The following is a 51,951-nucleotide window of genomic DNA, read 5'->3' as shown; positions in this document are numbered from 1 at the left end:
AACTCTTCCACTATATATGCAAATTTATATCTGAAAATTATAGTTTGATAAGCATATTTTTTTCCATTCTAGACAAAACAAAAATGCGCCATTTAGTTTAATCTAACATTAATTTGACAGCCAGGGACGGGCCGATTTCTAATTGGTATTTGTGGTCCAACCCTTTTGTATTATCACACCTTTGCAAAGTTACCGAATGTATCTTAATGTACTATAGTATTAAATGTCTTGATGTAATAATAGTTTGCTGTTGTATATATATTTACATATATATCTGTATATTATTGTCTTGGTGTACATTTACGATCATGTCTTGTGTGATAATTGCAATAAAATATGATTAAATTAAGGGGCAAATGCAGCAAAAAAAAAATGACCGAGGCAATTACCTCGATAGTCGCTACGGCGATACATCTGCACATAAATGATATAAAATTTTTAACGCATATTTGATAATTACAGAAGCGGCCTTATTAGTTTTTATGCTATTTGCCATTTTTTTTCTGGAGACCATGCCCGGTATCTTCAAGAAACTTTGGGGCCATAAAACAAAATTCTAGATCCGCCCCTGATAAAGATGTCAGCACATTCCATTACCCTTCAGGTGACATGCAAATTTCAAGCATGCATTTGTTCAAGTTATGTTAATTATGAGTCGGCCTATTCAAGATGTAACATGGTCATAAAATTTAAAGTAGTTGGCATTTTTTGCAAAGTATACATTTTAAGTGAGTTTTTATGCAATGTACATGACATACAATTTAAGTGAATTTGTACGTAAACTTTACATTTTAAGCGAATGGTCAATCGGAGTGTTGAAGAAAGTTGTAACTGCAAGTATTTATGTATTACTTTTTTGTGAATGGACCGTTATAAAGCTTCCAGGCTATCTTACAAGGGCGTTTTCAGAGGTGATACGACAGGTGCCCTCATTTTTTGGCAAAGTTTGCAAACTTTATTCAATTAAGATACTTTCATTGCAATTTTTATAATTATGTTTTCTGTGTGTTTTCCAGCTCCCTTCTCTCGCCAACATGCATATACTTACTTTGTGAGTTGTTGCGTATGCAAATAGTCTTCAAAGTAACTTTTAAAAGACCGACGATATTTAAACTGCGGTAACAAGTTAAAAATTGGATGCATACAATAACACAGTATATAAAGGAGTATTCAAGGGGATGGTGACGTATAAGAACCCCATACCCACATCTGCATGAGAGGGAACCCCATTCCAGCACCTACGTCAACGCCCCCATTCGCTCTTTCACGGTTCGTATTCGCACCCCTTTCATAAAATCATGACTAGGCCTATGTCTTACTAAGCATTAAGCAACATTTCCATGCAAAAAAAATCAAAATTGTGAAATTTCAAAGGGAAAAATATACTTTTGGGTCATAACATTGGCATTATTTAAGATATCTTAAAAATCTAACTTTAAAGAATTTGACTGTACTCGAGTAAGAACATTTACCTATTCAAGCAAGTTGGCTGGATATCAGCACTGGTAAAAAGTTCAGGAAATGTATTTTTATTATTATTATGTGTTTCTTGCAATTTTCTTTGAATATTACATGTCGATGATAATACTAAAGTGATACAATAAACAACTTATGTGAATTTCATTTAGTCGTATCTTCAGAATGTAAAATTTTGTTCAAGATTCCTAACAAAACTGGGCTTAAACTTTGAAAGAGGTGAATGATTCTAAAGCGGAAGTTGGAAGAATGACAACTCTGAATGGCAGCAGCGGTTACCTCCCCTAGCGCGACATTACTGTAAGGGGAGATCGCTGCGTAGAAGATTGTCCTAATATCTGATGGTATCCACAGCCATGTGTAAGTGGGTTTTCCTTTTCATACAGAGCACCAAGCAAGAAAGCTTTATTGATACTATATGTTACGTCTGGGATGAGGCAGCCAGGGAACTAACCCACGACCCCACACATTAGAAGAGGATGTGCTATAACTAGGTTACCGACGGTACCAAATGATGTCAACTTTATGACCAAAAGCTATTATTGATAAAAAATCAACCGTTTTAAGTTGTTTAACGGCAAAACTAAACCAGGCACATTAAGACCAGTTATGAGGGGCCTCCGTGACCGAGTGGTTAAGGTGGATCACCTCGAATAACTTGCACCTCACCGCTGTTGGTTTAAACATCTTACTTGGTGGTAGAATTCTTTCATATGAGGAAGTCATCCAGCTGGCTTACGGAAGATCGGTTGTTCTGTACAGGTGCCCGTCCGTGATGAAATAGTTCTCGGACAGGCACATCGAATCTTCATCCATCATCAAAATCTTGTTAAACTTGTTGTCTGTTACCATTTTCTGTGCAGATATAAATAATTTTGGATACGGTCTCCGCATATTTGGTAATTGTAGAAGTGGCCTTCTTAGTTTCACAAAAAAACCCCCAAAACAACACACTATATACGACATAACTTTTCATTTCATTATTGGTTTGGAAATTTAGCCTGCTTGCGGCGGTCTGCACTGTTCGCCACCCAGTCAGGAAATTGTCAGTGAACAACCTCTTTGATAAACAAGTGGTAATACCCAAAACTGAACGATGGACCGATCCATTTTAGAAATTTAGCAGGGTGAAGGTTAAAGGTAATATTGTAGGATTTATAAACGCGTGGCGGATGACAGTGACTTGGTTAGTATAAAATATATTAGTTTATTTTCTAAAATCATTATAAATACTTGTTACATTTGGTTGTTTAGGACTCATATAATAACCCAAAGGTATGAAAATTATAAATTGCTATTCTATATCCTTCTTTCGTATAAATATTTGTTGTAGGTAATCAAATAAAACATTTTAGTCTATAATATAACCTTGCAAAAAATGATCTAAACTTGCCAATTTTTTTGTGAAGCTCATCCAAATAAAATTTCTGGTTCTAGTTAATTGCTGCAATCAGTTTTTAAGGTTGTATGATACTTGCGTTCTGACGGTAAAAGAGCTAGACTTTAGGTCAGTTTTTTTTTCTCAATATTTTTCACACTGGAAATTTCTAAGGTGAAAATGCCAAAACTTTCTGGGGATGTACGGAATCTTACACTGTAAGTATGCCAAAAAAATACCTTCGTGTATATTTTGACCATTTGACATTGAAAATAGAACATGTAAGACTGTAAAACATTTCATCAAAGGTATCGCAACGGTTCTGACCACAGCGAAATATGTGCATTCTGAATGTCACTTCTTATCTTCCAGCTACAACTTGTAAACTGGATTAAATGAAATGTGCATTCTGAATGTCAGTTCTAATCTTCCAGCTACAACTTGTAAAAAGAATTACATGAAATGTGCATTCTGAATGTCACTTCTAATCTTTCAACTACATATACAACTTGTTAAAAGTATTCCATGAAATGTGCATTCTGAATGTCACTTCTAATGTTCCAGCTACAACTTGTAAAATGGATTAAATGAAATGTGCATTCTGAATGTCAGTTCTAATCTTCCAGCTACAACTTGTAAAAAGAATTACATGAAATGTGCATTCTGAATGTCACTTCTAATTTTTCAACTACATATACAACTTGTTAAAAGTATTCCATGAAATGTGCATCCTGAATGTCATTTCTAATCTTCCAGCTACAACTTGTAAAAAGGATTACATGAAATGTGCATTCTGAATATCACTTCAATCTATTCTTAAAAGTAATAAAATACACATAAATATCAAGAATTTACAAAGTTAGTTAAAATAGTTAGTTAAAAATAAATATAAATAGGGTTTGATTTTTATGACCATGTAAAAGTAAACGTTCAATATCTAAATGATGTATTTTCATAAAAGATATCTTTATGTAATACTCGATTTTGTTGATTTTTTTCCCATAATACAATTATAAATATATTTTTTCCAAATGTATAATAGATTTCACGAATGTACTGTAAATGATTTGAAAAATATTGCCAACATTTCGAGAAAGGCGTTTGTTTTACAAACATGTTTTAGCACAATTACTGTAAAAGCAAATGTTTTTGCTGGACCAAAATTTGCGAATTTGAAATCTTGAGTATGATCGCTTGTTTTTTTTATATTCGCGAAATCTTGTAAAGAATAATCTGCTTGTTTCGCTGTACATAAAAGTTACACATCGTAAAGCATCTACCGCAAAGATCGATAGGATTTTTTAACCTTGAGGAATTTTTACCTGTAAAAAACATAGTTTTACATGTAACTTATATCCAGGGGCAGAGATGTCAATGTTTGTTTAATTAAACTCACTGCAAACATATACATTATCATATTGCTCTAAATTAAACAGCTATCTGGTTTGTTCTGTTCGTCTCAAAATTATTCCATTTGGTATGTTGAGAAAGTTTGTGTAGTAAAGAGATTTGTATTATACTAATGGTTGATATTTCCGCGATGATTAATATTCGCGAGGTGAGGGATATCGCGAATGAATATAGCGATAATTAAAACGTCGCGAAATTTTCTGCGTTTACAGTAGTTTATTTAGAACTAAGATCAATGTAAGCGAACGTAACTACCGTCAAGTATCATATCACTTGTAAACATAATTATTTTCAAAAGGACATATGAGCCGTGCCATGGGAAAACCAACATAGTGGCTTTGCGACCAGCAAGGATCCAGACCAGCCTGCGCATCCGCGCAGTCTGGTCAGGATCCATGCTGTTCGCTAACGGTTTCTCTAATTGCAGTAGGCTTTAAAAGCGAACAGCATGGAGCCTGACCAGACTGCGCGGATGCGCAGGCTGGTCTGGATCCATGCTGGTCGCAAACCCACTATGTTGGTTTTCTCATGGCACGGCTCATATGTATCAAGTTATGCGAATAGTATGCAGCGCAGCGTAAACAAATAAAAATATGTAAAAAAATAATGTGTTATTAAATGTTTTGCGACCTATTTCAAGGGAATATAGAATATCTAACAGGATAAATAGGCAAATATCGTGCGATAACTTGATATGTGTAATGTATTTTAATGAAACTTGATATTATATTTCAGCTTTTCGACATCATACTTTCGACTTTTTACCATCGATAGTTTCGACTTTTCACCATGCTGGTTTAGAGTTTTAACATCGTAGTATATATTGAGCCCCAAGCCTGTCTATCATTAAACGAGATAGAACGTAATCATGTTGTCTAAAGATTAAGACTTTTTGTATAAATATATAATTGTTTAGGTAGATATTTTGATCATCATGAATTGGAATATATAATATATCTACTTAAAAGCACATTTATAAACCAATATATATATACAGTGCTAATCAGAGTTTTTTCAAAGACTAGTAAAATGTGATCTATGCCTTTTCATTTCGGAGATACACGCTGTCTTACTGTAAATAATTGAAGTAAAATATTTTATAAAACGCAATTGGGCATTTTTTTTCTAAGAACTGGTACATAACACATACGTTATGGTATTATGAAAGGTTTTTATCTTTTTTTTCTGCAGGTCTATAAATTCTAGCATAAACATACTATTTGTTTTTGGGAATCGGCCTTATTCATACAAAATAAACCGAAGTAATGCACTGCTAAAGCACGTGTTTAAAGGCCAGTTTACAACCAGATTGTAGGCTTAGCTTCCTAAAAATAAATCAATGCGAGTCAGGTTGAGCTTTAAAAAACGATCCGTTATTTCGACTTTCAAACATCGTAGTATCGTTCTTCGTTGTTTTGAGCTCACAGTATGCGGTGATGGCCATACCGGGACACTGTAGATAGGTTATTTACTTAATTCTTACGACTTGTTTAGAATATCGTGTAGAAGACTAAGTTTATTTAAACATGATAAATATTACACGAGTTAGATTGACAGTTTAATTTATACTTTCAGGAAACACAAGAGCATTGGAAATGCATTCTTCCGGCAAAATACAGCGCTTGGCTAAAGAAAATCTTAACGGTACGTTTGATGAGCAAAGTGAGGAAATTTCTAATATGGCAATGAAGATTAAAGGTTAAGCACAGCAAAACAAGTTAGAGATGTATATCATTCTCAGTTATGTTGAGCTTAACAAACGAGCCACTGACTAGATTTTACAAAAAGCTAAGCTTGCATATTATATATACATATTATCTTTCAGGTCGATGGTGTTTGTTCTAGTGCCCCCCCCCCCACACACACACACACGCACAAACACACACATACCATTTTTATGGCCTCTTTTGCGTTCATTTTCTCCTCCACACTTTTTCACCCAATCCCCATTTTCATATCTTTCATATAATCACATTCTACTCGACTTGTTGACGGGTATATCTTTTCACTATAGTTTCTCTATGTGTATGGCCTACTTTGCGATATGTAGCTCCAGCTTTGTTACCTTTAGCCTGCCGGCGGCAAGTGATATTGCCTTTGCGACCAGTGCAGGCAAAAGTCATCCAGGCTAACCATGGTCTGCACTGTTCGCTATTCGGTCAGTAAATTAAAAGTTAATACTTCCAGGGAGTCTAATTTTATCTTTTATCTTTTCTTTAATTTTACGTGTCGTTCTGGTGCTCAGGCCGTTTTGTCCTTATCGTTATCGGCTTCTTTGGATTCATGAATCTTTACGCCTTGAGGGTAAACATGAGTGTTGCAATTGTATGTATGACCAGATCTGAAACTAGCAAAACATGCAACTTTACCGGTGGGAACGTTTCACGGTCAAATACCACAGTCGAATGTGATTTGCCAGAGGTTAGTTGTGAAAAAAGAAAGAAATGCTATTGTTCTGTAACATCTTTTAGCAACAATTTAACATTATAACATTTTCTCCGAAATTACTTCAATTCAGCAATAATTCTGTGCGTTATAAACGGTCATTGACACCTCTAAATGTAAGCAAGCTAGATATGAAAATTGTATACATTAGGTCATTTAGCATTAACATAATACCATTTGTGTATTTGTTTTCATTTTGAGACATTGTAATATTGTCAAATACGATATTTTTTATTTTATTTACAATACAGGTATCAAACCAAGATGATAGGTTCGACTTGGACAAAAAGACTCAAGGACTAATTCTTGGTTCCTTTTTTCTCGGATATGCACTAACACAATTGCCAGGCGGTTGGCTGGCGGGAAGATATGGCGGGAAAAAATTATGTGGATGGAGCATGTTTGCATGCGCTGTTGCAACATTATTAACGCCATTGGCTGCAAGGACAAGTGCGGGTGTACTTATATGTATACGTGTTGTGACTGGATTGTGTCAGGTATAAATAAGTAGGAGAAACTGCGTTCCAAGAAAGCAATCCTCGCCCCCTACCCCACCCCCTAAAACGACACCCTATGGCAATGTTTGTATAAATATGTATATAATGACTATTTTCACTAAAGTACACAGACAAAGAAACACATATAAACAATCAGACAATAAAAAAGGGGAAAATGAGACATCGCCTTGAAATGGTCACGGGAAAAACACCATAGCAGAATTCATATCAGTTAACTGTGCACAAAACCTCACTCAGGACTAACCAAAATATTCCATCGTTATAGGACAATGTACATAAAAGGATATCTCCGATGAGGTCAAAAATCAAATAGTTTGAACACGTTTCCACCCCTTATCTTCATAAACACTGGAAGGATTTTTTTAATAACTAGCATTAGTTGTTAACCTCATCAAGATAACTACCTGGTCACTAGGTCAGGGGTCAAGGTCACACTTAAAGGTCTAAATCATGATATCAGCATTTTAATTGCCCAGTATCAAAGCAACGCCTTTATTGATAGCTCAAGTTTTTGTTTTGATTTACTTATGTATAGTAGTTATACAATTCTACACAAATTGCGTTAACAGGTTACGTTTAATCCGTTGTTGAATATATTCTGATACATTCAACTATTTTACAAAGATGATACATTATTTGTCCAGAAAGCTCAATCAGACACACGTCAATTTTTTTTTTTGCGAATTTTTACTATAATCCTTGATATTGGTAAATATCTTTTTGATTAATATTGCCATTTAATAGGAGACGTCACAGGCGACTTTGTACAGTACGCCTGAATTATGAGATTGGGTTTTTCCCCGATTTATATCCAAGTTTCCATAACAATACCATGATTTTGTAATAAAACATGTATAAACTTCATTTTGTATGAGTTACTTTTAAGTTATTACTGCTAATTACCTAATAAAGTCATAAAACAAAAGGCCCCAGCACAAGACATCCACAGAGAATACCTGGCAATATTTGTAACTGTAAGTAATAAACTTATTATATCCTAATCATATTCTACAGTAAAGTAGAGTTTCTTAATTTAAAAATGGCTAATATTCTTAAAAACCAAATTGAAGTAAGCACCATGCCTTTCATTTTGCGACGGAAGCCATTGTTTCATTCATAAAAAATGTAAACAAGAAAGTGAAATCAAGTTGCGCGTGATCTAAAAGGAGCTAAACGAAAATATCATAAAGAAATCAATCCTCATGCTTTCACAATTACAAATATATATATATCTATTCAAACCCATTCCCAGTTATAAACATACATGCGAACAAATCTGTGTATTTTTACAACTTTACTACAGCACCCGGAAGCATGAAACCGATTCACCAAAATATTATTCCGCTTGGCTGCCACGAACGACAACCTATGATATTTTTTTTCATAAAGTGTGAATTTTTTTTATTTAATAGCTTTCATTTTTACCATTTAAAAGAAGTAATCGATAAAAAAGTAATATTACACGAATTGCAAGTAAACTTTGAAAAAATATATAAAATATCGGACTTCTTTCTAAGAGTAATTTTGTCGCCGACTCCAGTGAGGTGTTGTAAGGCATTTCCGCTGAATTTTCCCACGACGAAGCAGCGAAGATGAAATGCGTAATTTCTGCTATAGCATAGTGTTGTTGGCGTAATCGAAGTAAGTTTTTATGCATTCTGTAGTGCCTGTCCGGTCTGGTCCGACATACGTGAGGATAGCCCTACCGGAAGCCGAAAAGGGTGATTTCCTGTGGAGCGTTCCAGCCGGCTAGACGTCCTCAATAACACAACCCAGCATCTACAACATCATCATAATCTAAGGTTATTGGTAAGTTGTCTTGGGCTATATTGAATAATCACCAATTACAATATTGGTGGCAGCGGTGATTTAGAGCCCAATTTCGTCGACCAATAAATCGTTACCTAGCAAAATTTGATTTTTAGATTCGGCCATTTTGCCTATCTAAAAACTTTGTAATTCGGGTGAGATAAAGGACCAAGGGGGGCGTAATTGTATTTAGACGATTACGTTCTTGGTCAGATACATTTAAAATTTTATTTTGAGTGTATTTAGTCGAATAATTGAAATAATTATTTGAATCTCGCGGATAACTGTCTGCGCATGCGCCATCGGAAATCCAGGAAGTCGGCATTTCAGTTTCCTTTGGTGAATTTTTCAGGATCCATAAAAGGTATATTTTTTGGATTAGTCTGGAATTGAAATAATAAATTTATTTCTATATTGTTTGTTGTTATTCTTTTGATTTTTATCGAAGATGGCACAGAAAGAAGATTCAAAAGGTAAGCCTTTTGCTATAGAAGTAAGTGCACAGGTGGTCCCAATTAATTTTGCGACACTTGAGCAATTAAAAACAATACCGGGCATAAATGAAAAAATTGCCAAGGCACTTTTGTCCGTTCGTGAGTATACTGGGAATTTAACCCCAGAAACGCTGTCAGTAATTTGTCGTAAGAAATTTACGGACTTAGAGCTGGGTAAAATTGATTTTACCCGGAATAAAATGTGGGTACAGGTGGAAGGTGATGAAGAGGCTAAGACTCCTAAGGAGCCTAGTATAGCGTCACGTATAAAGGCCGAAGGTATAAGGTCTGCTCATGCTAGACCTGGGGTTTCGCCAGTAAGGGCCATCCCCAGACCTATTTATATGTCTGCAATGGCTCAAAAGGAATTTCAGAGTAAATTTCAGCCATTGTTGAAAAGTCCGGCCGACTTTGTATCTGCAACACCGGCGGGCAGGAGTAAAACAGATGTACCAAGGACGAAATTAAAGTTCGACCTTGGTGAAACTAGCACCCCTAAAGAGGGTGATGGTAATGCTAAAGCAACTAAACCATCGCCAAAGTTAGAGGTGAGTGCTGACTATAGTAGGACAAGGAAGTCAATAAGTTCCTTGCCAAAGCATCTGACATTTGACGGTAAAGGCAGCTGGGAGGCTTTTGATTTAAAGTTTACCAGATATGCAGAGGCCTGCGGATGGTCAGATGTAGAAAAATTTGATGGCTTGTGCTGGGCACTTACTGGCAAAGCTATTGAATATTATGTATTAATACATGATAGAGCGGACGTGAATTCGTATAAGAGTTTACGTAGTAAAATGGAAGCGCGTTTTGGGGAACAGGAGCTGCCGGCAGCAGCTCAAACACAATTTCAACAAGCTTGCCAGAAAGATGGTGAGTTGTTGGATGATTATGCAGACCGGCTTTTGACTCTTGCGGCGAAAGCATTTAAAAGTCTGCCAGATTCATTTGTGACCAATCAGGTCATAAATCGTTTCTGTCAGGGCCTATTGGATAAGGATGCTGGACAGAATGTGTTCATGCTTAATCCTCCTAGCATCCAACAGGCTAAACAGATGGTTCGAAAGTACCAACAGGGACATTCGGCCATATACGATAAACCGAAACGCGAACCCAAGCGGCGTGAATCTGAACGGGTTTACGCTGTGAGTGAAGGATCCGGAAGTGCTAGAGAAGCACCGGATAATAGAACTTTTCGGTGTTATGGGTGCGGCAAGGAGGGACATTTCCGCCGGGACTGTCCAAAGAAAAGAACCGATCAACAGGATCGGTTAAACAACAAAGGGTCGGACAAAGCAGTGGCACCCCGACCCTAGATAAATTCCCTGTTCCGGAAGAACAGAAAGACCACTGTAATAGCACTTGTAATAACCAGGTTAAGGTGGAGGTTGAATCTGATCTTGAGCATGTTGTTGTATGCCAGGTAAAATCGGCCTCTCAATTTTCCATGGGAATTCAAGTGGGTGATCAACCGGTAAAAGCAATTGTGGACACTGCTGCCCAGGTCACAATTATTTCAGACAAGGTCTATAATTCCTTGTGGCATAAGCCCCCTAAGGTCAAAGAGGTTAAACTTATGACTGCTGGGAGGGAGTTACGGTTAAACGGCTACATTGTTGGCCCCGTCCGGTTGAAAATAGGATCGAAATGGTATAAGGAGAATGTATATGTTGCCCCAATAGAACAACAAATGTTGTTAGGTTTTGACATTCTCTGTGATAAAGGCCAATCGATTTTAGACATGGGTAGGGGTATAATAATCTTTGACGGCATGCACATAACTCTTGATGTTGATAGCATAAACGGTTTTCCTTCAGTGTCCAGGGTTACTGTGGCTAAACGCAGGGTTATTCCGCCTCATTCGGTGGCCCATGTAAAATGTAAAATGGACACAGAACTTACTGATTATGTCATTGAGCCATTAGACCAGTCTAAGGTATGGAAGCCTAGGGTGGTCAGGGAAGGGTTCACTGATCCAGTAGTTTGTGTTGTTAACCCCACAGATAGGTATAAGTTAATTTCAAAGGGATCTGAGATAGGGAGAGCTTATCCAGTGTCCGATATTATTGAAGTGGGGGAGGAGGATGAGGAGTATAAAATAAATCAGATTTCTGATCTGGGTCGGCAACAGGACACTGTTCCTAGGCCGGAGAGTGATAGTGCTCTCCCGCCCCACCTTCAGCAAGTATACTCCGATTCCTGTGAATATCTGAATGAAGAGCAACAGCAGCAGTTGGCTCAGTTGCTTATTGAGTACCAAGATGTATTTGCTCAAGATGAGTTTGATCTTGGTAATTTTACTGCAATGGAACATGTTATTGAAACGGGTAATGCTGAACCAGTTAAGCAACGCATGAGGCGCACGCCTGTGTGTTTTGCTGGTGAGGAAGAAGCCCACCTCAATAAAATGTTAAAGGCAGGGGTCATCCAAGAGTCAATATCTGACTGGGCTTCCGCCCCAGTACTTATCCGGAAAAGGGACGGCACAGTCAGATGGTGCATTGACTATACAGCTTTAAATGAAAAATGTCAAAAAGATGTGTTTCCTTTGCCCTTAGTGGATGACTGTCTAGACACTCTGTCCGGGAGTGTATGGTTTTCGAAGCTTGATGCTAACTCTGCCTACTGGCAAGTTCCCATCAGGGAAGAAGACCGGAAAAAGACTGCCTTCATAACGAAATACGGTCTTTTTGAGCATGTGCGAATGGGATTCGGTCTATGTGGAGCACCAGCTACATATGCGCGAATTATGAATTTAGTCCTCCGAGGCCTAACATGGAAAGCGGTGTTAGCCTTTCTGGACGATATAGTAGTGCTTGGTAAAAGTTTCAGAGACCATATGGTTAATCTGAAAGAGGCCTTGCAGAGGTTTCGCACATACAAGCTGAAACTGAAGCCTAAGAAATGTATCTTTTTTCAGAAAGATATAGAATTCTTGGGAAGGAATGTCAGTGGCAATAGCTTAGCTATGTCTAAGACTGACATTGAAGTGGTCCAGCAATGGCCGGTTCCAACATGTGCAAAGCATGTGGAACGGTTTATGGGCTTAGCAAACTACCATAGAGGCTTCGTTAAGAACTTTTCGAAGTTAGCTGAACCTCTGTATGCTGTGACAGGCCAACGTCAGTTTGTATGGCGGGAAGAGCAGGCTAGAGCTTTTGAAGCTTTAAAAGAAGCTCTGACGCAGCCGCCTGTGTTGGCCTTGCCAACCGAAACTGATAAATTCATCCTGGACACGGATGCCTCTAATAATTCTATTGGAGCAGAATTACTTCAGGTCCAGGATGGCAAAGAAAAGGTCATTGCATATGGTAGTTATGCTCTTACAAAAGAGCAGAGAAATTATTGTGTCACAAGAAAGGAGCTGCTTGCTGTAGTTAGATTTACCAGGCAGTTCAGACACTATTTACTTGGCAGACCGTTTATTGTACGGACTGACCACTCGAGTTTAAGGTGGTTAATGGGGTTCCGAGAGCCTCAAGGTCAACTGGCGAGATGGCTAGAGGAGCTGTCTCAGTATAATATGGTGCTGCAGCACAGGGCAGGTCGTGAGCATGGTAATGCTGACGCTTTGTCTAGAATGCCGGCTGAGGATGGGCATTGCGAAGAGTATCATGCTGGTACACGACTGGAACAGTTGCCTTGTGGCGGGTGTAAATATTGTAAGAAGGCCCATGATAGTTGGGAAAACTTCTATGAAGATGTAGACGACGCAGTGCCGTTGGTAAATAAGGGTAACCCAGACAATACCTCTGTGGATGGCCATCACGGAGCATCTGGGAAGCCTGGGACCAAAAAAGGCATGGGAACGACTGTCTACGGGTATCAAGACGGAACCACCACTAAAACTGAAGGTGAGAGTGGCAAGCCAGCCCTTGCAATAGAAGTCTCAGATGCAGAATGCATATCTGAGAGTAGCCTACCAGATGAAGTAATTTTATCTGGCATGGATGTAGACCACTCTGGGGGAGTAAGCCCTATTGTGGTAGATATGTTCAGGGATGCTGTAGAACTCATTCCCTGGGAGGTGTGTGAGCACAGCCCAGGAACTGAAGTTACAAGCATTAATATGGTAACCACGAGGAAGGGTGCCAAAAATCAGACTGAGGCGGGTAAGGGTCTCGGTAATAAAGTCGATTCTGGACAATCAGGTTCAGTGTCTACTGCAGGGCAACCAAGTGCACAGTATAAGGTCCGATCCCCCGGAAAGGACAAAGGACTTGCCGTACCTACGGGTGCGACAGGTAACTCCGACTCTATACAGAGTCAGGGGTCTAGCCTTCAGAGTTCGACCCCGGTACCAGATCAAGGAACTCTGAGGGATAAATCAAGGCTGTGTAGTTGGGGGTTCTCAGTAGCAGATTTGAGAGATGCTCAGAAACAGGATGTGGAATTGCTGTTTGTTTTGAATTGGTTACGAGAGAGAATAGATCCGGATCCGTCCGATCTGTTTCGTGCCAGTCCAGGGGCTAAGTCAAATTGGTTAAACAAAGAACAATTTCTTCTGTTAGATGGTGTTTTATACCAGAATGACTCAGAACAAGATGACATTCGTCTTGTTATACCAGAAAGCCTGAAAGAGGAAGCTATAGCACTCAACCATAGACTTCCATCTTCGGGGCATCAGGGTGTGAAACGCACTAAGGAGAGGGTTAAGGAGAAATTTGTCTGGTTTGGGTTAGGCAGGGACGTTCGACAGTACGTGTCGCAATGTGAAACCTGTAATCAGAATAAGAAAGCCGATCGGCAAGGAAAGTGCCGATTGACTGAATACCAGGCAGGTTCGCCCATGGAAAGAGTACATATTGATTTCCTAGGTCCCTTACCTAAAACTCCTAGGGGCAATGAGTATGTGCTTATGATGGTGGACCAGTTCACCAAATGGGTGGAATGTATACCACTCCCTAACCAGTCCGCAGAAATTACTGCACGGGCAGCTGTGGACGGTTTCTTTACTAGGTTTGGAGTGCCCTTTGAGATATTTTCTGATGAGGGCAGAAACTTTGAATCGAAACTGTTTACGGAGGTCTGTAAAGTTCTTGAAATACACAAAGCAAGGACTACTCCGTATAGACCTTCTGCAAACGGTCAGGTAGAAAGGTATAATCGCACTCTGATGGATGCGGTTAGGTGTTTCATTGGCAAATCACAAAACCAGTGGGATTTGCACCTTCAGCAAATAGCTGGGGCGTTGAGATCATCTGTGAACCGTATGACCGGGTTTACGGCCAATAAGTTAATGTTAGGTCGGGAGGTCAATGCGCCTGCTCACCTAATGTTTCCTCAGCATCTGGGTAAATGCCAGTCCCCTAGTGATTACTCAGATGAATTGGTCCAGAAGTTGCGGGATGCACATGATATAGCCCGCAAAATGATGAAAACTTCCTCAAAAAGAATGAAGCGCAATTATGACTTGCGTTTACTTGAGAGGAATTATGAGGTAGGTGATAGGGTCTACCTACTTGATACTGCGGTATTGAAGGGTAAATGCCGCAAGCTCTGTCCACCATGGAAGGGACCAGGGGTGATAGTATCCAAATTGTCATCATTCCTCTTCCGTGTTAAACTAAGAAATGCTGTTTTGGTAGTAAACCATGATAGACTAAAACAGTGTAAGGACAGGGAAGTGCCACGGTGGATTAAGCACTGGGAGCAAAATCCAGGTGACATAACTGCTGCTAAAGGCAGCGACAGAGTCTACTGCTTATGTCGAAAGCCATGGCAGGGTAGATTTATGATCCAGTGTGATTTCTGTAAAGAGTGGTTCCATGGGTCCTGTGTGAACATAACCGCTTCAGATGCACTAGACATAAATCAATACAAGTGTCCGGACTGTCTAAGAAGAGTGAGGACTCAAAATTGAGCATTTTTTGGGTCTATTCTCAGAATCATGGCTGAAGAGTACAGGGACGGTCTGGGCAGGGCAATGAAGGTGCTCAAGATGGGCAACCTGATGAACCCAAAGGAACTGGCCGTAAAAATCACCTCTAGTAGGCGACCGAACAGGTTTGAAATCCTGTTGGACCATGTCCGTGAAGCCAGAAACAGGCATAAGTTTAGTTGGTTAAGGGATCTGGCCAGGGAGTTAGACATTCTACAGTGTCACTCCCGTGAGTGGATTTCCCAGAATGTGAGCCGTTTGGGGCCCATTCGTAAATCCAAGTGGCAGGATGCCCCACGTGAACAGAGTAGGGACATCCGATTAGGGACAGATCCGGCTATTGAACGGACTGGTGAGAATCTCGAGTCGGTCCCTCCGGCAGAGCAGCAATTGCTTGCTGGGGGAGAGGCTGACAGCGAGTCAGAATCGGTTTCTTCTGGAACTGCCGAAAAGTTGTTGGGAGGTAACAGCCCAACAAAACCCTCAGGCAGTGGGAAGCCGGTTAGTTCGGTTAAGCCTCGTCCGCGTGAGCGAGACGAGAGTAAGACCCAGCACAGTGCTTCTGGGACAGGGCAGGTTCCGCAAGGCCCTGTTTCTAGAAGCCCGGCAGAGAGGGCACAAAGACCTTCTGTTCGGCAAGACAAGCCTCAGCTAGTCATTACTGTGCCGGGTAAGGGTAAGCAGCCTGCTGGTCTGGGGAAAGGGTCCCATGTTAAAGGCCGTTCAGTTCAGCATACGCTGAGTGGAGAAACCCTTGCTAAGAGGCCAAAGCTGTCTTTGGGAGAAACAGGGCAACCAGGGCATGGCCCTAGGTGTCCGGTAGGAGGATGTGGGGCAGGTGTTAGTCGCAAACATGCGCTTCTCTGTCATTTGCCTGGTGTGTTTAATCTGGCACTTTCAGGAGATGAAATATCTCAACGCAGGTTAAGCGCCCTGAAGCTATGCTGCAGGTGGCTTTTAGGAGCACATCGGGAGCTCAGTGATTTACTGGTTTATATTGAATCGCTGAGTCCACTATCCTCGGTTGAGCAGCCAGATGCCTCCACTGTGCAGGCAATGGTTGATTTGGGTAGGACTTTGGGGGTGTCGGTTTCTAGGGACGTGATATTAAGACCGGAGGGTAATGATGTCACGGCCTTGGTGCACTGGCGCTTTCTATTGTCATTGATGTCAATGTTAGAGCGACATCAGGTTGAGAAACTTGGACACTTATTTCAGCTGTCCCAGGAAGATCAACAGAATCTCCCTAAGTTGCCTGAGGCCTTTGATAGTCATTGTCACCTTGACAGGACTATGAGAGAGTGGGGGATGACTAACCCATCTCTGAAAGAGATGAGTAATCTGAACCCGCTAGAGTCTCACGAGGTTCACCTCGTGGGAGTTGTAGGGGTTTTCTGTGACCCTGAGACTTACCCTACACAGGAGGGTATTAAATCATGGTCTGAACAGGGTGTCGTACCGGTCGTGGGACTCCACCCCCGGAAGGCGCTTACCGATAAAGGGTTCAGTAAGCTGGCGGAAGTTCTCCAATTTCCGGAGGTAGCAGGATTGGGGGAGATAGGTCTTGATCGAACTGAACCTGCTGAAAAATGGGCTGAACAGCTCCGCAAGGTTGAGCAAGTCCTGACTTTGCTGCAACCGGAGCATGTGCTCGTTATTCATTGCAGAAGTTTGACAAACCTTTCAGATGAGTCTCTGTTAACTATGTTTTACTTGTTACAGAGTCATCCCTCAGTCAGTAAGGAGCAGCTGATTCACCTTCACTGCTTTACAGGGTCTTTGGACATATTACAGAAATGGTTAGAAGTGTTCCCTAACACTTACGTTGGGTTCACTAGTATGATCTGTAAGTCCAATGACTACCTAGACATGCTCCGGAAACTAGAGTCTTCCCGTTTGCTCCTTGAAACGGATGCTCCTTATTTCAGCCCGCCACGCTGTAAAAAGTCCAATCCCTATATGATTGGATGGGTTGCATCCAGGGTAGCTGAGGCCAGAGGCCAATCTTGGGGTGACCTCCTCAAGTTGGCAAGTACTAACGCAAAAAGACTGTACATTGAGAAGCTCCCTCCAGTCTCAATGTACGGTGATGAGTCCGGTTAAGCCATAGGGGCTCAACCCGGTGTACTGTGGATGAAATGTTCATGGTCACCGGTAGTTGTGGTATTGTGACTGAAAAGCCGCAATACTAGTACTGGTTTTACCCAGGAATCTCTCATTATTGAGAGTAAGAGACCATGGCTAACTCCCATGGTCTAAGACTACCTCCTTCTATAGGACGGGGAGGAGTGTAGTGCCTGTCCGGTCTGGTCCGACATACGTGAGGATAGCCCTACCGGAAGTCGAAAAGGGTGATTTCCTGTGGAGCGTTCCAGCCGGCTAGACGTCCTCAATAACACAACCCAGCATCTACAACATCATCATAATCTAAGGTTATTGGTAAGTTGTCTTGGGCTATATTGAATAATCACCAATTACAATAATTCTCCTATTTTATAATACCCTTTACCATACTGTGTAGGTCAGGTTTTCCGATTGCAAGATTCAAGGTGAGTAGTAGAGTTATCATTTTTGTTTATTTTTTTTCTGACGGTCACGATTGTTGACCTCGTTGCTGAATGTAAACAAGTATGGTGGCGAGCAAGGTGCAACTGAATTGCTTACTCGGAGTGTTTTTCATGAAAGTTACTTTTGTGTAGTTATTCCTTCCTCAAATTTAATTGAAAGACTGCATATATACTCCCTGTTTCACATATACCCATAAGAATGGGGAAATTTCGACCTGAAAAGAATAAAATGCAAAAGAGACGTTTTGGACAGGCAGGTGGAAGGCATAGTAGAGTAAGAAAAATGCAGGCGAAGGCATTGCTTTTGAAAAGAGAAGAAAGGATACAATTATATCATAGTGATAAGAGTACCTAGCCATACCAGATTGTTAGGAAAAGACCTCTTGGTTCCCATTCAGGCATTTTGTCAGCTAACTTTATTGTACGGCGCATACCATTGATAAAAGAGAAAAAGTCTAAGTTCATTCGCCTTGCTGGCACTTCATTAAAATTCAAAATGACAAAAGTGGACAAACCTGTAACAGGCTATCGTATTGTTAACTTAAATATGTTACAAGAACATTTGCTTTCGATTACTGCGCATACATGTCAGTGCTGTGCTGCATGTGATTTAGTGAGTAACGGTGATACTGCCATTACTTTGAAGTCAGAAAAGTGTCGTAATGGGTTATTCAGTGTTATTATGGTTCAGTGTAAAGGTTGCCTAAAGGAATTCCCATTGCCAACAAGCCAAAAACTTAAAAATGGGTTATATGATATAAATGTTCGTGCTGTATGGGGAACCATGGCAAGTGGAGGTGGGGCTTCTGATCTAAATGAGCAGCTAAGTACAATGGATATACCACCAATGCGTGATGGAACATTTTCTGTACTAGAAGATAAAATAGGATGCTGGTGGGGCGAGGCATTGCGAGAACAGATGGCAAGGTCAGGAGCAGAAGAAAAGAGGCTCGCCATTGAAAGGGGAGATTTCAGTGATGGTGTTCCTGCTATTACAGTCATTTGCGATGGTGGGTGGTCCAAACGTTCACACAAACACACTTACAATGCTCTGGGTGGAGTCGGTGTTATTTTTGGTGCCGTGACCAAAAAAATTTTGTACATAGGTGTACATAATAAAGACTGTTCCATATGTTGCCGAGCCAAAAATAAGGGGACAGACCCTAAAGAACATACATGCTTTAAGAACTGGTCAGATAGTTCTCAGTCAATGGAGTCTGACATTATTTTGACAGGATTTTTGGAGGCAGAATCTGTGCACGGTGTCAGATACACAAAAATCATTGCAGACGGTGATAGTTCTGTGTACGCTAAATTACAAGAAAATGTGCCAGTTTGGGGAAGAAATATTGTGAAACTTGAATGTGCTAATCACACATGTAAATGTTTACGATCTAATTTAGAAAAATTAGTTACTGAAAAACCACAGCATAAAGGGAAAGGAAAACTTACTAAGTTAAATAGGGTAAGATTAACAACAGCAGTACGATGTGCCATAAAAATGAGAACTTTAGAAAATAACCCAAAACAGCTGAGAAAAGACATAATTAACTCTATCTATCATATTTTAGGATTTCACGAATACTGTAGTAACTTCTGTAAACAGAGAACAAAAAAAATAAATGAGAGTATTGTTGATGATGAAGATGATGATGATGATAATGATTTTTCTTTCGACCAGATTTTTGAAAATCAATACCAGTTCTGGAAATTACCATCTGAACAAGAAATGGAAGCATCAAGACGTCCAGTGAAAAATATTTGTACCAAAGAAGAATTGAAAGAACTCATAAAAGACACTCAGATATTATTAAACAGAATTGCAGATAAGAGTGACAGACTGATAGGAAACTTCACAACAAATTTGTGTGAAAGTTGGATGTCTATACGTTCCAAATTTGATGGTGGAAAATTTGTCAATAGATGTGGAAGAGGGTCTTGGAATGCAAGATGTTATGAGGGTGGATTAAGAAAAAATCTCGGAATAGCTTGGTCACCATTAACCTTTCATAAGGTCACACAAATGCAGCCTGGACAAAACTTTTATCAAGGAGTAAGAAGGCAGTCACAGAAAAGACAGAGCTCCGTAAAATATAACAAGAAACCAGAAAGTAAAACTTTACGCAGGAAATGGAAATTTCAGGACTTAAAAGTAAGCCAGAGTAAACGAGCAAAAATTGACTATGGAAGTAATCTAGATGATACACCAGACATTTCACAAGTTAAACTTCAGGAACTGTGCAAATCCTTTATGGAGAAACATGTCAACAAATCCAAAGAACAGATACAAGAAATTGAAAAAAAAAAACAGTGGACCAGTCCAAAAATGATATGTGGAGAAAAGAAAGACATATCAGACTAACTAGTTCAAACTTTGGACAAGTTATAAATAGAAGACCAGGAAATGTGTCTACATGTTTGGTAAAAAACACAATTTACAGTAAATTTAAGGGAAACATAAATACAATTCGAGGACTGGCACAAGAAGAAAACACGATCATAGAATATAAAAATCAAAAACAAAATGTTGAAGTAACTAAAACTGGGCTAAAAATATGTGAATCACATCCTTTTTTAGCTGCATCAACAGATGGAATAGTTCACTCAAGCAAAGATGGAAATGGCTTACTTGAAATAAAAAATTTTCTACAGAACAATACTTTATTAATTGCTGATGCTGCTAGAAAGTTACAATCTTTTTGCTTAGAAGTGTATAAAAATAAATTACGACTGAAAAGAAAGCATCCAATATACTACCAGATTCAGGGCCAACTAAATATATTTAATTTGGAGTGGTGTGACTTTGTTCTGCGGCGCACAAATCCCTATGATATTTATATTGAAAGAATTTGGAAAGACATAGTTCTGTGGAATGAAGTAATGCTACCAAGACTTGAAAGCTTTTACAAACTCTTCTTGCTACCAGAACTAGCTGCCCCTAGATATGGTACTTACACTGGCATAAGGAAGCCAAAAGCACCATGGGTAAGTAATTAGTTAATTATGCAAGACATATAATAAAGTAAATCAGTTGTATATACAGTGTATACTTCCATTGATATATGATTTATATCATGTGTATGCAAAAGGTAAGATTTCTTCTTTATGAGTTTGTTAACGTTTTGATTTTGTAAACGTTTTAAACAAAAATGATATACCATAAATGATTTCGGTTTAATATGTTTAACATATTACACTGTTAATGAATATATGAGCCGCGCCATGAGAAAAACCAACATAGTGCATCTACTACCAGCATGGATCCAGACCAGCCTGAGCAGATGCGCAGTCTGGTCAGGATCAGTCCTGTTCGCTTTTAAAGTCTATTGCAATAACAGAAACCATTAGGGAACAGCAAAGATCCTGGCCAGAAAGCTCGGAAGAGCAGGCTTGTCTGATTCTATGCTCGTCGCAAATGCATTATGTTGGTTTTCTCATGGCACGGCTCGTATATTTGTTTCTTTAATAGCTATTACATATATTTTATTCCGTTATATGTCTATAAAACTTTTAATTTACTACTACATTGTTAATTTTTAATAAAATATACAAAATGAATAGATTATGAAAAATTAATTTAATTTCATATCAAGCGTTGCTATTATCAAAGAACTTCACATCAAACACATTGAAACATGAAATTCTTATTATGTGCATTGTAGTTTTAAATTATAATAAGAAAATCTTATTATGTCCATTGTAGTTCAATGTTCATCAAGAATCTACAGCCTGTAGTACAGCTGGCAGTAATGTTACTCACACAAGAGAGAACTTACAGACCAACTCCAGCAAGAACAGCACAATTACATGTAGTACTACTACTACTAGTAGCACTTCAGACAGTTTCAGGAATGAGGAAAAGAAACAACCTCCTGAAACAACCAACAACCTTCAAGTATCAAAGGTATTCTTCATAATTTGTTTCTATATTTTGCAATATACATTTAAGTTTTGTCTGTTGATATTAACATTTTTATTGTAGCTAAAGTACATTATTTTGCACTGAAAACATGTTTGTTAAAAAGCTATGTGTCATTAAAACAAAACATAAATTTTTTTCCATTGAATTATTGATTTAATTTTTTTTTGTGAGGCAGCTGCTGTAAATCTGTGCATTAATTTATGCATGCATAATGGTAAAATGCATAAAGTTTAATATATAATGTTTTTAATTTGTCAGTATTCACAAACATTTTATTTTATGAATATAAAATTATTGAAATCTTTCATGTAAAGTGTACATTCTTTATATACAGGCTGTTGACTATAAAATTTTGAAAATGACAGTTAATTATAATAATGTTAAATTGTTACTATCTTCAAAGATAAAGGCTCTTTGTTATATTTCTGAAAGGTGGCCTGTTTTGAATTGAATAAAAATAAATTAAGAAATTAATTGACAGGATGACAAATGTAAAGGCAGGGCCAGACGGAAAAAAGCAGTGAAGTTTGTTGGTAGAGAAATTATACATCTATGGACAGTATGTGAAAAAAAAAGAAAACAAAGTGGTACAAGGGTAATGTACTAGATGTCGTTTCAGGTATGTACTTAATATGAGTGGTCATAGTTACACGTATGTGTCCCACCACAAAGTGGTGTGAGACACATATTGATTTACTCCAGTGTGTCTGTCTGTCAGAAATCTTGTCCGGACTCGTAAGTCGAACATTTCTCATCCAATCTTCACCAAACTTAAACAAAATGTATTAGGCCATAAGTCCTTGGTGAAGTTTGATAGATTTATAAATCTATCAAGGCACTTGGAATTATGGCCCTTGAATTGCAAAAAGTCGCCTTTTTTTAATCTTGCCCGTGCTCTAAGTTAAACATTTCTGATCCTATCTTCACCAAGTTGAATCAAATTTCTTCCACTGTAACTCATCCTCCAAGTTCATAATAGCAAGCAAAATCACCTGAGGCACTTCAGAATTATAGCCCTTGAATTATCCAAAATCCGCTTTTTTCTTCAAAAGTATACTTGTAGTGAGTAAACAGTATATAAAGACTGATTGCTTTTTAGATGATTAGGCAGTTTTGGGAGAAATGCGCTTTTCTCAAAAACAGCTCTAGGTCATAAAATGAATTTTCATTGTCGTAAGGTGACACATTTTGTTTTGGTCGTCATTAACTGACTGAAATAGGTGTTTGTCAGCCAGTAAAGAACAGTTTCGCCATTAATCATCAATCTTCATAGGATGATTGCATGCAGCCAGCATAAATTTTATTCCTATATCTATATTATTTTCTCATGCCATACACTTAGTGTAAGCAATCAAATTACTGTATATATGTTGATATATCTGAAATGTATGCATAGACAATATTTACTGTGTTTATCAAATAAATATAATTATGTAAATTTGACTTAAAAGTATCCTTTCATTTATATTTTAAAATTCATAAATTAACATCTATGTCATATTTGCAACAGGCAAAGATGGAGATCCAGACGCTGTGTATGATGTTTTGTATGAAGGCGAGGACATGTCACAAGAAGTGGACGCACTATACACTGATTTATGTGATGGCTCATTAAAATTTATAGATATTTAAGGTAATCAAGTATAATAGAACTATCATTATCATAATAAGATTTTTAATTTTTAGCTCATCTGATATTTTGAGAGAAAAAAATGATGAGTTAACTGTCATCATTTGATGGGTGTCGGCGTTGAATAAAGTACAGGAACACCTTTTGCATTTATTATGTCCCTCATACATGGGGGAGACATAATGCTTTTTGCCTTCATTGTCCATGCACCTGTGTGCATTAAAATTGTCCAGCTTTCAGAGGTGTAACTGCTGACTGGATTTTGACCAAACTTCACAGGAGTGATGAGTACCAAATTAGTTGTGCATAGTGATGGAACGTTGCACTTTATGCACAAAATAGCTGCAATACCTACAAATAAAAAAATATTGTCTACATTTGACCGGTCAAAGTGATGGCCGGATTTTGAAGAAAGTTCACATGAGTGTTTAGTAATAAGCCTAGTTATGCACATCACAGACATGTTCAACTTCATTGCACAAAATTACCACCAGAACTAAAAATAAACAAGTCTTGTCCGCCTTTACAAATAAAAATTTAGGCTGGATTTTGATGAAACATCACAGGAGTTATCAGAACCAGCCCTAGTTATGCATATCGCTAGCACGTCCTGCTTCGCTGCACAAAATGGACAAAAGAGCTGAAATATTAAAATAGTCTGGCTTTCACATGTGAAACTGCTGCACAGATTTCAATGAAACTTCATAGAAGTGATCAGTACCAAGCCTAGTTGTGCATATGGCCCACATGTTCTACTTCGCTGCACAAAATGGCCACCAGTGCTAAAGTTATACATAGGAGGGATATATATGTTTTAATGAGAAAAGCACCCTCTAATTTTTTGTGTGCATGACATTTTATTATTTTCAAAGGAAGCTGGTATTCTCTGTTGGGAATGTATGGACAGTTCTCATTGCTGTTCAGTGATAACATCACATGTTATAAATTTTTTTAATAACTTTTAGCCTATTTCTAAAATTGGCAGTCCATATATGTAAGCTGTTAAAGTTAATCATCATCTTAAGATAGGACAATTACTCTTTGAAATTATTGAATTATTTCATTTAATATCTTAATTGCAATGCCTTGACTAGACAGTCAGTACTGTCTTTTCACAAGTCTTAATTTCCGACTGTAATATTTTCTGACTGTAATATTTATTTATTTAAAGTTGTAACTATTTTAACAATTGTTATTTTTTAGCTTCACTATTCGAACAATAAGGGAGCTATCCTTCTTGCCCCAGCATGAGATTTTCTGTTAGCATGAGCATCACACAAAGGTTAAAAGTTTGCATACACCCCCAAATATTTTACAAGTTCATTGAGATATTGCTTTCATATTTTGCATACTTGTTTACCATTATGACCCCAGTGTGTAAAAATAGGGGTCAACTCTATCAAGCATTTTGACTGAATTATGCCCCCTTTTCCACTTTGAATATGCTTATTGTAATGTTAAAGTTTTACTCATAGCTTATATTATACTATAAAGCACTGAGAATAGTATAGCGCGCTGTCCACTGACAGCTCCTGTAATATATATGAAAAGTATTAAGTTTTTTTCATATTTCAGGTCCCTCATGAGTCATGTTCACAAAACAGCTGCTGCAGCTCCACACAAAAGAATATAACCTGAGTACCTGATGAAAACTTGTTTCCAATGCTATCATTTATATTGAAAAGAAGGAATTGCATTTAAAAAATTGTAAATCAGTCAGTTAAAATGAAGAGAATATTTGTGTTAAAAATATGTATTGAATCCTTTTGAATGAATTGAGCGTTTTTCGCAGTTCACAGTTCACACAGCAAGAGATGAAAACGTGTATTTAACTTGTGGAATTAATGTGATAACTTCATGTTTGTAAATAAAATGAAGGCTATATGATATTTTTATCTAATTAAATAGTAAACACTTGGCGTAAAGTGGTACTACAAGAAGAAGTGAATGAATTATAAGGCCAGAGTCAACAGGAGAATGTTAATTTCAAGATTATACAAGTTTTTGAAATTACATGTGTGTGTTTAATGTAATTAAATACTTAACACTTGGCATGAAGTGGTATTACAAGATGAAGTGAATGAATTATAAGGCCAGAATCAAGATGAGAAGGCTAATTTGAAGGTTATACAAGTTTTTGAAATTACACCTGGGCTGTCATACTTAAGTGTCGAAGTGGTATTACCAGATGAAGTGCAAAAATTCCAGAACCATTATAATTTATTGAAAGTACGTTAAATACTATAGCTGAGAAGTGAATGTTGATGTTTTCGCTTTCCTTGAAAATGATTTGTGAGTTTACAGCAAAAGCCTTAATGCTGAACATTTTGGCATTTTATAGTGTTTGAAGATTATTTCAGCACACGTTTTGTAAATGGGTACATTACAGTTTGTACAGATAGTAATTTTTAACCTTCAGTATATTCAAAGAAAGAGAAAGAGTATGAGGTAGGAACAAGTTTAAACAGAAATGGATTATTTGTGAAATATGTCGTTTACATTAAGGTAGCCTACATGCACCATGTGTACTGTTGCTCAGCATGCTGTGATGTTGTATTTTGTCAATATTGACAATGAATACATAAGTTTATAACATGAGTTACAGGAAATTGACTGTATGAAATAAGAGCAATTTTAAGAAAATAGCAACAACAATTCTGTAACATTTAAATACCATTCTAACATGGCTCGATTTCATTTCCAGTTAACCAAAGATGAAAATCAGCGTCTGTATATTTTGTGAGAAACAACGGTTAACACGCAGACCGGTGAGAGAGCATTATGACGTCAAATTGCCGCACAACGTCTGATACATTACTCATTGCGTAAATGAAGTGCAGCATAATATTATAATATTTCAATGAGCATGTCAGAATGAAAACAATCAAGGCCTTCTTGTGAATTATTCTATAATTTACCACGTTCATTGTTCAGATGCTTTAGTATTTAACCACTCAGTGCTAACGGCAGTGTGGTTCAATTCTTAAGCATCTTAACTCTGAACGTGCTTAATTAGATGATAAACCACTCGGAGGCCATGATTATTTGTTAAATGAAATCATTTATTATTCGTGAATTACATGTATTAACATTTTTTGAGTATCATACATCTTGCCACACCTCAACAACTTGTGATTTTGTCTGTATTTTAAGGTTGCCAGTGCAAAACCATTACTTTAAATTTACAAAGTTGATATATCACTGTAATAATAATATTTAGCAATTGCTTGAGGATATGTTTACTAAGTGACAGTTGTTATATTTAACACATTTTTGTGTAAAGTGCAATTGTTATTTAATTCTTCACATAAAATCATAACTTCATATTTTTTAACTATTTCATTCCCTTGTTAACTACAGAGCAGGTTCTTTATTCATAAAGGTCATCAACAAACTGGATAATTTTTAGCCCACCATCATCAGATGGTGGGCTATTCAAATCACTCTGCATCCGTGGTCCGTCCGTCCGTCATTCCGTCCGTCCGTTAACAATTTCTCGTTATCGCATCTCCTCAGAAACTACTAGGGGGATTTTGACCAAACTTTGTCAGAATGCTGTATTGGTACCCTAGTTGTGTCCCCCTGAAAATCAGACTGGTTCAACAATTTTTTAGTAACTTATGGCCCTTTGTTTATTTCTATAATTTACATAGATTTATATAGGGAAAAACTTTGAAAATATTGTCCAAAACCAAACGAAACTGCACTTTTTATGCTCAAGACATGCTTAGTTTTGTTAAAAATTGACTTACTGATGCTGTAAAGGAATAACCACCTTATTTGTATTAATTTTTACACAAAAATATTTTAAAAAATCCCACTTAAATTTTTTTTTTTAAAAATTACTGACCTACATGCCCCAATTTATTTTTCGTATGTAACCAAAAACAAACAATATTTTCTAAGCCTAATAACTTACTCAATAAACTTGCATAAAGAATTTCAAAATTTTTTACAAAAGGGACATAATTTTACAGTTTTCAATATGACCCTCCTTGCCCACCATACCTCCACTAGGAACTACTTTTTCCAAAACAAAAATGGCTGAATATTTTTCCTATACTATACTTGGAAGAACTGTTCATATATAAAAATTCAACTGAATTACACGTTTTACCTCTGGGACACTGCTAATGAATGTCTTGGCAAGGGAATCACATTGTTTGGAATTTATACAAGGCAATGGATTTCTTCTTTCTCATCACATAAGAAAAGCTTCTTTCAAGTGATAAAGTATGTCATAATTTTTATTATTGATAACATTTATTATAAACACAAAATTAATCAGGTCCTAACAGTGTGCACATGACATTACATTAAAAAAAAGTGTGTAATTTCCACAAATTTTCATATTGAAAAAAAGATGTACCCCACCCACTTAATTCTTAAAGTGTCTGTGACGACACCTTAATTCGCTTTAACTCATTTTTGCCATGCTATAACGTCGCCATTTGTCATTTATTAACATTAAATTAAGACAGCGGTTTAAAGTTCCATAAGGCTTTAACTCTTGTGTTAAAACTGATGAACCATGTGTCTACAAAGATGTTATGCATAATTATGTGGTTAGAAAAACTGCATATGAACAAATGCCGTAAGAGCCATAAAGGGAGAAAATCAATAACAATTGAGTACAATAAAACTTCTACCATGTCAATCTATATTCAATTGGACAAAACAACTATCAAAAATAGGATTTACAAGTAATTAATATATTACCTATACATAATACAAATTGTGGCAGCCACATTATCAAGAAAGGCATTATGAGATATAAGTATTCCTTGTTTACGATTAGGCAGTACCCATCTGGTCAGCTAAATGATTATTCATGTTTGAAATTGAAAATTTTTGATACTACTTTTGCATGTTTATTTATTTTCGTAGGGTGTAGTATTTCCATGTATGCAAACGTTGCTGTCTTATTGGATACCTCCGTTGCAGAGAAGTGCATCCTTCAGTTTTGTCTACACTGGTAAAAAGTTATTATATAGAAGAGTTTGTCTTAGTTTAAGATTGAAACGTATTTCACGAGTGAACCCCAGATGCAATATTTTCACGAGTGGCTGCGTCCTCGTTAAATCATTACGCCCATCGTGTATAAATAGTGTTATAGCACCGTTTTGCTATAAATTATTTCTTAAGTAAAAATAGAAATTGTATAACATATTTTCATCACGTAATTTATATTTTCTTTTTCAGTAGACAATACACTTTCAAATGATACCAAAATTCTATGAGCTTACCAGGCATTAATATTTGATATAGTTTAATAGCACTGTTACGGATCGGATACCTGTACAAACAGTTAAATTTATTGAATGAAGAAAATAGTATCCTTTATCACATGTTTGGCGTCGTGGGAATTAAATAAATTCAAGCCATTATATAAATTTGATAAAACACTAGTGAAATAAAGCTTTGACGTTGCAGAGCCTCGCATTTTATTATTTTATTCAACTCGTTTAATAAATTCATTATGAAAAGACACTCATGTAATATCCTCTATTTGAGTAATTGTAGAAACGACATTTGTCTCATTTTACTGACATGCTTATTTAACCCTTACCCAGCTAAATTTCTATAGAGAACTTGTCCATCTTTCAATTTGGACAGTACCATTAACTGTTAAAAGGGGTGTTAACCAAAAAGATACTGACTGAATTGGGAACAGTGCAGACCATGATCTGACTGCATGGATGTGCAGGCTGATCTTGGTCTGCACTGGTCGCAAAGGCAATATTTGCCGCCAGCAGGTTAAGGGTTAAAGTGATACATAGTTTCTCTCTCACGACGTGGGTGCGCCATTTTCATGCTTTTGCAAACCTATATAATGCTCTTTTCTTTTTTGATGTTATTCATTTTTACCAAATACATGGTAAGATTGTAAGATTGTTAAGTTTGTGGTCAAATTTATCTGTCATATGTTTCCGCGACTTCACATATAGTCATTTAGTGACTACTAAACCAAAATTTAAATCGACTAAAAGCTTTCTTCCTGATTCCTTTAATTAACTTATTGAGTCAAATAAATCACCAATTATGTTTCAACAAATACCTGGGTATCACTTTTAACGTTAATGAATACGGGCTTTGGACCATCAAGATGCTCTAAAAGCGTCATTTTGATTCCAACGGCTACTCAGATGAACATTGTATTTTTTTCCAATAGGTTTAAATAACGGATTTTCCCGTGACTTTCCAGTAGGTTTACTCGAATACGAAAATAAATATGTAAAAGGCTATGCGCAATATTACTTGATTTTTTTCAATGAAACAGGGACACAGATTGGTGTAGTGGTAGCATTTCCCCTCTGTAGTACTCTTTGTGCCGACGGTTTCGATGGGGGTTGGCCTAGTATATTCTATGTTCTTGGTAAGACTATTGTGTTATTATAAGACTATTACAGTAACGAAAGCATCTAAGCAGTATGATATTATAAAAATTGTATGATTGTAAATTAAAAAAAAAAAAAAATTAAAAAAGTCAAAATGTGCGTGCGTGCGTGTGTGTGTCCGTGTGCTTAGGAAATGCTATATTTCATAATATAATATTATTTAGAGATGATAATAATTTCATTTTAAAATGTTTATTATCATCTATACGATGTACGCTATGAGCACAAAATGTATACAAACAGACATATTGAATTGTTTGAAGAAATGAAATGATTTTTTTCGGTGTTCAAGCGGAATGAACGACAGAATAGGAGCGGCAAATCCATGAATCGCGCTAGCGAATCATGTTTAATTTGCCAGTCCTATTCTGTCGTTCATTTCGCATGGACACCGATAAAATAGTTTCATTTCTTATATTTACATTATATTTCCTTTCCACTTGTAAACAAGATAACATTATGAGTTTCACATATTTTGTGGCATGTAACATTAAAATCAGCTTCCCGGTCATTCTGTTCAACACACAGAATAACTGCGACGTCATCTAAGGAACGTTCTCCCTGACTATACGCGGACGTCGTCAAAACAGCGGTCGGTTATGACTAAGCAGCGATGACGTAAATTTAGCGCCTTTCCTTTTGCTGTTCATATGGAAGGAACGTCATAATTTTCACTGGAAAAGAATAGGGTGAATGTAAATATTCATTCAGATACGTAAATTAAGACATCGACTTATAAAACTCTTAAACATTTAAAATACTTGAATATTTTGCTCTTTTAGGTTCTCTTGGTGTAGTATGGTGTTTGGTTTGGTTTTATCTCGTGTTTGACTCGCCAGTGTTACATCCAAGGATCTCTGTGAAGGAAAGAGAATACATTGTAGACAAACTTAAATCTGACATAGATATAAGGAAGAAGGTGGCGATATGATAATCAGATTATATGAAAACTTATGAGTTGTATGCCAAAATGAACAAAAGGCTATCTTCGGAAAGTTGTTGTCTTACTATATTACCGATATTAACCCTTATCATGCTGGGACACAACTGATTATGCCATTGCGACCAGTGTAGATCATGATCTGCACTGTTCGTCATAGAGTCAGTATCTTTTTTGTAAGCACCGATTTCGTTTATCTTCCTTACGGAAGGTCGATGTTTGCAGATATGTACATATAAAACTCAAACGATATGCTACATACCTTGTCAAATTGAGAATTTTGCGCTAGCAGTATTCATGAAGTTTATTTTTCTGGCAGATAGGTTACATACAACGAAGAAAGTTTTATATTTCAAAACTTTTGACTCATCAACAAATTAAGTTTGATTATGTCAACATATTTTAATTTGACTAAATAATTATTATACTGAAATTCAAGCGGCAGTTGATTAAATTTTGTCAGTTCAGTTGACAATATAAGGAAGCTGTCACTAGATATCAATAAAACTTGATAGTTTACTGCTGTTACTGATTACCTAAACTTGGTTTCAGTCTTCGAGTACGCCATGGTCAAAACTATTTACATCACTACCTGTGTGGGCAATCATTGTGTCAGAAACATGTGCCGAATGGGGAACATACACCTTTCTGACCAACATACCGACCTATATGGAAACTGTTCTAAAGTTAGATAGCAAAAAGGTATGTATGTCAAATGTGATACATGTTTTGAATTATTGATTCTGTAAAGTTTGAAATAACGTTAGAATGAACTGCTGTACACGTATTTACTATATTAGTTATTATGCACTGCAATTTTCCAGGCCGGATATCTTGCTTCACTGCCGTACCTTGGATTTTGGGTCGTATCTAACCTGTCTGGTCATCTCGCCGACTTCCTTCGAAAACGAATCATTTCTCCTACAACAGCAAGGAAAGTTTTTAACAGTATAGGTATAAAAAGATTTATTTTCTATTTATGCACTGGCAATATATGTGTACAATTATGTTTTTTTTTTTTTATTATTTACTTTTTTATCTTTTCGCAATCAATGGTATTAACATATTTTAAGCACTGGTTGTTATATAAATGTTTTTCACTTTTTAAATAATGTTTTACTGACGCCTCGAGATTGCTTTATTTGTACAATTGCATAATTCATTTTTAAATTTTGAATTTATGTTTGATACAAAATTACACATATACCATTTATTGATTTATCCTCGATTCTTCCTAATACATGAAAAACAAACTGTTAATAATGATTTTTACTGATTCATTATTTCCTTTTTTCGAGGCAACATCGCACCTGCTATTTTCATTGTTATCATGGGAAATGTTGCTGACAAACCAGATATTGCCGTGGTCATGCTGACTCTGGCAATGGCTACGGCCGGATGCCAGTATGGTAGTGGATTCAAGGTGAATCCTGTCGACATTGCACCAAGATACGCTGGTATTATTCTAGGGATTGCTAACGCCACCGGTTCGCTTGCTGGTTTCTTTGCACCATTGACACTTGGAATTATTACAGTAGATGTAATAACTAGATTCATTAAATTCATGAAATAATGATTCCCTCTAAAAGACGTAAACGTCATGTTTTTTGTTAGTGTGTTTTTTTTTATTTTGTATTCAGTAAAACCTATTCTTAAAAATTATTTCACAAGAGCGACAACTCTGTCTACTTATCGAAACGCTCGAAAATGTCGATTTTATTGTCTAGTGAATTTCAAATTGTATAGTATTTTACTTAATAGTGTTCAATGTTAGTTATGATATATATTTGTGTTATATTTGTGTTATTTCCATTTTGTTTTTGTTTCTATTTTTAGAACACTGTTGAGCAATGGAAAACAGTATTTTATATTGCAGCATCCGCATACACACTCGGGACAATATTTTATGTCATATTTGTGTCGGGTGAATTACAGCCTTGGGCTCGGACTGAGGACGATATCCATGAAATTGTTGTAATGGAAAGAAACGCAAAGCTAGAAGAAAAAATGTTGATGATGAAATAACACATATGTAGATTTCAGTATGCGCATTGCACAAACAGTACACTAACAAAATCGCCGACTAACGGAATCTGCACGTTTGCATATGTAATGGGCTAATGCGATAAACCAGACGTATAGCGGAAAACGTTATCAGTTTAATATGGGGAAAACATTTGTATATTTGTATAATTGTATATATGTTATATATATTATATGTTTCAGATATTTAATATCATTTAATCAATATTATTTCTTAATTGACAAGAAAATAGAAAAATATGTGATGATTTCTTTTTCATGTTAAAGGGAACCCTAAGAACAATGTACTGGTTTGAAAATGATGGTATTGGAATTCATCTAGTACTTATATTCCGTTTCAAAATTTTATTACATAGGAAAATGTTAAAGGGAACCCTAAATGAACAATGCACTGGTTTGAAAATGATGGTATTGGAATTCATCTAGTACTTATATTCCGTTTCAAAATTTTATTACATAGGAAAATGTCTCATAGTGTTTCGCATTCCCCTATGTCGCACAAATTATGACTATTAATAGTACTAATATTTTGACAAACAGACATACGCTTTTGGGATATCTATAGATGAGTTACAGTGTGACCCATATTAAAACAGCCAATATTTAACATGATTTGTGGATTCTTAATTTTTATATCAGAAACATAAAATATGAAAAGCAGGAAGCGTAATATAACTCGTTTACCTTGTTCCTGATACAGTTCTGATCCAAATAAAGTACGGTAGTTATTAAGTTAGGCCATATTGAATACAAAGAACATGTTTTATTGTCGAGAAAAATTAACACCAGTTTTTGTGACACCTCAAATTATGACTGTTATGGAACTAAAACGGAACACTTCTCAGCAAAGGAAAAATCAATCATTCACATAAATTAAATTCCAAAAACATTTTAAAACAATAAGTTTGCATACATGTTTAATTTGATAAATATAATATAAAACACCTTCGAACTGCTTAAAGAGAATTTGATTTTATTAAGCATTCCATACCTGGTTTCCCGTTCTTTGCGAAAATTCAAATTTCTGATCAACATTGAAATATGTTTCTCGGTGATCAAAATCACTTCTGTTAAATATTGTTTCTTATTTATTATTTTTTTAATTGACCAATACACATTTGGTTTGGATCAGGGCTGTATCAGTCACAAGCAAAACGAATATCATTGCCTTTCCTGGTATTTAATTTATCGTATTTAAAGATCAATAAATCGTGTCAAATAATAGTCGTTTTAAAATGATGTAACAATTTAAATTATCTAAAGAAGTCCCTAAAGAAAAAACAGTTTAAAGACATTGAATTTGATATTGGGGTATGCGAGATATAGACATTTATGTATATTTGTAGTTAGATTTTGTAACGGATCTGTATATAAAAAATAAATGAATAAAAATCGCTCTACAGGTGGCTAAAATATGCATTTAATCAATCTGAATGAACTTTAAAGACGCGTTTCAATTCAGTGTAAAGCTATAGTCTAACATAGTTAAGATATATATGTATAATCAGGGTTTTAGTCAAGATATGTTAATGTTAACACAAGTTCTTTTGAGTTGGTGGGGAAATCAATGAAAATCTATGTTATATTAATTCTATTACACAAAACATCAAGAAAGTTAACTTGGGTTCCTGATGAGTCACTGACCCCTTACAAGATAGGGATCTTCCACTAGTGGCAATTAATCATTGTGTAAAGTTATAGCTATATATCCTACTTTTAAACGTTGAGTACGAAATATGAAAGTTGAATAAGGTTCTTGTAACATTGACATGTGACCCATTCATCTCTTCCCCCACTTAAAAAAAATAAAATGAAGGGACCTTTCTCTAGTAGCACCAAGTGGGCCAAGAGAAATAAAAGATCGTTGGCTCAATTTGTAGCATTGAAAGTTATCGCAATCTCAAGAGTTTTTTCATTCGTATGTACAAAGACATAAAGATAGTTTGCCTTATATGAATATATTAACATAATAAACGATTTAAAAAAAAACCCCAGAAAGTTACTTATCAACAACTTCTTTATCAGTCAGTCATCCGTCACATCTAAAAGCATTAACATTTCTATTTACACACAGGTGTATTGTTATTATATTTGGCTTCAAGGGTTAATCCAAATGAATCCACTATAATGTAGAGACTTACCCTATGCCCTCTTTACACAAGGGAATAGTGTGAATTGTTGGGTGAACACCGTTTGTTAATCATAATCCTGTCCATGTTATATCATGAGGTACTAGGTCAAAAGCCACCTAAGTCACCAAGAAGTTGTCTCCATTGTTTCCAAATATCTTACCCGAGGTAATATTTTTTTCAGCTCAAATAACTTTTTTTTTCAGAAAATGATATTTTGATATTTTTTTTTTAATCTTTGTACTTTGATGCAGTTAAATATATTTATAATAGATTGTTCCTACTTGAATTTTAAATATTTAGTTACACTGCCTATATTATGTAATAGCCATCTAAAGCTTATACTGAGATAAAATATCAACTATTTAAACATTGTAAATATCATATTGTGATTTGACTATAAAAATAAAAGGTATTATAAAGTCAGGAGGTGTGTGTGGTGTATTGAAAAACATATTAACTGAGATCTATAGCACAGAAAATTAAAAGGTGGCAGTAAAATCACATAATATTATGTCTAAATGCCATAAATGCTGAAACACCAGCAACACGGTTAGTAATTTCCCTAATGTGATTTTACGACGAGATTCTGAAATAAAATGAAATAAGCTTTGATTGTATTTTGTTTTGTTTGGGGTTTAACGCCGTTTTTCAGTAGTATTTCAGTTAAGTCACGGGGGGCAGTTAGCTTAACCGGTATTCCTGGATTCTGTACCAGTACAAACCTGTTCTCCGCAAGTAACTGCCAACTTCCCCACATGTATCAGAGATGGAGGACGAATGATGTCAGACACAATGTCTTTTATCAAATTGTTACGGAGAACATACGCCCCGCCAGGGGATCGAACCCGCTATTGGTTCCAAACCTCACTTGTGGTGTAGAATTATTTCATGTCAGGAAGCCAATCAGATGACTTACGGAAGGTCGATGGTTCTACCAATGTGCCTGTCCCCGCTTGAAATAATGCCTTGAAGGGCACTTATGGTCGTCGTCCTCCACCTGCAAAATGTGGATGTTCGCCAGAAGACCTATAATTGTATCGATGTGACGTTAAGCCCAACAAAGAAATCTCAGAAGAAGAACAGCCTGATCTTGGTCTGCTCTGGTCGCAAAGGCAGAATCACTTGCCACCAGCAGGCTCAATGTTAATAGTAGTAGGGAGATGTTGCTGGTTTGGAATGGTCATAAGTCATTAATTAAGAGATCTGTTGTGTGTTGGCAGTTGGCTTATTCGTTTCACATTTGTGGCGTATGCCGTTTCGCCGATCGTAACCGGTTAAGCATTCGTTTAGGTTCTTGGCATTGCGTCTATACGGCGTACGGTCTTGTGAGATTGGCTTAGCAGAAAACCATATATTTTTGTGAATTGGTAATTGGCTAATACCAATATAGCTGATTTATGCATCTAACAATGAGTATATTTGATGATCTGATGTTGTAGTTGCCAGCTGTGCTCGGAAGTTCAAAGTTGCGCTGATTAATTCGTATTGAAAGATATAAAGTATTATAAACTTGTCATGCTTTATATCATCTACTGCGTAACTCGACAATTTAAGGAATATAGAAATATTGTCGTTCACATCCACAATAACGGATAAAATACCCAAATATCGTAATTTAGACTTATGCGTAGAGTTCATATGCAAATCCGTTACGGTTTGTTATTCGTGCTCGATTACAACCCAAAGAGTAAAGAAGGAAACAAAAGCGAAAAATATACAAAACTCTGACCCACACGTACATTGGAAGAGGACCTTCACCTTTAAACAATGCTTCTGACCATGTTTGTAGAATATTAAGCAGTTTATAACAAACTAATTTTAAGATTTTTTTTCTATTCTGTTTTTACTATGCGATCCCCTAACAGCTGCCTAGCTGAATCATGTAAGCAAGTCTGAGAGTGGTCCTCAGAAATGGTTTGGTGAAGATTTATCGAGTTTATGAGAAGAAATAGATTAAGGAATTTTCTTCTATTTTTAGCATTGGCTGTCCCTACAAGGGGGCCAGCAAAACCATTTGAAGAAACTTGAGAAAGAACTGTACAAGGGTGTTACAGGCCAGGATATTGAGTTACAAAGTCTATATTGTAGACATGATATAAATATGCAGGCCAATTAAGAACATAAGGTTGAAAAACAGTGTTTAATGTATGATAACTGTATCTCAGTTATTTTAAGACGACATTGTAAACTGGTTGATTGGTACAGTATAATCGGTAATTGTGCTCCTAAATGTTCATAAATCCTTGTTGTCTAACTGTTTACTTTGTCTATGTTAATTATGTATATATATATATAGTTCATACATACATACATACATACATACACATATACATACATACATACACACACACACACACATACATTCATACATACATACATACATACATACATACATATATATATATACATACATACATATATACATACGCTGTTTGGGGTATTGTTATTGGAGGCTGCGTTCTAGACACGTGGCTATCCCTTCTGCACCACTGCCCTTATTTTTAAAAATCTTTTTTAAAACAAATTTGTGGTTTATTATATAAATATAATATTCCGTAAATATCTCTTGCAGATACATAAAGAACAAAGAACAGACGCTATCCTCCAATTTACTGGATTTATGATTTTTTGTAATGATTTAAAAGAGCTCAAAGAGGAAATATCTCTGTACGTAGGAAACAAATTAAGAAAGATCTCATAAATTGTTTAACTGGATTTTACAGGAAAGCAACTTATAACTGCAAACGACAAAAAACATTGACACTGACATTGGCATTGACATAGAATTGATGTTTCCTTTATTAATCAGCTTCATAAACCATTCTTAGAATATGTTTACGTGGGTTAGTGTTTTGTAGACGTGAAACGAAAATGAGTGGTATATCTCTGTTATTAGTTTCGGATGAATCGGTTTGCTTCGTATATTAACTGTGTTGTCAATATGTCCTCACTTGACATTGTTTTACTGATAACGCACTTACAAAAATTGAACTGTGCCTATTCTATACTGTTGGAACTGTCCTAGCTGTTGCATCAATGATTACAGACTGATTTTCAGTAATTCTACTTTCACTTGCAACAAGTGTAATATTTCCATTCGTATAGATTGCCTTAACATGTATTTAATCATATATAATCTTATAACGTTAAAGTTCCATAACGCTTTAATTTTTATGTTAGGAACAAATGAAACAGCTATCCAAATAGATGATATGCAGAATTACATGGTCAGAAAAGCGCTACTTTTAGTACTGTATCTGAACGTTTGCAGTTAGAGCAGTGAAGGGAGGTAACCAGAAACATAAAATCAAATAAACTTACTATTATATTCATCAACGTTCAAACCTTAGACAAATTTAAGAGAAAAAGGTTATTGAAAGATAGGATTTAACATTAGTTTTTGCATTAATGACGGAAAATGTGGCAGCCACATTTCAAATAAAGACATCATGGGCCTTTAAAATCGTATCTGTTGGAAAACCTACATCATCGTCATACATTAGCTACACCATATTTACATTCCTTAAAGCGAGACAGTAATTATTTCAAAATGTAATGTTACATCTTTTCGATATGTAAAGTTGGGTACCAGTACACGGATGAGACCAGCTTCCGGACAAATCAAATAGCACTGTATTATTCGGATGTCTAGTGAATTTGTGTCTTCTCTACTAATTAAATTTGTTTACTTTGTCCGACTTGATTTAATTTTTTCTGTAAGGAATCAGTACATTATACTCTGTATTATTCTAGACATACATTAACAAGAATTGTAACGTGTATGTGAATCTGTTAAAATGAATATTCAACACTTACTCTTTGTAGCATCGCTTATATTTGAGCGTATAAAGAAAAGGAAAAGCAAGAGTACAATGAAACAAGCTCATACGTTTACTATATTCTCTTATCAAAAAATATAAACAGAAAGTTAAATTTTTTCGAAAAAAAAATGATTATACAATGAATATTTGCAAAAATCATGTTCATTTCAGAATGTACTGATCAGAAAACCAGAAAGCTGGTGTGATATCCAGGTGTCTTGAAAAGTCCTTATCAACCGATTCCATCTGCTCATACCTTGGCACCGGCTGAAGGCTTTGTGAACGTTGTAACAACATCGACTCTGAGTCCATTTGTATATCAAAATAGAAAAAGTGGAAACTCCACAGGTCGCTCAACACAACAAAAACGGAAATGCTGCAGGCTCGATTTGATTGAGCCTGTACATGGACGGTAGTGGAAATGCATGCAACCGTCCACTCCCTCTAGCCCCGGGTTGAGCAGAGTTCAACATTAACACAATATACTTTATTCCAATGCCATTTTTTCTTGATGAATAAATTTCCAAGACTGTCAATTTGGATTTCTGGTGTACTGCAAAGTAAGTATATTCCATTTTACGGCTCCGTAGATACCTCCAACGTTATAAGTGTTGCATGGTTTATGTCCACCAAATTTACTTTATTGTCAATTTGTTTTTATCAAGATTGCAATCTTGCGTAATAGCATACACCAATAACACTGACATTGACATTTTATATAATTTATGATCCATATTAGTATGCTTCATAAACAAGATTTTCTGTAGGAGATAGATGAAAATGAGTGGCATCATATTGGTATTAGTTTTTTGAACACCTGCGTAAATTAGTTCACTTCGTATAAAATTGTATTTTTTGCAGCATCAGTTTGTTTGATATGAAAGCTAATCATTTTCGTTTTTATTCCACGTTATATCTTTGACAATCTGACTAAAGTACTTGATCTTCTAAACGAAGATCTGAGAACGACCCATTCACATTCGTCTTCTGTATATTTTGGATTTCCATTATTGCTATTTTTATGTTATCCAATCAGACGACTTGTTCGATTGTCAAAGGATAAGAAAAATATGCGATTATTCCAGGACTCGAACCCAGGACCCCTCGCTTACAAAGCAAGTGGCCTACCGACTGAGCTAACCGGCTATCTGATACATTACTACATAAGAATTGTAAATATCAAAAGTCAATGCTACATGTAGATTTGCAAGATGTTGTAAGCTAGGCTCTGATTGGCTAGCGAAAGAGCCGTCAGAACGAGGCAATGAATAGGTCGTTTTCAGATCCTATGCGTAGCGTAATATAGGAGATGTACTTTAGTCAGATTGTATCTTTGATACCATACGTGACAAAACTGAAATGTATAAAAAGACGTGTAACGCAAGACATCCTAAAGCTGAAAGTCCTTCCCTGTCTAAGACTATCAAGATTGCGTGCAAAGCCAACTAGTTTAAGGTTGACAACGAGTATTGCAGTTTTTGCACATGTACAAAATATTGAAACTCATCTATAGACTGATAATTTTAAGTCTGAGTTTGAAAAACGGATTATTGTGGATACACCATTTACAAATGTAATGTATGCATACAAAGAATTCATCCATTCATGAACAAAAACGAAAATATTTTATAAAGATATAATAATGAATATAAAGTATTTATACCAACAGTGTTTTAAATAACTTGATTATATATTCCGGTCTTTGGGGATCACATTTGATGTTTAGTAGCGCTTTATGTGCAAGTTTTAGGGGTCGTAAAGTGTATTGCGCATTTCATTGTCTCTTATGAACAGACCCAATCAAAACAAGTATCCTGATACATTACTTGGCCGCCTTCTATGATTACAAAAGACCTAACAGATTTCTTTAGATAGTTTGATTGAACACACCTGTATGTCAGTCGAAGTATCTCGTCTGATTCTTTGGAAATCACATTCAAAATACTTTTCGTGTTTCTCCAAGCCCGGTGCAACTGCATAAGCGCTACATTTTAATGTCACCATTTGCATAAATTCATTTACAATTTAGAGATATTTCGTTAAAATGTGTATTGAATACCTTTCTTCCTTATTCAATTAATAACTTAAATTGTCTGACTTGGTTCAACTTTATTGTTTGTATTGAGTTTAACGCCATATTTCAACCGTACGGCAGGCAGTTAACCTAACAAATGTTACCGAATTCTGTATCAGTACAAACCTGTTCTTTGCAAGTAATATCAATTTTCTCACATGAGTCAGAGGTGGCGTACGAACGATTTCAGACAATATTTCTTTTACCGGATCGTCACGGAAAAAATACGCCTCTTCTGGGGACCGACCACGCAATCCGTTGATCAGCGCTCACCCCATTGAGCTAAGTGGGTTTCAACTTTTCCCCGATAAGGATTGAGACACATGAACCCAGTATCCATCTGGACACGTATATAAACAACTACAGTCCCTAGCTCGCGGATTTTGCTTTTTGCAAATTGTAGTTTGTAAATGTGTGAAGTATGTAAATGTGTGAAGTACAAAGCCTAATTTAAGGTGCAAAGGAATGTTACTTTCAAGAGAATCCGCTACATCACTATACATATTTAAGTACTGGTAAGAAACTTGCATAGAGCACCCAGAACAGAGAAAACGCTTCTGTAAGGAATATATTTAATGCATTTACTGGTAAGACGTTTGGGTAGAGCACCAAGATCAAAGGTAACGTTTCCTCAAGAGAAAGATGCATTTACTGGTAAAATGCTTGTAAGGTTAGGTAACCCAACGCTCAGTTGCAAAAAAAAAAAACTCGAGTGGGGAGTTAATAATGAAAACCTAACTATTAATATCCATTGTCATCCAAGGTTACAAGACGGTGTAAATAGAAGTTTTCACAAGGATGAAGATTTTTTTCTATATCTAATGGTAACTAAAACGATAATTGCAAAAGGAGCTTACAGTCCAAGTGGGGTGTAGACAAACAAATCGCTAAAACGTTTACTAAAAGCTAACATGTATTGTCACTTTCAATTATTTTGCTATTACTACATCAGCTATTGTTATATTTGGTGATCATTTCTTTTAACGAATAATGTCAGACTATTTACGTAACTCTTACCAATTGTAAAATAATGGTTTATTTAGAAAGGCTCTTAATGTAATAGTAAATTGACGTCTTAAATTTTCCCAACGTTTTAAAAACCTAATTCTAAATTTAACATTCTTATACAAAAAATACAGAAAAAAACATACAAAAGAGACCTACACAAATGAATTTTTCAAACAACATGGCAACCTACATATGTGTTACTTATTATGAATACTTTAACTATCTTAGGGGAATGTTTACGTTTATGATAAACAGTGAAAAATTAAAAGCGTTTAGTTAAATTCTGTGCTAACAATTATTAGCCAAAGGATGATAACAAAAGCGCAATAGGCTTGTGACTGATGTCACAGCCAAACAAATGAGTTGCTTGTAACTGTTAACCATGCATGTTTCAAGCTTTACATTTTCTTTTATGTAATTTTACACGTACATCTTTGTGTTTTACATAGTGTACCTTCAGTTAACTATACGAACGTAAGGGATTCACCTAACAGAGTTGAGTTTTATTTACACTGTCCTGTAATTTTGAAACCAGGTGGGGATAAAGAGTGGGAAGGGTTTGCGCGCAATTAACTGGTTTTTAATTTGCCAATGACCGTTCCAAGGTGCTGCCGCACTATGTTCCTTACTGTTTTTTTTTAACTTGTTGCTTGTCAGTTTGCTTTACTTTGTCTATGTTTACACATACGTTTTGATAGGCACGGGACTATCCCTCCTGCACCGTTGTCCGTGTTCTTTTAATCTTCTTTAAAATAAATTTGTGGTTTATAATAAATTTTTTAACATACAATTTGATACCGAGATGAAAATGTTAACTATAACTGCCCAACGTTAAGAGCCGTGTCCAGTTGCATAGATGAGGAAATAGATATTGACGATTCATTGTATGAGCTTAGTTAATAAAAGGTGTGACAATGTGAATTATTACAACATATAAATGTTTAACGGAGTATGATCTCTTTGTTATCTTACAGTTTCTGATGTATATTGCTTTTAATTAATGTCTTTCGAATATTATGTATGTTATTACATACACTGTGAAATAGGAGAACTGGTCAAATAAATTATAAAAAAATTAAATATTATATCCCGTAAATAGCTTTCGCAGGAACATAAAGCACAAACAATAGACAATATCCTTCAATTAACCGGTTTTATGATTTTTTATAATGATTTAACTGGGCTCCAAGAGGAAATATCTCTGTACATAGAAAGCAAATTGAGGAAGATCTCAAAAATTGTTGAACTACATTTGAAAAGTTAGAACAAAATTGTCTTAGTTGTCAACTGGAGAGAGACTTAAACATGAAACGACGGTAAAATATGACGCCGCTGACATTGACATTTACATGTCATTTATGTTTTCTTAATAAATGCACCCCATAAACTAGTCTTGAAACATTTACGTGGGCTTTGTTTTATGTAGGCGAAAAAGGAAATTGAGTGGTATATTGTTATTAGTTCCGGATCAAACACCTGCGTAAATTGGTTTGCTTCATACATTAACTGAACAGATCGATGTTGTACCTTTAGCCGAACGTACTTTTGTCTGTCGTTTGCTATGTACATAATAATCATTTTTGTCCTTACTTGAAACTATTTTACTGATAATGCCCGTGATAACAGCTGAACTGTACATGGCCTATATCATTGAATAGCGTTGCATCCATAGTCAATAATGTTTGAAATGACAAGTAGCATCAATGTGAATAATTTCATTCCAGTAATTTTATCTCGACTTGCAAAAAGTATAACAATTTCATTAGTATATATAAGATATGACTTTTGTTTAGACATTTTAATACTGATCATGTTGCGTGTCTGTCTTTCATCTAAAGTATACAGTAATTATTCTAAAATGTCATATTGCATCTTTAGAATATGTTCAGTTGGGAACCAGTATCCGGACGAGACCCGTTTCTGGACACATGAAATATCCATGTGATTCGTCATATTGCTACTGTTTGGGAATCAATACCGGACAAAATCTCTTTGTACACAGCTGTATGGCGTCCAGGTAGGTGTCTCCAAAAATCCAGTAATACGACACTTTCCTTCTGTCAACACCTTATTACAGGCTAAAAGCTTTGCGACCGTTGTAACACTAATCGACATTGCCTCCATTCGTAAGTTCAGCCACATTTTACTCTATTCAAATGCCATTTTTCTTGATGAAAATTTTCCCGGATTATCAATTTGGGTATCAAATTTATTCCACTGTACGGTGCTTTGAATACCCAAAACATTAAAAGTGTATCGAACATTAAATTGCACTAAATTATTTTAAAGACTTTATTGTCAAGACTTTATTATCTTCCAGAATACGTCACTGACATTGACATATAAGCGTTATTTGTGTTCAATATTAGCATGCTTCATAAACCAGTCTTACGTGTGTTTATTCTTCTGTAGGCGAGAGATGAAAATGTGTGGTATCTTATTGTTATTAGTTTCAAAACATCTGCGTAAACTGGTTTGTTTCTTACAGACTACGAGAGATATTCATTTTATAACTGCCCTAGTTTGTAATATGAGTTCTAATCATATTAATTTTGTATTTATTTGCCATTATTTCCTATAGAACACGTGACACAATTATAGTTTTCATGACCTGTAGATATACAAAAATCTATGTCCAGTCGGAAAAAAAACTATTTTCAAGAACGCTAAATGTTCTAAGACTGAAACGCATTCGCTGTCTAGTAGAAATTGGAAATGCCCTTCACGGGATATGAATAGATGTCAAAAATATTGCCCTTCAACAATGAATTTCATTTAGATTTATCAAACCTTAAGACGAAAGGACTTCTTTTAAAATGTCTGCATAAAATCAAGGAATGTATTAAAATACTTTAGTATTCTTAACACATAAAAACAAAACATGTATACTTAATTCACATTTAACGGTAAGTCAATTCTTTAAAGCCAAAATATATTGTTCCAAAATGAGATACTAGTATTTATGGTTTGTAATATTTATGTACTGTCGAGATAAATTGTATATTGCGCTTGTTTAAGTCAAAGTTTCGCTTCACAGTGCTACGCGCTTTGATACACAACATCAGCTGAAGACAAAATACTTAAGAAAATTGAACCGTAATAACAGTCGGTTATTTCCGTGTGATTGTGTATTCTTGTTACGCAAAAATACCTCAACGCCCACATGACTTTTCGTAAAGAAAACGGAGAATGCCGAAACCGTACACGGAGAATGCCGAAATCGTACACGGAGACCGCCGAAATCGTACTCGGAGAATAAGTAATTTACTCATTGTCATTACGGGTCCATTACCTTAAATGATACAAATGAAGACAAGGATGTTATTAGTTTGATCTACAAAAGTCATATTCTTTTGTCTTTCATTGTGCACTTCATTGTACTTCCGAATTAATACTGCGTACATAACAAATAAGTTTATGGGTGAGAAAGATTATTGCCATATGTGTACATATATAAAAATACTGAAATTTACTTGTAGAATAATATTTTGTTAAGAAAGTGTACGTATGTACTGAAGACCTTTCTTTCTTACGCATTTTAATTACCTTATTTTTCCGACTGTGTCCAACGTTATCCCCGGAAAGGATCAATATCCACCTGGGCACATATAAACTACTAACTCCTGTATCATCATTCAAATTTTAGTGAAACAAAAAGGTACCTCACAGTTAACATTCATATCATCGTTAATATTTTGACATATAATGAAGACGAAAAGCAAGTGTAAAGTGAAATAAGCCCAAGTAAATAATAGTAGGTACCATATCTATATATATACACGTACATCAACAATAAAATGTATCAGAGTCCTATCTTTAGAAAACAGAAACTGATAGTGTTTTTATACTTCATTTGCAATTTTGATGATATGTTTCTTTCAGATTGTACTGATCAGAAAACCAGAGAAGCTGGTGTAGTATCCAGGTATATCGTACGGTCCGGTTATACGGCCACTTCCTTCTACCCACACTCTGTCACCGGCTAAAAGCTTTGCAACCGTTGTTACACCACCGACATTAAATCCAGCCGTATGTCCAGCAATATTATACTCTATTCCAACGCCATTTTTCTTCATAAAAAAATTGCCCGGGATTTGCATTGGATTTCCTAGTGTGGTTGAAAGCAGGTATGTTCCACTGTACGGCGCCGTAAATATTCCATCATTGTAAGTGTTTCCAATGTTAAAATCCACCAAATTAAATTTCACCATCGTACCCGAGGACACACTTTCGAGGGTTTTGTTTAGCATAATTCTGAATGCAACAACAGGGGTCTTTACATTGGTGTCTGAAACAGAGATATTCGGTGTTTTGGTATTCAGAACTCTATGTCATAAATAAACGAATATTGAACTTTATTTAACTGAGAACAACTTAAATATTGAGCAAGTCGTTACAGTGGATTCTATTTTATATCACCTTGCTCGACGTTTATTAAATCAATGATTTAGAATTCAACTGTTTGATTGGACGTAATCAAACCTGCGCTAAGAAACAATAAAATCAGATATGGGCTATTTCAAACATATTTGTAAATTCCAATTTGTAACTTATGATGCAAATGTTTTGACAGTTCCGATTTTTAAATGATTATACATATTATAAAACGAAAATTTTAAGAAAACTGTTGGACTTAATAACTCTATTGTTTATTACATTCAAGCAGAATGTCTATGTTAGTCTGCCTAGATATGATCTATTTCAAATAAAAAATGTTGACTCAGTATATAAATACATTATGTTATTTACTGTCAACGTAATTGCAGTTTATTTTGCACATTTCCTATTTTACTACGGTAGAAGGATTGTTTTGAATTTTAATATATCCGTCATTATGTCTGATCTGAAACGTTTCTTCTCTTTGTGACATACTTTTATATAACTGCAAAAATTGGCATGGAAGTACGCTTTAATACTGCCGCAGAGTGAGTTAAGAACGATTTCAAAAAGAAATGAATTTTTAAATTTTTTTCGTGTCAAAAATAGCTGAAAGTCCCAATAGAAATTATCTCACCAAAATCGTACTTTGACGATGAATTAGAAACTTATTAATATTTATTGAATATAAAAAATATATGGTATAAACTATCAATTGTACCGCCATATATTTAAAGAAAATACAGAAGAAAATCTGATTCGGAAAAGGTAGATCAAACAGTATATCATGCACACACTGAATTTGTGATAAGAAAGTTTAATTTCTGTTTCTTGGGGTTTCTTATATGCCAACTTCTGCTTCTACTTCAATCGACCAGCGCGGTATCATTTGAAAGCTGTGCTTAAACACCAAAACCCTACTTACTGTTAGCCTGGCGCGACTCCACTTCGGCAATCTTTTGTTCCATCTCGTCCATTCTTGCTCTCATCTTGAACATTTTCTCCAACACATTTTCCATGAACGAAAACACACATGGTGAATTTTCCTGATGTGCAAACTCTGTAGAAGCGACTGCTAGAGGAAGAAATGTAATCATATAGTAATAATTCGCCATTTTTGATATGCATATATCAACTGCTATCAAAGTACTAAATTTGTTTTCAAAATATTGCACAGTCTATTTGCAGTTGTTTCTGAAAGACTTCCGGAATAACATAACAAAAGAAATTTTAGTCATACGGAAGATATTTTCATTTTTCCTTTTGTTTTAAAATTTAAACTTGTGAACTATTTAGAGTAGTAATAACAATAGCTGCAGCACACATTACCTAAAACGCAATAATTTTGCATAGGTTTAGATTATCGTTGTTAGATAAGACAATGTAATAATTGAAAAGAAAAGAAAAACACAGAAAAAAGGGCATTTAGCAGAAATACTTTGTCTTACTTCAGTTTGAAGTGTAAGCAGCAGACCCGAGCAGATTCAAAAATCAAATCGCAAAAAAACTGAACTGTTAGACGGTTTCTTTTGCACCAGAAAACTTGCGGGAATTTTGAAAAAATACCACCAGTGTGACTGTTGGCGGCCAGATTAGATTTATAAATAACAGATACAAATATCCATTACAAGTCATATATGCAAGTGTACAACAGCAGGCAAAATCTAGCATTTACGATTGATATGAAATTGGTAGAAGCTGTAGTAACAGTAGCAAGAACTTGAAATTGGCATTAGTAGTAGTAGCACTAGCATTAGCAAAAATCGAGAAATCGGCAGTAGCAGTAGCAGACGCAGCAGTAGCAAAAACGTGAATTTGCAACAGTAGCAGAAGCGCTAGAAACAGAAGCAGTAAGAGTAGCAGTAGCGGTAGTAGTAGGAGCAGCATTAGCATCACTATCAGAGGCAGTACCAGCAGTGTCAGCAGTAGTAGTATAAGTAGCAACAGTAGCAGAAGCAGCAGAAGCAGAAGCAGCAAGAGTAGCAGTAGCGGTAGTAGTAAGAGCAAAAGTTGCAGAATTAGCAGTACCAGCAGTTGCAGTACCAGTAGTATCAGCAATAGCTGTAGTATCAGTAGTACCAGTATCAGCAGTAGCAGAAAAGATGTAGCAGCATTAGCAGTAGCATCAGCAGCAGCATTAGTAGTAGTAGCAGTAGCAGCAAAAGCAGACGCAGTCTCAGCAGCAGCAGCAGTAGCAGTAGCAGCAGCAGTAGCAGCAGAAGCAAAACCTTGAACTTGGCATGGCAGCAGTAGCAGTTTTCTGCAGCTAATGCTATTGCTACTGCTGATTCTACTACTGCCAATTTCACGTTTTTGCTTTTGCTACAGATTCTGCCGATTATACATTTTTGCTACTGTTACTGCTGCTATACCTACTGGCAGTTTTACATACTCTAATTTTTAATACTGCTACTACTTCTGCTCACTGCTAATTTCATTCACTTATTAATATGAAATGATATAAACAAAACCTCTACAGTTCCGTTGGTTTCATTTTTATCGAGTAATTTAAGTCAATTGATCAATGACATATGACTGTCAATATAAAGCTTCTACCAGAGTCTACATGATTTTACCGGCAGACATTGCATATTCAACAAAACAGTATATACCAGTATGATGATAAAAGTAATGATGATAATAGCAATAATGATAATGATAATAGAATCGCGTTTTATAAATGTAGCATATAAATAGTACATAGCTTGAAAATGGCATGAATACTTATTTTCAGCATGACGTTTAGTTAACAAAATACCAACAAATCATTTACACTACCCATTCCCGCAAAAACGCATACGCACAAACACAAACACGCACGCGCGCGCACACACACACACGCGCACACACACACGCGCGCGCACGCACACACAAACGCACGCACGCACACACACAAACAAACAGACACAACACCAAAGAAAAAACGTATAACTCATTATATCAATATGCTTTCCATATAGTCATCCGATATACACTCGCATGTATTAAAGACAGAAAGAAAAACACAAATAAACACGATCAATAAAAAAAATTGAAGACAATTCGCCTACTCCACCCAGACGAAAAAAACAACAACAAAAACAACAATAATTATATTAGAAAAAGAGAATCACATGAGTCTATTCTCTGGTTATAAAGGAGGAAGAATGCCTCAACATTTGCATATGCGCTGCCCTCGTCACCGCCGCAGAATCGGTCGTGGCACTCGACGGCGTAAAAGTGCACCAGGAAGCAACGTTTTCGGCAAAATAAATGTGTTTGTATATTTATTCTTCTGAAAATTTTTTTTTAACCTATCTCTGATTTAATGCTTAATGGTTTATTGATATTGAAATAATTAAAAACTCTTTGCAGAAACGCTACTTAACATTGTTTCCTTAAAATGACGCCATCGACCTCATGATGTTGCGTGTCAGCTACCGCGCAAAATTGAAAGTGTATATCTTTAAAGTACGAAGTTCTGAGCATTTATTTTTGTTTGAACTATTTTAAATGAGTATGCTAGAGTCTCTGTATTTGATATTGGCGAAATTTCTCACCATAGAATTTCTTCAAACTTTGGATATCGAAGAACCATCATCTAAGAAATAAAGATATGCAGTGAAAGTCATAGGTCACCATTATTGGAAAAGAGTTATTTGCCCTTGAAAACGGTATTTTTGGCCACTAGTATTTAAGCAGAGGTATCTGCAATATCGGCATTTGTTGGAGAAATACCGTTTTAAAGGGCCGATAACTCTTTTTCAATACTGGTGACCGATGACTTTCCTGCGCACAAGACGTCTGCAATCAGCTCTCAAAAGCTTTCTCAAGCACTTTATATTAATTTAGTAAGTCAAAGAACTACAGCTGGGCGATTTGTTTGAGAAAAGTACTGAGGATTGGTGGCAGACTCTTTTTTCAGAGTAAAGCACTCTCTTGCTGTTTTCGACACACTTTTTATGAGGAATTTCTGTCAAGTAATAAGAAAAATATAGGCAAAATGTTTCTTGTTTACGGCATCCAAACGTCACGTGTCTTTGTTTTCTTATTCTCTTTAAGACAAAGTTGTGGTTGATAATTCAAGTATCATATTCCAATAGCAGCTTCCAAAGATACAAAAATAAAACGAAAAACACATAGAACTGACATTATCTGTCAACTTACCAGTTTTTTTAATAATATTTTCATAATGATTTTATTAAACTCCCAGAGGAAATATCTCTTCACATAGGAAACAAACTGGGAAAGATCTCATTTATTTTTTAATTGTTTAACTGCATCTGAAAAATATGTTAAAACATTATTGACTTTGTTATCAACAAAAGAGAAAATGATAGCTACAACGACCGTAAAATATGACACTGTCATTGACATTTAGATAAAATTTGTTTTCTTTTTTAATGAGCTACATAAACCAGTCTTGGAATATTTCTCGTGTGTTTGGTGCTTTTTAGACGAAAAACAAAAATTACTAGTATATATTGTTGTTATTAATTTCGGATTTAAACACCCGCGTGAACTAGTTTGCTTCATATATTAACTGAACAGATCGATGCCGTAATTCTGGCATGAAGTGCTTTGTTGTTTGTTATGTAAATCATTTTCACCTTCGTTTGACATTATTCTACTGATACCGCACGTGATAAGAACTGAACTGTGCATGACCTACATCTATTGAAATACGTTGGGTGCATACTGTATAATGCTGGAACTGGCGAGTTGCATCAATTTTTACAAACTGAAGTAAAAAATATATTTGAATAATTTTATCTTCACACTTGTCAAGTGTTTCAATAATTTTATAACGTTAAAACTGAAGCTGTTACACTATATTTTACTCGTTAACAAGAGGAAGTTATTATTTGAAAATGTAGTATTTGATCTTTATTGTATGTTCAGATGAGAACCAGTATTCACACGAGACCAGTTTTCTGACACATGAAATAATCCCCATATTCTTGATATTGCTACTGTTTGCCAAATATTTCCCGGACATAAACAGTTTCCGGACACATGAAATAACGGCTTTTTTCTTAAGATGTCTAGTTTGTCTTCCTACTAATTGAATTTACTTAGTTTGTCCAACTTAATTTTATTTTACTGCAAACATTTGTACAATGTACACGGTATCTCATGTAGATACACATAAACAAGTATATTTGTTTCTACCAATATTCAGTTGTTTTTATGGATACTCAACTGTAACCTTTTGTACAATCGCTCATATTTGATAATATAAAGAAAGGAAAAGCAAGAGTGCAATGAAAGAAGGTCATACATATATACGACAATACTATATTCTCTTATAAAAAGTAAAATCAGAATGTTTACTTTTTTGAAAATGAAGTCGGAAATGATTATACATAGAGTATTTGCAATTCATGTAAAATGTTCATTTCAGAAGGTACACTTCAGAAAACGAGGAAGCTGGTGTGATATCCAGAAGTCTCGAAAAGTCCTGTTATACGACTGCATCCTTCTGCACACACCTTGGCACCAGCTGAAAGATTTATGACTGTTGTAAAACAATCGTCATTGAGTCCATTTGTATGTCAAGCCACATTATACTCTATAGACTGGCATCAGTCGTTAGAGTCATTAAATGTAAAGCACCTAGCCATAAAATCAATCTTCTCTGATACCACTGTC

At 35.9% G+C, this 51,951-nt stretch overlaps 4 protein-coding genes across 4 annotated transcripts; 3 read left to right on the top strand and 1 right to left on the bottom strand.

Annotated features, from left to right (window-relative positions):
• The first annotated feature begins 6,415 nt into the window (after positions 1-6,415).
• LOC128558426 (sialin-like) lies at positions 6,416-9,188 on the top strand. Its single transcript, XM_053547548.1, has 3 exons — positions 6,416-6,685; positions 6,961-7,206; positions 8,892-9,188. The coding sequence occupies exons 1-3, from the start codon at positions 6,548-6,550 to the stop codon at positions 8,919-8,921; spliced, it is 414 nt and encodes a 137-aa protein (XP_053403523.1). The 5' UTR covers positions 6,416-6,547; the 3' UTR covers positions 8,922-9,188.
• A 6,218-nt stretch (positions 9,189-15,406) lies between these two features.
• On the top strand, positions 15,407-26,851 carry LOC123558678 (uncharacterized). The gene is made up of 5 exons (XM_053547533.1): positions 15,407-17,847; positions 21,679-21,879; positions 22,379-22,516; positions 23,408-23,530; positions 25,103-26,851. Exon 1 carries the CDS (start codon positions 15,418-15,420, stop codon positions 17,509-17,511), a length of 2,094 nt encoding a protein of 697 aa, XP_053403508.1. The 5' UTR covers positions 15,407-15,417; the 3' UTR covers positions 17,512-17,847; positions 21,679-21,879; positions 22,379-22,516; positions 23,408-23,530; positions 25,103-26,851.
• On the top strand, positions 20,856-32,890 carry LOC123556080 (sialin-like). The gene is made up of 9 exons (XM_053547033.1): positions 20,856-20,960; positions 21,679-21,879; positions 22,379-22,456; positions 28,415-28,502; positions 30,708-30,844; positions 31,418-31,567; positions 31,690-31,819; positions 32,164-32,405; positions 32,702-32,890. The coding sequence occupies exons 1-9, from the start codon at positions 20,856-20,858 to the stop codon at positions 32,888-32,890; spliced, it is 1,320 nt and encodes a 439-aa protein (XP_053403008.1).
• A 12,681-nt stretch (positions 32,891-45,571) lies between these two features.
• On the bottom strand, positions 45,572-47,509 carry LOC123555656 (uncharacterized). The gene is made up of 2 exons (XM_045346250.2): positions 47,246-47,509; positions 45,572-46,231 (listed from the first exon to the last, which is right to left on the bottom strand). Exons 1-2 carry the CDS (start codon positions 47,433-47,435, stop codon positions 45,822-45,824), a joined length of 600 nt encoding a protein of 199 aa, XP_045202185.2. The 5' UTR covers positions 47,436-47,509; the 3' UTR covers positions 45,572-45,821.
• Between the last annotated feature and the right edge of the window lie 4,442 nt (positions 47,510-51,951).

The sequence above is a fragment of the Mercenaria mercenaria genome, chromosome 7 (assembly GCF_021730395.1).
Source record: "Mercenaria mercenaria strain notata chromosome 7, MADL_Memer_1, whole genome shotgun sequence".
NCBI classification, from domain to species: domain Eukaryota; kingdom Metazoa; phylum Mollusca; class Bivalvia; order Venerida; family Veneridae; genus Mercenaria; species Mercenaria mercenaria.
The sequence above is the reverse complement of the archived record's forward strand: the minus strand, read 5'-3'. Positions and strand labels throughout refer to the sequence as shown.

Bases quoted from the DNA above. Each gene is read 5' to 3' on its own strand.
- LOC128558426 (XM_053547548.1), top strand. From the start codon at position 6,548: ATGAATCTTTACGCCTTGAGGGTAAACATGAGTGTTGCAATTGTATGT. The intron at 6,686-6,960 runs GTTAGTTGTGAA...TTTACAATACAG, and splicing joins TCGAATGTGATTTGCCAGAG to GTATCAAACCAAGATGATAG. The intron at 7,207-8,891 runs GTATAAATAAGT...TGCATTCTGTAG, and splicing joins TTGTGACTGGATTGTGTCAG to TGCCTGTCCGGTCTGGTCCG.
- LOC123558678 (XM_053547533.1), top strand. From the start codon at position 15,418: ATGGCTGAAGAGTACAGGGACGGTCTGGGCAGGGCAATGAAGGTGCTC.
- LOC123555656 (XM_045346250.2), bottom strand. From the start codon at position 47,435: ATGGCGAATTATTACTATATGATTACATTTCTTCCTCTAGCAGTCGCT. The intron at 46,232-47,245 runs GTAAGTAGGGTT...TCTCTGTTTCAG, and splicing joins GGAGTCGCGCCAGGCTAACA to ACACCAATGTAAAGACCCCT.
- LOC123556080 (XM_053547033.1), top strand. From the start codon at position 20,856: ATGCTACCAAGACTTGAAAGCTTTTACAAACTCTTCTTGCTACCAGAA. The intron at 21,880-22,378 runs GTATTCTTCATA...ATTAATTGACAG, and splicing joins ACAACCTTCAAGTATCAAAG to GATGACAAATGTAAAGGCAG. The intron at 28,503-30,707 runs GTAAAAAGTTAT...TTGCTCTTTTAG, and splicing joins CTTCAGTTTTGTCTACACTG to GTTCTCTTGGTGTAGTATGG.